Genomic DNA, 60,948 nt, shown 5'->3' with positions numbered 1-60,948 from the left:
GCATTCCCAGCTCAATGTAAGCGGCATGTAAATCTTTCACCCATTCCAGTGTCAAGTTAAGTCTCTCTGCCAACAGAGAGTCCCAGCATATGCTAAAAGGAGACCATCCCTAATCTGTCTAGCCCTTCATCATTCCATGCAAAGAGAGGAGCGATTTAACTTCCAATTACCACCTCTCACACTACCCAATGAACAAGCACCTAGTTAAGTTTACTTGCTGAACTTAGAGTAATGAAAGCAAGACTATTCCAGTCTGTTATTCATGTATACACAGCCCCCCCCCCCCCCTCCAAAAAACCCACAACTACCCCCCACCAACCTGCAACAGCAAATTTCAGTGCCTGGGTCTACAGACTGGGGCTCACATTACAGAACTAAAAATAGCCACAAACATTCAGGCTTGGGTCTGGAGCTCAGGCTACGAAGCCTGGAGGTGAGTGGGTTTCAGAGCACTATGGTTTTTAGTGCCACGGAGTGAGCCCCCAAGCCCGAGTCTGTAGACCTGGGCTCAGACTCACGGCCGTAGGTTTTAAAATGCAGTGTAGACATACCCCTTGGAATGCTAGTGACTCACTAATCTACACTAAACTGTTTCCAAGGGAAAAACAGAATACAACACTTAGACCGATTAGCAATCATGACGGGGGAAGGGGGGGGAGGGAGTGGCACATGTGTATTTTTACCCTTGAAAAATCTTTACTAAGTAAGATGTTGCCTCTTTCTTGAAATAATTTAAGGCACTAGATTGATTCAGTGACCCAATGGTTGAACTTTATCCCTACCATGCATCAGGACTCTGCTAAAATCCCCCTCTCCCTATATTCTAACACATTTGGTCGAAGCACTGCTTATGGAAGGGAATCTCTTAGGTCACTTAGCACCCCTCCAGCTGATTAGATTCAAACTGCAAGCCCCCATTCAGCCCCAGAGAAGGTGGACAGCTGTGACAGGGACTGTTAAGGAAAAGTGTGCTTGTGTGGAGTGCGCGCATAGGCAAAATTTCCCAGCACGCTCCTTGACATCGTACAGTGATACAACCAACTTCACTTAACCTAGGCAAATTTAAAAGAATGTCAGGTGCTCTCCTTAAGCCTAGGCAACCAAATGATCCCTCAATTTCAACCCTTTCACAGAACAAAACTAACAGTCTTGAGGGAAGGGCAATATTCAAATGCCATGCTATGCAATTAAAACATGTCAAATGAGCTAGAGAACACTTCAAACACCCAAGACTGTTCTAACTACAGCACACTGCTGTATAAATCATAAGCAGACTCTGTTCTGAATGATCCACTTAGAGAGAACAGCAAGTTAGTGTGTTGTATTCACAGTAGAATGACTGGTGGTCTTGGGAGGAAATTAAGGGTCGAAAGAAGAGGAACATAGAAAAAGTACTTACATATAAAGTTTGTAAAACTATGTAATACTTAGAGGGAGCACTGGGTGGGGTGTATGTACATGTGTATTATACATATTACCCAGATACACACATAAATATTTGATATATAAAAAATAAAGTGCTTTCTATGAGGTCCCAATGCAGGGACATTATAAAACATTTCACCAACTGCAAAACAAATTGATACAATCAAAGAATATTACATCCAACATACATGTAAAACAGAAACATGATATGTACAATCTGGCGGGTGTCCCAAGACAAACATCCCTTCATATACATGGTATATACATATATACTCTTAGCTTTACTCAATATATTATGACAATATATATTTTAAAACTTTGTTATAGACAAAAAACCCTACAAAAACGCAACAAGCATTAAGCACACAAGTCCAAGACTAACGGACAATTTGCTATTCTTGCCCATGTCACCATTTCCACTGTTGGGGAAGATGTGCCAGCGCTCTTTCCTGGGGTGCAGTGCCTCTACATCCTGCAAAGCACTATGAGCTGCTGCTGTGAAGTTAGCATCACCAGTGGTGAGCAGATCGAACACACAAGAGTAAAAATAGATGTCCTTCACCAGCATCTTCTCATGGCATTTGGTAGTGGCACTCTCCAGTGTGTACACAGACTGGGCCTGAGTAGAGGCAGCATGTGGAAGAAGCTGCCCCATAACGGGCAAAGGTAAGTGACCACTATCATCAATGCGTTCACTCGAAGGGCAGCCGTTCATACACAGCTGCAGGTCCTGGCTTTCTTCATAAGCCATGGCCAGCTCTTCTGGCATGCGAATGGCCAGCGTTAGGTAACGTCCAACTTGGCGCACAAACACAGTGGTCCCGATGTACCTGGCGTGCATCTCCATGTATCTGCCACTGACTCTCTCCACTATGCGCAAGCTCTTGGCGTCACTGTCACCTCCACTTGTTGTGCCATCTACAAAAGCCGCCGGTAGGTCATCAGTGACTGCCTGGTACACCTTCTGCTCTGTGCAGTCCTGGTATGATTTAAAGATAATAGTTATCTGGAAGAAAACAAGGGAAATTAGAGGGGAAATTCATCTCAAAACCATCATCACCACTGTAGAATGACCAAGGGTTGAACAGCTGCCCACCAAGCCCATGCTGACCATCATTCGTTCCTACAGCAGAGTATATCTAACTGTGCACCCATTCCCAAAACCCTAATACATAGTCTAGCAGAGGGCAACTTAAAATGGAATTCTTAAATTAGCAGGAAATCCACAATAGTGGAGGACAGCAACCAGAAAGAGGCCAAAAAGGGAACAGGCTATATACATCACTGAGAGCCACAGCTCCCTCTCCTAATGCTCCCTTAACACTTTGGAACTCAGTCTCATGGAGCTGTATGTGCCAAATAATTCCCATGCCACAACCAGTTTCTCTCCATTGAGAGAGGAGTGTACTCTAATGCAATTAGCAACCAGAGGGTGCCACTGACTACATGAACATGGACAGAATATTCACTGTACCCTCTCTAATATCTATCTAACCCTTGCAACAACCTGAAAATGCTGTAGAAAGAGCACAGTATTATTTCAGCCATCAATTCAATAGGCATGCAGTGACTAGCTACTCTTCTGTAATTATCTGACAATCTGCTTTTTGTTATTCAGAGTTTGGATTTAGCCTTTATAAACTGGGAGATTTGACACCTCCAGTCCACTAGCAGCTACAGAACATATGTATTACAGGCAGAAGGGAAATAAAATAGGTGGGCTTATACAAAAATGCACCATTCTGAACAAGATAATAAAAGTGCAGAGCAAACTTTGCTCTATTTAAGAGGTGGCTTGCAAAGCGCACCAGGAAGTTTGTGCCTTTTTATGATGCAAACGAATGGCTTCTTAAATCTAAAACGTTTGTTATTTAAAAATCACACAATAGAAATCAGATCCTCCAGTCTTCACAGAGGGAAGCAAGCAGGTTATGTTATTACATTATTTGTTAGGGTCCCTAGAGCTCTGTACAGGGCTCTTATTTTTATTTAAATAAATGGCATGTCTGCAGTTTCCTTCCAACAGTGAAGAGGAGAGAAAATACTGACTTGAACAGTCTAAGGGTTTTTTTAAATACAGAAATAAGCAGTATTTTAATATCTGTATGTTCACACTTGACAAACTATATACATCATAAAGCAGGAGAAAAATGACAAACTGCAAAGCAATTTTAAGTACATTGCCAGGAGATTCAAAGTACTCCAAAATGTGTTCATGAACATTTTCCAGCACTATTAACGTCTTCAGTTTCTAGCAGCCCTTGAATGTTTTAGTTTCAGTTAGCCACCATACTAGTGCACATCAGCTTTTGTTTCTTACCTCTCAGCTTTGAAACACAAGAGTTAAGACTCAAACAGCTGGATTACAGTCAATCGGAACACCACCTCTCCCTTCTAGGAGGAGGAAGATTAACTTTGTGCTCTTCTTCTTGCTGTTAGTAAATGAAAGTGAAGATTTCCCTTACTATCACCTCCTCTCCCTAGTCCAAACCCTCTTCAAAATATAATATTTAGTTTTAATGTTTCAACTGCCCCAGTTCGTTAGCATTACATTCTCACACATACCGACAGAGCATTCACTATTTTAGTTCCACATGTTGCCACCGGTACTGTCTGACTGAAATTTTCCAATGATTTTTCTTTGCTTTAATCAAGTTATACAGCTGGTCCCAAGCTTGCTGTAGTCAAGCAATCTGTGAAATTCATATGCCTGAGCCACAGCTGAGATTGAAGGATTTTGTTCAAAATCCAGACAATATATGAAGTATTTACTCCCCCTTAGAAAATCACTGCTTTTGTCTAGTGTAGTGAGCCCACCATTCCACTTTACTTTCAATCTTTTATGTTTAGTTCAGTCCAGCAGCCCAGAAGGGAGATATCCTGGACACTGTCTCCTGAGTAATTTGCTGTGCATCGGATTCCTGTGCCTCAATAAATGAAGCTTCCAGAAAACTGCTTTAACACAATACTGCAAAATCAGATTAATCTAAGGCCCTGGACACAAATGGCACAGCAATGGTAGTGTTCTTTAGGCACATTCTCAACACTCTGCAAGAGAAGAATGATTTATATCCCAGCTGAAGGAAAATTCTGTGCAAGACTGCCCAGCACCTGAGTGAGTCTGAGGTTAACAGCTCAAATGGCTTTAATGACAACACAGAACTTGCTTTTCCATATAACCACCCACACTAATTTCCTAACAATCATAATATCAATAGGCTCCATGACTGACTTAATGCTTCTCTAAGTGCTGAGTAATTTGTCTCTAGTTTCTCAAACCTAAATTTCAATCAGTTGGTCCTGCTTGCGCAGAGGGACACTTTTCCTCATGGTCTTCACCAAGCAGAGAATTTGGATGTGACAGAAGGAAACAAACATTTGTACTCTGCTTCTGGCAAGATACAACAGAAATAAGGAACAGTCCCCAACTGCTCTCATTAGGACTCTGCTTTCTTCATCAAGGGTAAAACTGATACACATGGAGAGAAAGGCCTCCACACCACTCCAGCCCTGTAATGGTGTTGCACAAGGAGCACAAGCTGAATAGCTATGAAAGGGCAGGGTATATACTCTCTGAGGTCTCCACAATGTCCCCAAACTGGCTAGCAAAGAGATGGCCACTGGAATGTGCTAGGCTTCACACTTAGAGATACAGTGGGCTAGAAGCAGTGTTTAAATTGTGCCAGTGCTTGCCATGGCTCAGCCCTGGCATCTCTAGGCTTGGCAGTTCATAGCCCCAGCACCCCTGGGCTTCCTGCATCAGTTATGAATGAAAAAAACTGCTTGAGCCTCGGCACCTCATTACAAATTAAGCACTGGCTAGAATACCCACTTGTGGTGGATTTAATACTTGTTACCCAACATCCTCCCTCTTGATTCTCTCTGCACCCCACACCTGTAGAGTACTCCATTCCTGGAGTTTTTCTTTTTTTGGGGGGAGGCAGGGGGGCGGCAGAGGTGAATTTCACCCTAAATCCCTCCCTCTGCTGCATCAAAACTGTATTTTAAAAACAGATGGATATTTAATCATCATTTCAAAATCTTTGCATCTAAGTTTGCCATTTGTTACTGTGTGCACATATAACACTTGATGCAAGCCAAGTAAACTCCCACACACAGCTGTTGCTCTATTACAGTGTTCAAAGATCAGAAAAAAAAAAGCCAGAAAGGAATTCCAACTGCGGGAAGTACCTTAATGTATTTGCATCTGTATGAAGGAAACACTTTCATAAAGCAAAGTCAGTCTGCCAACCAAGTGCTCTGGGTATGTGTGGTGCTCTCAAAAGTTACTGCAATTATTAGGATGAACCACCCCAAAACAACACTTCCCATTCCCACTCTAAACCAAAAGCTCTAAGCCAGCCTCAGTTACATAAAGGCTATGTACAAAAATCGTAAATTTCTACTCAATGTTTTGGGCTCAAACTTTCCACTGCTTGGTCTCATCTGAAAGACAAATGTGTTTCTGGGATGAGCAAAATCCTCTCCACTTTCAGTTTGCTGAACACACAAAAAAGTTACTTTAAAAAACAAATTCTTCTTTTGCATAAAGACCTCATGAAGAGCTGAGTTTTTGAAGGTGAAACTTTCCCAAGCTGCTAGTAAATACAGGAAGATTCTATGGGTTCTCTCAAATACTGAGCAGCTACTGCTTCTCCATTCATTTACTTATAAAAGTATACACCTTTTTATCCATGTTAGCTACAACATTTCAGCCAACTGTTTTAAAAATACTTGTAATCCTAGTCCAGATGAGCCCCATAATGCAACTACGGTACTGGAGTCAGACTTTAGTTGGAGTGGTTTGGTGCTGCTATTTCACTGCAGTGCTCCACAGCTGTGTACACTTGAATTTTCCACAACTGGAACAAGGAGCTAACATTTTAATCTTTCCCCTTCAAGAGGGAGAGATTTTAATAAGATTACCAGTACTGCAGCTCCTTATTAGGCTTTACTTTAACTCTCTTGCATTCAGCCATCAAAATGTTCTTAAGTACTCGTAACTGTGCAACACCACAGGGAAGCAAAAAGACTTTCACTCATATGACAAAAACCAGGGAAATTCAATGCAGTAACTAATTTTGTAGTTACATTTTCAGCCCAAAAAATAACTGAAGAGCTCCCCTTCCTTAAGGGCCCAACTCAGCCACATTAAACATACTAAATTCTCTTCTCAAATTCATAAATTAAAATCACATTTATTTGAAAAGGGAGTGATGCACACAGCAGGGAGCAGAATTGGGGCAATTTTTTGGGGGGTGGGAAGGGAGGACATGTTAATAGCAGATTGTAAAACAAACAGTATGTGCAACATGAGTGAGTTAGCATTGCTGCTAGAACCTTGGCTTTTTTTTTTTAAATCTCTTTATTTTAGTGTAGTTAGCTCCTCAGCTTGCATTACCAAATGCAAAAATGTTATTTTATACATGAGGTTTTGCAGCTTGTATTGCATCACCTCCTCCATTGTGCATGAGACATGCAAGCTATTCGCCCAAACAAGTGTTAAGTCATTTTTTTAATCTATATGTAGTATTCACATGCTTACATTAATTCCTGTTTTTCCTCTTAAAAAGAGAACACTATCAAGACTGCAAGTACCAACATTTAAACACCCACCTCCTTCCTTTACTATGTCTGTTTACCACCTCCATGGAATTCCTAGTCATTTCCTCTCTCCCACAATGTCTGGTTTTCTATTCTATATAGATTCTTATACCTCTCTCATTACCAAAGTATTGGAACACCTTCCAGGAGTACATTAAGCAATGTGACTAATATGGGTTACATATTTGCTATCTCATCACTGAGAACATCAGATTTCCCCTTCACCTCCCCTCTTTAGGAGTTACAGAAACAGCACATTTCCTATACACACACACACACACACACTCACTCACTCTTCTACCTGGTGTCCTTGGAAACATTTTAGTCTCTGAAAGAGTGAACCTCAACACAACAACATCTGTATTGCTTACTTGTTTCTATAAACTAATCCATATACTGCAATAACTCAATTGGCACATTTGCACTATACCACCCCATTTATTATTGATGGATTGTATTGCTGTGCATTTAAAACATCAATGCCTTTGTTAAACATTTCTCCCTCCAAACTACTCTGGCTCTGTTCATTCACTTTCAGTATTTCATTCCCTGTGATTGTCCCCACCCACAAGAACAAGAAAGAGATATTAAGTACAACCCAGCTCACATATCAAAATGCAACATTAAGGGACCAATCTTTTATGGCTACTGCAGGCAAAACCCCCTACAAAAGTCAACGTTTTTGCCTGCACAGGCTGTATGGGATTAGGCCAAAAAAACCATCATTCTGAATTTAGATATTGCTATAGAATAGTCCAAACTAAGTATTATTTTACAGCATTAAAAATCACGGTGGGAGCCAGGCGGCCAAGTTCTATTGCCAGTTTTGCCACTGGCCTGCTGTGACTTGGACAAGTCACTTAATCTTTCTGTACGTGTTCCCTTCCCACCCTTTGCCTATTTAAACCATAAACTCTTTGAGGCAGGGATTGTATCTCACTACACCTTTGCATGCAGACTACTACTATTGGCTCGAAACTCAACTGAGGCCTCCAGATGCTACTGTAATACAAGGAATAATAAACGCTTGCCATCACAGATAAAGCCACAGGATCCCTTGCCTTGAAGAGCTTACATGTGGATTTCAGATTTGTAACAAGATAGTTACACATGTGGAAGAACAAAGTCTACAGCAATAAGAAACTTGTGCAATTATTCTAAGGTGCAGGCATTTTAAATTTATATTTAACATGAAAATAGCATCACCCTTGTGCCATAACAAATACTGTATACTTTAGGGTTTCCTTTGGTAAGTGATGGCTTGCAAATAAATGTGATCCAGAAACAGTTCTAGCTACCTGAGGTATCTATATATCTTAGCAAAAGCTCTGTAGTCAAGCAGACTGCTGAGTATGCAGTTTGAATCAGCAGAAAACACTATTGTGCTTCTTGCATCTTGAAATTAAGATTTATCATTAGTGTTTAAATCTGCAGTTTGAAGTGCATGATCTATTGGCATCATTGGAAGGAAATGCAGTATCTTGATTTAGTATGGTTCTTTTCCAGTCCATGAAAAGAGACTGGGGTAGGAGCAACGTCTGAAGAGAAATGTAGTCCTACTAATGCACTGGGGTAATTCACCAAGCACTGGTTTAAGAAGTTACAGAACTAAAATTTCAGCAAAGGACCTCATGAAACTAGATAACCTTTGAGCCTGTTAACCCAAGTTTTTATAGCTTCCATGTCCAGGGAGTTCTGACTACCAGAAGACAGGAGGCCAAGAAAGCTGCCCTGTTCTGTACACTCCCCCTGAAACTCTTGTAATAGTCAATGTCGAGACAGGACATTGAACTAGATGAGCCAATTGATCTAACCCAGAACAGCAGTTTTATGTTCTTAAGCAATATTAAGCAAATCAAGTAACATGGTCAAGGTTAGCAGGCTCCAAGTTAGACTAACCTAACTTTTCTATCCCCCCCTCCCCATGTCTTTTTGAAAAAATTATGTTTTGTGCTCATACTCATCAACAAATACTTCACTTTTATCCCCTCAGAAATAGAAATGATGCAAGGAGCACAATATTCATGAACATTTATAGAGCAGAGCGTAGTGGGGGTGGGGCGGTGGGGGACAAAACAAAAACAAGAAAAGCCATTTAGTAAGGGAAACCCTGAAGGCTGATAATGTTGACAGAAGTACTCAGTAAGTTTGGTGACGAGATCTCGACCTCACTGCTAACTCTAAGCATGAGATGTTCCTTCCTTGTGAAAGTCCATTGTTCTACGTTATATTACAATAATTGGCAAGGAAACATGCAACTGCTCTTAGCACAGTGAAAGATTCTCTTTTGCTTCTTCCGCTGCTCACAAAACCGGCCTCAGTACCACATCTGCCTGCTTCTCCCATAACTAACTTCCTGCTTTTGCCACACCCCCTACTTCTCAAACTGATCCTTAGTATGTACTTCTGTGGGGCCTTCAAGAAGTTAAACATTCATTTTTAATGGCTTTCTTGCTCACACTCCATGCTGTGAGCTAGTATTCGCTTCGTTACCATAGCTGAAAGGAAAGACGGGGTCCCTCAAACAGGGCTCCAGGACAATACCCTTCCACTCCTAAGGAATCGACAGTGTGGGAGCTGGGAACTCACCAGTACATTTTCTCCCTAGATATCCATCCCTCCCTCCCTGCCCCATGCACAAAGACAAAAACACAAAAAAGGGGGGGGGGGGGAAAGGACTGAATGAGCAGAGATTATTCAACACTAGAGGTGGCTCTTCTAGGTTCAGGTTGAAGCACATTTGGGAGGGTATTAGGAAGAAAGTACCTTTCACTGCCAAAGCTTGTGCTTTACCTGTTTGAAGGTAAACAGATGACTTCAGTCTCAAGCAAAGCTGCCAGTCTGACCTTTCACAAGCAATGATTCAGCTAGATTTTAAAGAGCCAGCATGCTCGTTTTTAGCATAGACATACACGGGAACTTCTTTTCATTCAGGATGGAGCTCTTGATCTTAAGTAAATGAACAAAAACCTTTCTAGAAGTCAGAGGCCCAGGTCTACATGAAAGTTGCTCTGGTGACTGCATGTGAGAGTTTGCGAAGTGCACACACAAATGGATATTTGGTGCCTAACAAGCCGTTTACCAAGGTTACTACCCAGTTTGCATGCCTGATTGCTCTAATTACTTGAACAGGCAGGATGCCTCAGACACTTCATTTTTAACCCTTAGTTTGCACACTATTTTCCCTCTTAAAGATATCTGCTTTGTTGGCAATTATACAAGATCAAGTTGGAGTTATCAGCTCATACAGTTTTTTTTTTTTTAAAAAAAAACACACTTTACTCCTTTTAGTTATTTCACTCTACAGAGGCAAGTTTTGCCCTTTCTGAAAATTAAAACTGGAGTTCATCCTGACTTCAGACACTAGCACCACTGCAAGAAGCACAAAAAGGTCAATATTATTCTATATGGCGGACAATCTCATGGTCCTTCTTAGAATGACAATAGAATGATGATAATAATATGTTCTCATTCCAGTTCATTATTCAAAGGGGAGCAGCAGAGCGAGTTCAGTACAATGAAAGTTCTTCCTGCAAAACAGAAGCCAGACTGCAAAATATATGCAAGACAGACCGACCACTTAACCTATGTAGGGGCACAGATGGGACTGTGCTTTTACACCATTCTTTTCTGCTGCTCAGAGGGGCTTGGAGACAAAGTATTGGTGAGAAGAGAGTAGATGCATTACTGGCATCTAGAGCACTCGCTGAAAGGATGTGGTAAGTAAACCCTTCCTCCCCTAGAATAAAAAAAAGTCACTATAAAAGAGTAGAGTCTTCCTTTAAAGGTACTTATAAGGCTCCTGCAATCTTTAATATATTTATGCTCCCTGCCCTTTGTGAGGGAGGGAAGTACTATTTATACACATTTTACCAATGGGGAACAGAGATATAGAGAGGCTAAGTGATGTGCCCAAGGTCACACAGAAGTCCATAGCGAAGCAGAGTCTTGGGCCCAACTCTTTGAGTTCTATGCTAGTCCCCTAGCCCACTGGACTATCCTTCCTCCTCCATCTGAAAGGCACTGGGTTCCCACACTGATGGGCACAGTATAAATCAAGACTAGGTATGAAAGAAAGCAAAATTACATGTCCCAACTATTCCCATCTTGGCTACAGACTACGCAATGCCTCTAATTTAATTAATTCTAAAGAAAAAAGGTTTCCTTGCTGTCTGCATCATGAAAAGCAATAAAATAAAAACCTAAAAAACTGAAACTGCCAACAGCACCAAGTGTATAAGCACACTCCTTCCACCCTCAGGAAATAGCCTTCGTGTAAGGAATGACAGGAACAGTGAGCCCCATGCTCTTTTATTCCATGCCACAGAGGAGAAGTGAGAGGCAAGAAAAGCAGGGGGAGCCCCCGCCCCCAGTTAAAAATGGCATAAGGATGCCACCCCAGCAGGTTCTGTCTCCCTCTGTTGCCGTTAGGGTTCTGGAGTTTTTAGGGGTGGGGAAAAGAGGAAGCAAAGCATTTTACATGCCATGATCTCCTAAATTGCAGAGAGATTTCCCCGAATAAGTCTGTAAGCTAGCTGTGGCTTATCAAGCTACACATCTCTCTACCTGCCTGTCAAGGTGGAGGGAAAGTGGGGTAAGTGGACACAAGAGCAGTATGGCTCTTGAGGGAGCCATGCTACCAAGGGGGAGTCCAGGTAGAATCTATCAAATAGTCCAATCATCGCCCTAGATCCACTGTACTCCTACGTAATGCCCCAAACCCTTCTCATCTCGAGAAAAGTATGCAAACTACAAGGTGAGCATCCATTTCCTCCTTTCATTGGTTTCCCCCTGGAATGGGTCAAGCAGTTCATTATCAGGTAGCATTTGATCCAAAATTCAGAATGTTGTTGAAAACAAGCTTCTGCAAAACTGAAAGCCGATAGGGAAAGAAAGATTCTTCTCCCCCCACCCCCCCCGCTTCTTCTTCTTTCTTTATTAAAAACCCACAACATTCCTCTGGACTGTTTGCAATCCAGAACACTGCATGACTGCTAGCATATGCAGTCCTGAAAGTAAGGTTGATGAGAAACTGACTAGCTTATTTTCATGCTCTAAGCTGAGAGAAATACAGCAAATAAACTGTAACTAGTGAAAGGTTAGATTCAAAGTGAATTTTTTAAACCTAAGTAATCAGCAACACCAGTAATTAGTTTTAAAATTCAACTAAGTAATACTCGCTATGAGGAGAGTCAAATTCTGCCACAAAGTGGTGGAAGCTCCTTGGAAACTAGATGGAACAAGACAATAGAAAATATATTGTAGGGATCAATCCTGCACTGACAAGATAACTTAAGAGGCCTTTTTCTCTCACTTATAGGAGTCTGTGCTTAGTAAATAAATCTAGGGCTCAGAAAGATGCATTAGTTCACAACATATCTTGCAATGCTTTCAGTGCAGTAGATACACATCCTCCAGCTCCCACAAAAAGGTGTTCTGATAAAAATGTGATTGCCTGGCAAAGAAAGAAAAACCTCAAGTATTGCACAGCATCTATCACTGGTGCCAAAAAACCACTTTCAAACATTCTAAAATGAACGCCTTCTTGCAGGCTCCTTATTAACTACTTCTGCATATTAAACATCCCTGTGGATGCTGAGGTGAATTCTTAGGTCAGATTTTAACATTAACATACTTATTATAAAGAGAAAGTGTCAAACAGCACTCCTCCAGAGGGCTTATGGGGCAGGAGGAGAATACTGCTTCCCTGGCTTTACATTGGAAGTAATACAAGAACCATATGCTTCGAAATGAACAAGTTCCTCCATCCCAGCATGTTACTGAAATTTACCCTCTCACATTACTTTCACATGTTATTTTAACACATAACTTCACCTAGGCTATACACACAGCTGTATACACACCTAGGCATTCTCTCCTCCTTCCATCCCTACCAAGAGAACCTCCCTCTTGTTTTCTACAGCTGCCTAGCAAAACTTAGTATGAAAAAGTATTTTGTATTCTATTAAATATTTTCCCTTCTTGTATTCCTATGTTTAAGTGTCTTGAAGGATCAGCTTCAGTAAGCATTTTCTTTAAAGAAAATGTTTACAAGTCTATTTTGAGAGGCAGATTATGGAAAGTGTGTATCTTTCAAGGCTTATTTGGGGATGCAGATTGTGCTTCGACATGAGGGTTCATTAAAAGCATCCAGGTTTTGAATTTTTAGTAGTCAGTCTAGCACTGGTTCTCTTACATAACTCCACTACTGTCCAACCCAGAGATTTCATCTCCCTGTAGTAGTGTCAGCATTAGATGCCATCACAGAACTGAACAGTGACCCAGGAACTGACAGCAAGGCTACTCTTCATTTATTATCATTACAGCATAGTTGCCTTGGGGTTAAATTTGCAGATCCTGATATAGTTCTATACCTAGCGACTGCAATGAGAACACCCCAAGACTAGCCTATGGGTGGTGGCATCTGGGCAGGGTAAGCAGAGCTTAAATGTTAAGGTACTTTCCCCCAGATTGTGCCTTAAATGGTTATCATACCACCATTGTATGTCATTTCCATGAGGAACCACTGTGCTACTAAAGGCAGTCACCTTGCTTTTCTCTTTTTTTTTCATTTCTAAAGATATCAGAAAAAAAGCTATCACCCCGTTTAAACAGTTTATTCTGTAGTTAAAAAAATACAAAAGATATTTTTGCTCCTATGCTGCCTTTAATGATCTAAGATCATCGTCAAACATGCCCATGCCAATCCCTCTCTTGGCACACACCTGCTTTCAGCCTTTTCACTTGGTTTCCCTTTCAGCTTTTCTGTTCTTGTTACTGGTAAGCACCCTTTGGGGTGGGGGTCAGGGCATGCACCAGCAACAACAGTGAAACTGACAATACAACATATCAAATGCACAGATATTTCCCCATATCACACTGCCAGTTTTAGCAACAGCCACCTTAAGGGTCACTTGTAATAAAGTTCAGATAAGTGAGATTTTCAAAGTGCTGCTCTTTGAATTTTCATGGAATTCATCGGACCATTTCAGTTACCATTTGGTCTCTCTTAAGACTGCTGCATTTTGCGCATCTTCCTCCTTTCACTCTATAGTTCCTTTTTCTCCTCTGTCTCAGCTCAGAGCTCTCTATTCCTATGTATCTTTCCATTTGCACCAGTCAAAGGGGTAGGGGTGGGACAGCATTGGAGGCTTGATTCTATTATATCTTGCAGTTTTGTAGATTAACACAAAGCGGCTAGAACTGTCACCCCCTGCCTACACCTCAAAGAATTGCAGTTTACATCCAGTTTCACCCATGGCTAATTTAAGTGTTAATCTCTGATCTCAAACATTTTTGATGAGGCAAGGGTGGTTCCTTCATTAAATTTTTTTTTAAAAAAGGTCCTTTTGTTTAGAGAGGCTTTCTGGAGCAAAGCCTGGTCATCTATGCATCAAGAAACTACTGCCCAAAACACCTCCACCCCAGAAGTCTAATACTAGGAGTATTAAATGGTTTAGTCTGTGTTGTATTTTTGTTCTTTGCTTCAAGCTTCAAATTCCACTCACAATACTGAGGGGGTGGCCAGCAAGAGAGAAAAGAGAGAACAATCCATACCTTATTTGTAGCAGTAGCACTGGATCCTGGCACCAGAGGCACATTTGTCACTTGCACTGATAAGTAGTTATTGTCTATGAGAGGCCAGGCACCTTCCACTTTGCATGTCTGAAAGTGATCCTTAAAAGTCCTAAGGTGAGGATCACCAAACAAACCACAAAAGAGGTAAGTAGGAGGAGTTTGCTCCCCTCCCCGAAGTTCTCTGGCTCCTCTGCGGCCACTGTAACTACAGGGGTCGTGGGTAACTTCAGGGTTAGTAGAAGATGTTGGCCCATCCTTGGAGCAGTTTCTCTGGCTCATGAGGTCGCTGATCCCTAGCACAGCAGAATGGTAAACTAGGTTTCCACGACAGACTTTGGAATTGCGATAGGTGCAGGCAGAATATGCCCGCAGGGCTTTGCAGAACTCCAAATCAAAACCATCAAGAGCAGAGTTTAGATGCGAAGTTAATGACACAAAGTCTGTGGTGCACTTTTGGATTCGACATGGTGTTTGCAGCTGGCAGTTACCTAAGCACAAAATAAAAGGGAGAGAGATAGATCAAACATTTTAGAGCGCAATTCATTTTTCCCCCCTGAACACTACAGACAATAGCCTTTAGGTTACTCATCAGACAATCTCTCTCATTGGGAAATTTTTTTGCCATATTGTTTAAAAGAAAAAAGTTTAGAAAACTAAGTAGCAGTATAGATTGCCTCTCTCAAAAGGCTGAGGTGACCTACAGGTGACTTAGTTTCCATGAAAACAATGGCAGGCAGTTGATTTAAAAACAACATTATATCCTGCCAAATACAAACCCAGTGTTTCTTGTCCAGATTCTATCAAGATGATATTGCAAACCCATGCTTCAATTAATCACTTAGTTGATAATTATATCTCCATTAGTCTAATGTTTTTCATGACAAGTTAGTTAAAGGTTTTAGTTTGTTGGTAAATCATATTCCTGAGAAGAAAGGTGATTTTGCTATAAATTTAAACATGCAGATTAAGTCTTGTACTGTAGCAAATGCCCCACGTGGTGCAGAGATCACAGTTACACCCTCTTCAAGAAGTTTACTTTCATTCTTGGGCACTGCCACAGCTAGTGCTTCAGTAGTCATTTTCTTTATACCAATGAAAAAACCCTTTACACTACACTTTAAAACTACAGTTAAGGTTTTGTCAACTGTGGAAACCAAGCATTGCAATAGCACCTTATAACTTGGGATACGGAGGGCGTGTGTGGGTGGGGATGGAAACAGAAGCAGATCATGAAATACAGGTGGCAGACTTACATTTCAGGTCATATAATGAGACTAGTTTCACATGGTGCCATGATCACCTGGCTTCTGAAGAGGAAGTATAACTACAATCCTGGCAAGTAACTGCTTCCCCTAACCCTCCGTTTCCCTGCCCATTCAGCCCTTAATGTCATGCTTTCAAATCCTCTAACCTTACTCTGCACACACTTACCACAGAACAACTCATGGGGGAGGGGAAAACAAGACAAAGAACTGCATGTAGTACTGAAGGAGGTATGAATGCAGACAGATTTCATTGCAATTAGAAGCAGAAGACCTGGTTCTGTATATAATATACACCATATTGTACTGCAGAAAACATCCAACCACATTTATTTGAAGCAATAAAACTGGAACATTGTTACAATACCTATTTTTAAAATTGCACTGAGTGGGGAACTTAATCAGCTATTCAATGCCAGGTGAAGAGGACTTGGGCAAGAAAAACAAATAGGTATTCCACCTGAATGCCTTGTGTCCACTAACTGGAAACCAACTTTCAAGAGACATCTTTGGTGCAACACTTGCCTGGTTACACATAGATCTATTTAAAAAAATATTACTTTAGGTGCTTTACTTTAGTAATCTACACACCATTTTATTTTTATATTCTGGTGTCATCTATAGCATACTGAGCGCTGTGACCATAATCTCTGCCCTAAAGAATCCACAATCTAGGAAGAATCAAGGGTGATTTACACTATATGCAACACACTAGGATTTAGAAAAGACAAGTGAAAAATGTCTATTTACCTAACATCCTGGAGGAGGGAAGGGTGTAAAGAAGGGGAAAGATTAGGAAGGGGAAAAGTTAGATTAATACTTATTGATATCCTATAGATTACCCAGTTTTGGTAATCTTTTACTGAATACTGTGTTATGAATCTTGTTAAAAAACCAAGAGCTATAGGCTTATATCCAGCATTTAGATACTCCTACCTACCACCAAATTTTAGCAGGAAGGTATAAGTGCTTTCAAGATGAAAATGCCTTTAATGAACACTCAAGCTTTTCATAAGCTAACATTCCTGTCTAGGGAAACTTAAGAAGAAACATCTGAAATATTATTTCACCTTCCTTAAACCCAAAAATAAATTTCCTTCCAACTCTGAAATGTGGAACTGGATAAATTTCCTATTAAAAAACAATGTTAATTTAAATACCCTACACTTCAGTTATATTAAGCTTATCTCTAGCCTACAGTATTAAAAGTTTTAAACAGTAAAAATAAAATAAAAGGCATGTCTCTTCTAATTCAAACTAGAAAAATCCCTAAGTTGTCCCGCTACTACCCATGCACTACTTTAAACCCTACTCCAGAGAACAAGAGTTTTAAAAGTCATATTTACACTGGAAAGAAAGCAAAGAACTGAAGACAACCATTATGGCTAAAGGAACTTAGTAACATATAGTTTAGGACTTCACACAATAGCTAGTTGTCCAAGCATCAACAGCTTCCCATTAAAAATATGTTCTGGCTATTCATTCTTTTTATGAGCAATAAAATTCAGCTGTGTATAAATTTGCCTGAAATTATAAAATATCAGGATTAAGTAGAGTGTGGAAATATTTATGAAAATAATATGTGCATGCTCAGGGGAGTGAGGGAGAAAAGGTATTGTATTTTTGCCATTTTAAATAGCCTTTCCCCACCCACTAAACCTTCTTTATACCTATTCTCACTTTTTGCTTGTTCCCCTAGGCTTCAGAGTGAGCAGGGGTTGGTGGTCTTCAAAATTCTGATTAAAAAGTGTTCTTAAACCACATACAAGACACAAGGTGGTGGGGGAGAAAGCAAGCCCTTAAGTAATTTTAACTCTGTTTGTTATTTGATATTCTAAAGGGAGATGGGAGAGAAAATGGGATTATTAGTTTCATCACATAACCTATAATGACCCTCCTTTATAACGACTAACTCTCATACACCCAGAAATATCCAGTCTTCATGAATTTATAATGACAGTGCACACTTCACCTGTTATTGGTGAACCCTGTCATAATGCCAAGACAGTGCAGATTAAAAAAGAGGCTCAATATACACATTTTATACATTCTTATTGTTATAAGAACATGGCTCACAGAAGTGTCATTAATGTAAGGTAAACTATAATGGTGATGAGGCAAGTGACATGGGAGCAGTAATAAAAGCTATGTCTGCCCACCCGCAAAACTACACTTGGCTAAGCAGTGTAAGCTTTTGAAATAAGCAGAAACCATTTCATTTCAAAAGCACTGCTCTGAGAGGATCATCATTGCCAGGAGGTACAGTCAGAAAGTGACTTTATTAAATCTGAAGGATGCTGTCCTGCAAACACTTATGCATGTGAATAATTCAACTAAAATTATAGACATTTTGAAGGAATTACTACCTAAAGAGAACATTCTTTCACAGAAGAAAGCCATCACTCTAGCAAATTTCTGGTTGAAAAGGATATAGACTTTAATGAGGATGCTTTTTGGAATGTTACATTTTCCAACTTTTCTTAAGATAGTCCTATTTTGTTAAAAGAACTACTTGCCTAACTTCTCATCTAAATGCCACCAGTTAACCACTGGTGGACTAGTATATAGATTAATTTTATCACGGACTTCTACATAACCACCAATCATTTGCCTAGGACTTTTGCTAAAATATTATTAGTAGAATATGGCTGGCTTTTCACTCTGTATTATCTAAGGGGCAGTTCAAATGAACAGGGCATATCACTTTTGCCCATCACTCTAGTATAGAATTATTTAGGTATCTAAAAAATTTATCACAAATAATGAGAGATACAAGTGGTCAAAGATTTTCTAGGAGACATTCCTGAAGAGATCTGATAAGTTTGCGCCTCGTTCTCTAAAATGATTAAAAAAATAATACTGAAACAATTTAAAAGCCACATGTGGCTTTCTATTTGTTCTGATTCTCATTAAAGCAGCTTCTCCACATACACAGGGAAAAAAGATCAAGTTCTGTTCTACATGTGAATTCTAAAAACTTTTTAATCTAAAGAAGATTTCAAATACAGATCTCTGCTTCTTAAGGATTGTCACTCTAGGGCCTGCTTTATAGGGCTGATTTTTAATTTTTATGTTTTTCTAACTCTAATACAGTAATAAAGTAATTCTTTGAATTCAATTCATTAATATGAATGTGTATTTTAGAGAACAAAGAGATTCAGTGACATTTACTTTTCTGACTCTCTTACACAATGTGCATTTTTCCATGTGACACCTTCTTGCAAGGGCTTCAGTTATAGTCTCTTACCTATAGTCAATGTATAACTTTAAGCCATATTTCTTCCCATTAACAACTGAAAATCTTATTTCTATATCTTCATCATCAATTTCACATTTAGAAGATTAAAATGAGTTTTTAACAGGATAAACTTTATTCCACCTCCAGCCTGAAGAACTTTACTTTTCCTCCTCCCTTACTCCACACATCAGAACATTTCTCGGCAGAGGAATGTAACTCCCCTAAGAAATATTTTAGAAGAAACAAAAACCCTGAAGGAAACTGTACATCACAAATGTGATGGATGGCACACAGCTGATGGGCATTATACTACAGACCCAAACAGACTAACCAGTCTGAGCAAGTTTTACAACAGAAGGGCAAACCACCACGAAACTACCACTCAGTATTAAGGGGCGATTTTAGAAACTTTAAAAAAAAAAAAAGAATCTAGACCGGTAGAGAAAATTAAAGCCATTTCATTAAGAGCTTGTTTCCCCTCCCACCATCCCCCAATTCCAGCTGCAGGGAACAGAAGAAAAGCACAAGGTTCCCCCTCTCTCCCCACGGAGGAGGCGGTGGTGCAAAGAGAAACCTGATCTCAGCCCTGACTTTCAGTAAACATCACCGCAGTGAGCAATAAAGCCCCGTGGGTCTAAAGCTCACACAGCAGCACCCCCCCTCCCCAAACGGAGACAGCTCCCCTCCCTCCAACGATCGCTAGGCAGGTTGGGGAGCGGGGGTTTCCCGGCGGTTTATGTCCTGGGGGGGGGGGGAGCAGTCAGACTCCCCCAGACGCCGATCAAGCAGGGGCTTCGCTACCCTTTTAAGGCTACTCCCGCCCCCCAAACAAAGCGACTCCCCATCCCATCCCAGTAACGACTGGTCACGAGAGACAGCAGCAGGCCGGGGGCACAGGTAACGTGCCAGCCAGACAACGGGCCCCCGCATGCGAGCTCCGCCCCGGCGAGGAGCTCTGGCGGGGCACGGGGCGTGCCGGGTGCCCGGCTGCTAGCCCCAGCCAGGCGGGGAGGGAGCGCTGCTGCCCAGGGCAAGCAGCAGCGGCGGTACCTGTGCGCAGCAGCAGCCCGACGTTGAAGAGGAGAAACAGGGCGGCCGGCTGCGGCGGGTGCAGCCGGCGGCGGCGTTGCTCAGCCCCGGCGGCGGCGCAGGAAGGTGCTGCTCTCCCCATGCCCGTCCATGCAGGTCTGCGGGGCGACGGCGGCGGGACGGGGCTGCTGCATGGGCAGGCGAGCCGGCCTCCTGGCTTCCTCCTCTTCCTCCTTCAGCCCCACGGCGGAGAGAGGCCGTCAGCAGACCAGGCGGGAGCGGGCGCAGCCGGGCAACGCAGCATTGCGGGGAGAGACACAAACACAAAGAGTGAGGCTCGCCCCCCACCCCCGAGACGCGCGGAGCTCTCGGGCTCGGCCTGCGCCTCTCCCGCACCGCTCCCCGGCCCAGCCAATCAGTCTATCTCAGCTCCGCACTCGCCCACCCCGCCTGCCCGGCTCCCATTGGCTCGCCGCGCCCGTCCAGCAAGCCCGACGCGAGCCTCATAGGAGCCCCGCCCTTCCTTCCCTCCCGCCCCGCCTCCGCCTCCGCCTCCGCCTCCGCCAAGCCCCCTCCTCCCCGAAGGGAGTTGGTGGACTGCGGAGGAGGCTGGGCGGTGATTTGCTGACGGTTCTCCACCCCGCTTTCTCCGCCTCCTGGGCTTATCGTTTTCCTGCCGTGGATTCAAGAAGCACACAGCAGCCCCCGTGGGAGCGAAAAGTGCGAAGAGAGTTTTTCTTCTGCCGGCTTCCCGCTCGGGGGCTGGGATCTCTCGCTTTGCCTGCGTCGCTTTCTTGTGCTGAGGCACCTCCCTTCCCAACTGTCTTTCTTCCTGATGCGGGACCTGGTCCCCTAGCCACTCTAGTGCTCTGCCCCCTAAACCCTTTCGTGCTGGGAGCCCTGGCTCGCAAAATGCTGCTTTCCAACGCATACAAATTCAGTCCAGTCTCTAAATGAGGAATCTCGCTGGCCCTGCGTTGTATCATCTAAGAAAGTGCCTTCCAAAACCATATGATTCTGATGTATTCATCTTCGCAGCAGCCAATCACATCCCCGGGACCGCTGCGCCAAGCATTCCGATTTGGAACGTTGGGTTTGCCAGCGTTCCTAATCGGAATGCAGGCGCAGCGGTGCTGGGGTTGTGATTGGCTACGGAGGGTATCAATGGAGCCTTGGAGGACTCCGCCCGAGGGAATGACTTCACCTTCTTGACCATGGCTTTAGCTAGTTTCCGGTGACTTTCTATCCTTAAATTAATATCGAAACACTTTATCAGCCTGGGGTGACAGACGCCTTGCATCCGCATGCTGTGGTTAAACAAGCAGGTCGGACTCGTGAACTTTGAGTTTACTCTAGACTGGGCGAATTTTAACATCTTGGTTATTTTAGGAGAACTTAGATTTTAGCGACATCGCTAAGAACTAAGTATAAGGAATCTCACAGTTGTAACACTGCTAATTTGCGTGCAGTTGCTGTAGCCTGTAGGCGAATTGCTGACTGGCTCCCATGCGCTCAGGTAGGCCCCTGATTATGTAGAGGAAACTCAGACAAGGAGACGGAAGAAGGGGAAATACACACAAACTACAGGGGGGAATTGTTGTTATCGGTAGGTGTGAAGTGAAATCTAATCTTCATGAATTGCTTTACCACTTGAATCCACTTTCTCTTCTTTCATTAGCACAAATATTTCTCCAAGAACTGCTCTGTGTTGAGGAGTTAGCATACCGAGCAAAATTTTGTAATTACCGCTCGTGCTAATAATAATAATAATAAATTAAATAATGATTTTTAAAAAAAACCTAGCAGGCCTATCCATTAGGCCGCATATAATGAAGGATATTTGTATGGGTGCTGCAGCCTCTGTCTTGAAGCAGTTTCCATTATATACAGGGTTTATAGTTTATTTCAGTGGCTCTCAGCGCCCCCACAATAAAAATTGTTCCAGCACCCCTGGGTATTTGGTCTGAAGTTTGCAGTGATCAGATCCACAGCAATTCCCTCACCTTTTCTTAAGTTGTACTGAAATTTGTTTGGCCATGGTGATACACTTTCCCGCTCCCCATATCTCCACCCCAACCAAAGGCACACAAAAATAAATTAACAAAAAAAAAGTTTATAAACAGTCATTTCTTGGACTAATCCATTCGTCTGTTTATACACACACAAACTTACACGGTAGTTTGTAGGTCTGTACAAACTACTGTGTAAGTATAAAGAAAAGGAGGACTTGTGGCACATTAGAGACTAACAAATTTATTTGAGTATAAGCTTTCCTGAGCTACAGCTCACTTCATCGTATGCTGTAGCTCACAAAAGCTTATGCTCAAATAAATTTGTTAGTCTCTCCGGTGCCACAAGTCCTCCTTTTCTTTTTGGGGATACAGACTAACACGGCTGCTACTCTGAAATGTGTAAATATAGAAACTTTTCCATGTCTATTTGCTATGAATTAGGAAGACTGCCATAGTTAACTTTTATCAAGCAAGCCTAATTATATATTAAACTAAATTATGTTTACAGTGTCCTTTCCCACTGCTATGTCCTGTAGTTCTGCCCATTACAAAGATCTGATTAACCCTAAGGCACAATTCAAATTTTGCATTTTACATCCACAATATCATCATAATGGCACCAGTATTGCACATAGGAATGATTTGTTCTATACACTAGTCGGACATTAACCATTGCCTTTGGAGCAATTTTGATATCAGATGTTATACACAATTATGCTTTGCGATTTTCTTTTTAGTTAAAAAAAAAATCAACAAAACATACGACTTAAGTGGACCAAAATCAAGAATTTCAAAGGTAGATCTTTCACTCCATCCTTAACTTCTCCCATTTGGTGATCCATTAAAGAAACATCGAAGGCTAGTTCTGCAGAGTTCTGCGCCAAGAAAACTCAAACTGACTTGGTTTTCTTGCTTGTGTTGACTTTTTTGAGTTACCGTTTTAATGTAGATTTTTTTCTTAAGTTATTTATCGGGCTTAAAATCAGATTCTGAAATCCTTATTGAAGCAACATTCTCATTGAAGTCAGTGGGAGGCTTTGCCTATGAGGACTTCTGGTTTTGTTCCAATTCTTTTGCTGAGTTCGTATGTTCTGTTCTATGAGCGGCTCTTTGACAATAGAGGGCGCTCTTGAGTTACTCCAAATATTTGGATCATGAAATGTAACTATGTTCACTGAAAGGAGAAACTACATTTTTGATCTGAGGTGCTTTATGTTCAACTGTAAATTTTGTCAAGCCTGAGATTCAGATACCTAGTATTTGCATTTTTAGTATTATAAAAATCTGTAGTCCTCCAGCGGAAGACGATGTTACTTTTTAAAGTTACACTGTGAGATCGTTCCCAGTCTGAAGTGTCAGGATATTAAATGAGCTGTGATATTGGCATGGAAAGGTCACCGTTAGTGTGCGCTGTGCTTCCGAATGAAAGTTAATTACTAATTAATTGAAATCCACACAAACTTTTTATTTTTATAAACAGTATCAGATTTGTCTGCATGGATTTTTGAGGTTTACGTTTAATGTTATAACCCATGAAAGTAAAGATCACCAAAACGAGGGTCCCAGCTGTGAGTTGAAAATGTAAAACAAGAAAATAAATCAAGATTTTTAAAAGGCTTGGATGTTTCTTTCTCGCTTTCTTTTAACCCTAGGAAAAAAGGAAACAAATAGCAAAACAAGCAGTGACCCAGCAAAAAGAGAAATTAAATGAACGTGTAATTGGGTAAAAGTCAACCACATGCAAGAAGCATTACTGCATTTTAAACAAGCTGTGGTTTATTTTCCAAAAGGGAGGATATGTGTGTGCCTTAACGGTTCCCCTGTTGATATAATCTCCGTTTCCAGAAATACAACACAAATATCCTCTTGGATATCCTGCTTATTACATTGGTGTGTGTGGAGGAAGAATAGCTGGGAATCAAACCTGGGGTTTCAATTTGCAAAACACGTCATTATATTCCCCACTATTCTTTCTTTGCCCGTGTAAGGAAGGCAGAAGTATCAGCAATAAGTACTTAATAAATCGACTTCTAAATATTTTTGTACTTACATCATATTTATCCCTTAGGGTGTTGCGCGGATCGCTGGAGTCAACGCTGCATCCTGTTCTCCTAGAGGATGGGATACTTTGCAAATTAGGACCTGTATATTAGATAATTTAAAACGTTATGTCCGTCTTCGGAAGGCCTAGGAAGCGTTCATTTCTTGGACCTAGACACTATATTGACGTGGTCCTGGACTTTGCAGACACTGACTAAAGCCTGAAAGTAGCAGGTGCAGAAAGCATTTGGAAACCCCCTGCCAGAACCGGGGAGGTAATGCTCTTCCTGCCCATTTATATCAGGAAACCAGCACAAGCTTCCCTCCAAAACAAAATTAACCTCTCATTAGCCAGAAACTCCCAAGAAAGCTTTAAAACCTTTGCAATCTCTATTTAAAGTGTTTAGGACTCCCCCGCCCCCTTCCAGGCAATACAATTACTGCCATCGGTTACACTTTGGTTTTCCTAACGCAGCCTGAGTTTGCATTTAGCTGCCATGAGACTGACAAGCAGAGAAACTGTCAGTGCAAAAAAGGAAGCACACCAGCCACTTCTTCCTTCTTTAGGGCTCCTATAGGGCTTCCTGAAGTGAAGCCCAGCACTGTCTGGAAGACAGAAATACACTCTCTCACGCACGGACTAGCTTTTGGATCCTTTGGAGCAAGTTCCCATTAATGCCCCCTGGACCTTGTGCCCTTTCTTCCTCTAAATGCTAATAACTGACCCTTCGTTGTGCTCGTTGTCAGCTAAAAAGTGAAAACCACGTAGACCAGCGCTGCAGACCTATGTAGTATCCTTGAAACGCTCCAGGGTTACATCAGTTGAAAACAATGTAGAGCAAGAGGTGTTTATTTTATCTGATGCAATTTGTAATTTGCAAACATGTAAGTGATTTCAGATGTCCGGCTGGATTGTTTAGCATGTTTTCCTTCCTTCCCACATATGGCTCCTTCGAAAACTAAAGACAGGTGGATTGACGACACACACAAAACCCCGAGCCCCGACTCCAGCAAAACAACTCACCACAAACATCCCCGTGTCTTCATCCCTGACGCTTGCCAGCTGGAACAATAGCAGCAAGAGCGCACCGAGTCATGCGGCTCTTTCGCAGAGCTAGAGGGCAGGGGCAACGGCGCAGCCCCTGTCCCCTTGGAAGGTGGGACTCGCAATGACACCTCGGCGAGCGACCGGCTTCATCTGGCGCGCGAGCGCACGCCCCCACCGCCGCGGAGTGACTGTCTGTCTCTCTCTTCCTGGCACCGGCACAAAGGGAGGGGATGTGCCTTTAATGACAGCGGGATCTTTCCGCCACCTATAGAAAACAAATGAGGGGGGAGGGGGAAGCGAGGGCGAGAGCACAATAATTCCCTTCTCCCGCCTGGGAAACGGCTCCCTCCCCAAGGAAGGCAGCACAGTGTCTCCGCCTCCTCAAGTCCGCAGCCCCCTGCCAGGGGCTCCTGCAACCGCTGGGATGTACCTGCACATCTGGATGATCAGCTGGGCATGGCCGCGCCAGCCCTTCCCATTCGAGGCTTTGCACAAAGGAGCCTTTTACTGGCCCACGTAGCACTGCCTCAATGTACGCTGCCTGCCTCCTACAACCCCCTCACACTTGTTCACGACATGGTATCAGACTTCCTCCGCAAAAGCAGGCAGCGTGTTACAATATCAAAGCCCCCCTTCCTCCTCCCCCGAGCCTCCAACAAACCCCTTATTTATTTGGGTATTAGCAGCCCCTTTAAAACCTGAGCACGCAAAGCAGTTTCAACAGGTTCCCCCCCTCCCCCTCCTCCCCCGACCTCTGCCAGGTTTCTCCAGATGTTTTGCTGCCAGCTGACAATCTGTTTTCCTTCTCTCTCCCGATGGCGTTTTATTATTTACAATGTTGTCCAGTGCTTGGGCTAACATTGAATTTAAATGACAACAACAAAGAATCGGCACAGAACTTTTGGCTGAAAATCTGACCTAGCACAGAAGTGGCCACATTTATAACAGGAGGGAATGTTTGGCCTTATGCTCATTGTTTTGAATTCTCAAAATTATTGGGGTTGGGGCGGATTATAAACGCTACTGTGTAGTTTCAGGATCCAGCCCTGAAAGTCTCCTTCGGACCCATCTCCTTTTCAACCAGAATATCGCTTTTTAAGTGCCACAGAATGGGTCGGAGGAGCTGGATGTGGCTTTCTTGTTTTCTGGACTGTGCGTTGCTTGCAAACACCGAGCAGATACACTGCAAGATACACCGATAATGCTAGCAGCTTTTTCCCCCTTTCCTGTGTGACTTCCTGGTCCCGCATTTGCTAGCGATTGAGGAACTGATTAAAACCCCATTGAAATCTATGGAAACTTTCGTGGATTTCGGTGAGTTTTGGATTAGGTCTTAAAACAGCTTGATAAGAGAGAGCAACCAACCTTAGCCCAGCCCTTCCCTCCCCTTAGTTAATTTCACTTTCTCTGTCTCCGTTTGCGAGGTGTCCCTGGATATAGGATCTCTCTGGAACTTCTCGGCTAGGGCAAGAGAAACAATAGGAACATGCTCTTCTCGTTAAAGAACATTTCAAACAGCTCTGTTCCTAGCCCACAGGAACATGGGATTTTAATTTACCCACTTGCTTTGGCGTTTGAAAATCCACTGCAGCAATCAGGAGAGCAGTAGCTTTGATTAAAAATCCTACAGGCAACTCTCGTGTGTTATTCTTTCCCCCCTTCCACAAGCACAAAGAAGATTCGGCGCATGAAATAATGATGAGTGAGAGTTCAAAGCAATCCCAGAAAGATGGCTTGAGAGCATGTTTTCGAATGCAATGCCAGCCCTTTACTATTCTTTCTCTTTCGTGGGCGTTTGCCAGTGCAACAGAGTTAATCGAGCAAGGCATGCTTCTTTTCTTCTCTCCAGAAACATTAGTCAATATGTCTTCGAAATTACCTTAGAAGTCAAGTATAAAATAAATACAATTAAATAAATACCTTTTAATTTGGGCTAGAATAGATCCCTTTAGCTCATTGCCAACCCAACTTGGCTAGGGCAGCTGCCCCTCCTATGATTTTTGTCTGATTTCCAGCACTTCTGACACCGACCTAGGCAAATTATTCACAGGGGAGTTTCCTATACCCTCTGTTTCTTTAGGCTCTGGAGAACCAGAAAGCGCATACGCCCCACAATTACGTTTGCACTGTTAATAAACAGGCATCTGAAATGTTCTGTACCTTCACAATGATCTTTATTAGTCACAAATTGAAGTTTGCTCTTAACACTGTGATCCAGCATGAAGGGAGTTAATGTTTTACATTTATATCACAACTTCCATGTAAGAATCTGTGTGTGTTGCTTTCCAAACACTAATTAAGCCTCACAACACCCCTAGGAGTCAGACAAGTGTATTTTCCCTGACACATTTGCATGTGGTAAAAGCACTGCTGCACCCACAGTATCGCAAAACACAAGACTGAAGAGAGATCATTGATTAGATGCTGGAAAGCATAAGGTCCACATTCAGTAGGCATTCCCACTCCCAGCTGACCTAGTAAACATTACCCGTTTTACAGGTAGGAGCACTGAAGGAAGAATGACATGCCCTTGTCAGAAATGGTTTGCTTTTTTATTTGTTCTTTCAAAATTTTGTCAAACATTTTCATGAAAATTTTGAAAATGTTCTGCATTTTTGACAAAGAAACAAAAAACAAAACAATACTAAAGGTTTATTTTTCAGTTTCTCAGATCTTGTTCTTTCCTCCTTTCTTATGCCCCCCTCCACCCAAAAGGGGAAAGGAGGACACGTGGAGGAGGGAGGGGAAAAGGGGAAACAATACTGAAAAATAGAATATGGGATTTGGGGGGTTTAATTGTTTTGATTAAAAAGTCTAAAAATGTTGAAAAAAGTTTTCTAAAAAAGGCCACCTTTTACTTTAAAAACAGTTTCAGATGAAAAATTCCCACCAGCTCTTATCTTGTCTCTCCACCCTCTGCCCTGGTAGAAAAGACTATCTTTGCCTACGTACAACAGGAGACCCAGACATGCTCAAGCCTAGGTGTTGGATACTCATATGGAAACAGTGCATTTTGCAAAAGCCCCAGACCTGACCTATATTTAGGGAATTTGCACAGACCCCTCATGTTGATGTGCTGTGCTGGTACAAAGCAAAGTTTAATCAGTGCAGCTTCCTTTGCCATGTTACCAGGATAAACTGCACAACTGTAACCCCCAATTTGTGCCAGTGCCTAACATCTACTTTAGGGGATATATGATGGGGCAGTCTGGCCCTTAGGGGCAGTAGTTCCTAGTGATCAGCCCAGCCAGCTATATGACATGGCCTCCTAAGAGTTTTAAAGGTCCCATATAGCTACATAGATATAGATCACTATAACTGTAAGGACCTACGGGCTATAGATAGAGAGGAAGCAGTCCTGCAAATGAGTAGTGCTTGGAAGGAAATCCTGTTGCGATATCTTTAAGGGCCTGGGGCCAGTAGCATTACAGAGGGCAAGGATCCCCTCTCACACAACCAACTGGTAATGAACTTGGAGAAGAGGACCAGTATAGAGCTTCCTTCTTTCCTCAGAGTTGGGTAGACACCAGAAGATAGCAGCAGGGAAAAGCTAGCTTGTTGAAGCCTGATGGCTAATTGAGGAAAAGGCTGGCTGAGGGAGAATCTGGCATGGCAAAGGACCCACAGCTGGCTAACCCACAACTCAGCTCCAGAGAGGAGGCTTCTGCTTAGAAAGGACCAGAGGATCTGATTAACAAAACCCACTTTGGAGGGTATAATTCCTAATTAAGAAGAGAGTATGGGACTAACTCACTAATACAGCCCCGTTCCAAAGGCAAGAGCTGGAGATTCCTGGTTAAGGAAGACTGAAAAGGAGTAACCCAGAGAAGGATCCCAGAAGGAAAGACTCTTTCCAGATGCAGAAAAGAAGAGTATCCTGAGACTGCTAGTTGGACTGAGCCTGAGATGATGAATATCCCTGGGTGTATCTGAGTAAGGTCCTACTTATGCTTATGACTGTTCTTAATAAAAGAGACCTTTGGAAATGGGTTGCCTTTGATGAAAAGGTCTGTCTAGATTTGCTTATAACCTATAGGGAAGGGAAACTGAAGCAGGGCCGAGATGACGTACATGCCACCACCACAGATTACATCAGTTACACCAATGCAAATTTCCTTACTGTAGACAGGGCCTCACATACTGCAGTGAAAGGTAGAGTGTGAATACCTAGCCTGATAGAATAAGGCTGGATAGCAACACTGTGTCCATATTTGATTATGGAAATTATTGCTCTAAATAGAGCTGGATTGCGTCTTGTCTAAAACCAGATAATCAATATTCCAAGCAAGGTAACACGTTCATAAAGTGTTTTCATTTTTTTCCTGCCAGACTTCCAAGGATTTTATACAGAAAAAATTGCTTAATATTTTTTTTGGCCACATAACATACTCTGTATTGTGACACATCAAGCTTCCTTTTGATATGCAAAAGAGCATGTGTGACTTCAAGAGGAAGGGCCTTCACTGTTAACCTACATGCTATCCATTTCATATAGTGTTTGTTGTTACTCCATTCAGTTCATCATCACAAGCAAATATGCATCATTACCACAATTAGGGTGACACCTCTAATTACAAATATACTCCCAATAAAATGTAATACATTTCTAAAATCTTTTACAAATATTGATTTTAGGAAAATACTATTTTTGTTTTAAATTCAAAATGAGGTGATGGAGGATGACAAAAGAAAGGGGGATAGTCTTAAAGTTAAAGGAGGAGGACAGGCATTCTTCATCCACACACCGTTAGAGTTATCAACATAACCACCACTGAATGCATCCAATGAAGTGAGCTGTACTTACGAAAGCTTATGCTCAAATAAATTTGTTAGTCTCTAAGGTGCCATAAGTACTCCTTTTCTTTTTACATACACTGTAATTTACCAAACTACCGGTGTTCAGTGACTTCAGTGGGAGCTGCTGTGAGCTCAGATTTGCAAAAACAGGTGGCTCCTAGGTCCATAAGTAGGCATCATGCCATTTATTTAGAAGCCTACCTATGGACTTAGGAGCCATTCATTTCTGCAAATCTCTTCATTGGAGTTACTCCTGATGTATGCCATGGTAAGTAAGAGGAGAATCAGGCCCTACATTTCCTGTTATGTCCTCTGAGCCTGATTCTGATCTCCCAATGGTGTAAATCAGGAATAACTATAGTCATAAAAGCAGTTACACTGGTATAAAACCAATATAAAGTGAAATCAGATTCAGACCCTCAAAGTCAGTCTGTCCAGATAGGGCATAGGCTCAGACTCCTCTCTGAGTTTGATTCTAATCTCTTTTGCAATTGATTTTTGCATTGGTGTAACTCCATATACTTCGGCTGAGTTACTCTCTGATTTACATTGTACGGTAAGAAACAGACCTTCCGTTTGTCTTAGAATTGCCTCTGCCTTCAAAAATTATATCCATCCAGTCAAAACAAATATACTACATCCACCCACATTGTAGAATGTCAAAGCTGTAGATCTCACATGCTTTTTAATAAAAACATTAGGATACTAGACTAGTAAACTTCAAAACTACTGACTCTAACTAGGCTTTGGGAGGAAAAGAGACTTTTCTGGTTTGAGGAGAGAAAGCAGTGTGAGGCATACATGGATAATTACTCACTACCTCACAGAATGAAACATTCTCAGCTGGCGGAAATCAATGTAATTCCACTGAGGTCAATGGAACTATGCCAATGTACAGCAGCTGAGAACCTGGCCTGCTATTTGCTACAAGGTATTTCCTGAGTCATATGACAGTATATTTATCATGAGATGACAGACATTTTTACCACTTAGCAGCTATATATTATAACACATTTGCAATCCATTGCATCACATGTAGATATACAATTTGTACAGAGTTTGTTTGTTGTTGTTAGTTTGAATACACATTCTAGTCCAGTGAAAAGTTCCCAAGTAAATGATACTTACAAGGGGTTGAGTGCCTCCTGCAGGATACAGCTATTGTGGAGTCATTCAAGCTGAGTGTACTCAACAAATCAAAGGACAAGTTTGTTTATACATTTTACCAGCTAAGCCAAGCATATAGATTACTGCACTGCTGTGCCAAAGATTTACAAATCAGGATGTTGAAGAAGCCACTGCTTGAGCCACATTTACACCAGTTTTGTTTGTTTTTGCTTGTGGATAACTTATTTTTCATGATGCCTTGGTTGTCAAAAAAGGAAGAAGGCAGTTGAAACATTAGCCTTTTCCACATGCTGTTATTATGATAGAAGTTGGGTGGCTTCCCGCCATAACATTTTTGATCTATAGGGGCAGTCACAGAACTCATTCAGCTGATGGGCATGTTAGCCACCTTCCATTCAGGTCAAATGAGAGAACAATGACCCTTTGTGGCTGAAACAATGGAAGTCATCACTACAAATGCAGGGGCTGGGAATTGTCTTGCTTGTATCTGTCTTTCTGTGTGTTAGTAAAAAAGAGGCAAGCAGAAACCAGGAGACAGCAAGAGAAGCATTTGTAATGTGGCCTTGAGAGAAAACCAGGAGAGAGCATTTTGGGCAGAGTTCTGGCTTGAAAAGCAAGTGTAGAATTGTGAGCAACCTGCCTCCTTTTGCTTGATCCTACTGTCTTCAGAGAAACAGGACTTTGTGTATATTCTTTGGAAATCAACAGAATTGCATCAGGAAAATATCTGACTATCATTGATTTATCCTCCTAATGAAAACAACCCACAAGACCCTGGATAGTGGCTAATTGCTCAGGCCAAAAGGGATAACACTCTTTTGAATCACAGTCCGGGTACATGGCAGTGCAGAAAACTCTAAGGCTGTCCAGAAAGGTACAGGAGTTGCATAACTGGAGGATAAACAATTCTGACTTCTTCTATTTTGCCTGATGAGGTATTTCTAATAAGGATGGAAATAACTGTCTCTTTTGGGGAGACATAAGTCTTGTGTCTCAAGCTGCTTGGTGACAGCTGACCTGGCAGGATGAATCACATACTGTGTAACTTCCATTTAGCACTTTCCATGCTTATTTTCTTTTTCTTCAAATTATATTACAGATGTTCTTTGTACTTCAGACACCTGAGCAGATTGATTGTCTGCTTGAAAGGAGAGTCTCTCTCTCTCTTTCTCTCTAGTTTGTGAATGTCAGATAAGCAATGTATATTAATACTCTCTGTGCAACAATGTTAACATGTCATTAATTTTGGCTCAAATAGTTCACAGAATCCTTTTGGTAAGGAACAGATATCTAGTGGGACATCTAGTCCATCTCTCTGTGGCAGGATTAATTTAGTTGTTCTTAAACCTTTTTTAATTAATGGGTGTCAGGACTAACCTTGAATATGTGCACTGACAGCAATTCCACAGCCTCCTTTGGCAGCTGGCTCCATTACATAACTGTTCCTATTTTCATTGTTTCTCTCTCAATATTTACGCTAATCCCATAACTTCTGTCCTTATTGACTGAAGGAATAACTGATCCCTAGTTTCTTATTAGCATCCGTCAGGGTTCCCTCCCCACTCTGAACTCTAGGGTACAGATGTGGGGACCCACATGAAAGACCCCCCTAAGCTTATTTCTACCAGCTTAGGGTAAAACTTCCCGAAGCCACAAACTCTTTGCCCTTGGAGGATACGCTGCCACCACCAAGTGATTTAACAAAGAATAAGGGAAAGGACTACTTGGAGTTCCTATTCCCCCCAAATATACCCCCAAGCCCTTACACCCCCTTTCCTGGGGAGGCTGGAGAATAATATCCTAACCAATTGGTTACAAAGTAATCACAGACCAAACCCCTGAGTCTTAGGACAATAGAGAAATCAGTCAGGCTCTTAAAAGAAACAGAACTTTATTAGAAAGAAAAAAGGTAAAAGAAGCACCTCTGTAAAATTAGAAGGGAAGCTAATCTCACAGGGCAATCAGTTTTAAAACACAGAGGATTTCCCTCTGGGCAAAAAACTTTAAAGTTACAAAAAGAAAACCAGGAATACACCTTCCTCTCAGCACAGAGAAAATCACAAGCCAAAACAAAAGTAAACTAATGCATTTCCTTGCTAGTACTTAGTAATTCTAATGGAGTTGGATTGCTTGCTTTCTTGATCTCTCTCTGGCAAGCACACAGAACAGACAGACAAAAGCCTCCCCCCAGATTTGAAAGTATCTTGTCCCCTTATTGGTCCTTTTGGTAGGTGCCAGCCAGGTTACCTGAGCTTCTTAACCCTTTACAGGTAAAAGGATATTGTGCCTCTGGCCAGGAGGGATTTTATAATACTGTATACAGGAAGGTTGTTACCCTTCCCTTTATATTTATGACAGCCTCTTTTGATGGATAGGTTGCTGATTAATGTATATTACCTAATTCCTCATCTTTTCTTTGGATTGATTATGCTCAGTGCCCAGAATAACCTTTCCTCACAACCAATGTTCCCTCTAATTTTTGACAGGCCGTGTGCACAAAAAATTTCTTCTGTTCAAATTGTTGTGCTTCTGTGCAAATTTTTCTGCGCGCGGTGTTTCGCCGTGTGTGGGGGGTTTAGGATCTGTGTGCACGTGCACACGCGCGCAGCTTAGAGGGAACAGTGCTCACAACTTTTATTTTCCAAAGCTTTGATCAGTTTTGTTGCTCTCTGAATTCTTTCCAATTTGTCTGTGTTTTTAAAAATGAGGTACCCACAACTAATTGTTCTGCTTCAAGTGATCTCTATGTACTAACGAGTAAAGCAAAATAATTACTCTTGTTTACCCCTGATTCTCCTGTTAAATGTCATATTGGGTTCTATTGCTTTCTTTTATGACCAAATCACATTGTTGACTCATGTTTATTTTATCATCCATACAAAACTCAGATCCTTCTTTGGTACTTCCTAGCCAGTACGGCCACTATTTGAACTACTTCCACCAACTTCCCAAGCCCCCTTAAACACCCTGGGAGAAATCCTGGCTCCACTGGAGCCAATAGCAAAACTCCCATTGATTGCAATGGGGGTAGGATTTCACCCTTTGCTTTAGGGAGGGAAAATTTGTCTGGTACATTATTAAAAGCTGAATGCAAAAGAAATCTTTCTTCAACGTGTAGAAGGGATAAAGAATGTACTGTACATAAGCAGAAAATAAAGTCATTAATACAAAATAGACAAGGTGATTACATATCACACCTGATTCTGATTTCACTTGCACACAAATCATCAATGGTGTTAAATCTGTAGATAAGAGATCTGGCACCATGGATCAGATCACTCTCTCTATTACACTAGTTTTATCCTAGTATAATTTAATTGGCTTCATTGGAGTTACATTGATGCAATGGCACGTAGCATCAGTTTGGATGTGTTCACTTTTTAGTTTAGTGAAGTTATTGAAATGAATGCTTTATTTACTTAATTAATTCATTTTTTTTATATTGCTGTAGCACCTATGGGCCCCTTTGTGCTTTAGGTTAAGTAAAAGAGTAGCAAGAAGAATGAGAGGGGAGGCTTGGAAGAAGGGGCGGGAGTAGAAAAAAAGAGTGGAAAGGTAGAGCATGGCTGTCCCGGGAGAAATGATATAGATGATCCTCAGCAGGTGAGATTTATAGGCTAAGGTCTGAAATTTTGTAGAAGTTCCCGGGGGGGAGGGGCGGGCAGGGAATATCATCAAGGTTCTTGCTTCTGGGCAGAATAATCTCCTCCGTAATAAGGTCGAGGAAATCTCCTGCTTACCTTGACTTTATCAATTTAAATCTTGTCTCCGGTTTCTCAAGACTATATTGTATGAATTGAATTGTAACCCCTCCTGGCTTCATAACAGCCCTAAATTTGATTAGTGCATTCTCCCCTTCAAGTAGTTTAAGTATCTGGGTACAGAATAATTACCTCTCCAATCTGACAATGAACCATGTGTACTGCAGTAGTGCTCAGAGCCCCCAAGGTCAGGACTCCATTGTGATAGACACTGTACAAACACATAGCAAGAAACCATCCCTGCCCCAGAGCTTACAATCTAAATAGACAAGACAAAGTGTGAGAAGGGAGACAGGGGCACAGACAGGTGAAGTGACCTACTCAAGGTCACAAAGCAGGGCAGTGGTAGAGCCAGGATCAGAAGGCAGGGCTCCTAATTTCCATCTACTGCCCTCTCCCCCAGACCACATTGCCATTAATAATTCTTCTCAGCATTTGGTTTTCCGTAGCTAATTGTAGTCTCCTTTCATAGTAGATTCTTTTTGTTGTTGTAGTTTTCCTGTGAGACTGTGCAGTGGAACAATATTAAGTGTCCTGCTATCATTAAGACACACAAAATCTGCTACACTGATTTTCATTCACTAAAGCCCTGATGCTGCAAGCTACTTCAACAGGAGTTGGTCCATGTGCCTATGTGGAGCCTCTCTCACTTTAAAGAGGCTCTGTGTGAGCATAAGGGTCTGCCTGTGTGGATCAGTTTGCAGGGCCGAGGGGCAACTTTCGTGCCAAAGCCTGACTATTGGGAGCGTGGAAGGGATGAACTCCTCATTGAAATTACAGTGCAATGTACCAGCCTCTCCAAAGCTACTACTGCGTGAACTATCCATCAGACAGCAAACAAATGAATACATTTGTGTGTAAAGATAAAATAAAAATCAGCCTCTGCACAAAGGACTAAACTCACTGAATTATTACTTGAAAGCAAATTAGCCAAACAGTTGTAATTTTTAGTCTGTACCACTGCTCAGATGTATGGTAAAATGTTATACTTCTACTCTGTCCCTCCACTTACAAACAACTGAGCTGTAACTTTGCATACATTTTAAAAGATTTTATTATTGTATTGTGTTGACAAACAGCAACACTACATGTCCTATTTGATCATTTGAACAGTAAATGCCTGTCTGACAAATGTGAAAACTAATGTGACATTGTTTATACATGTTAATATTGTCAATCTTACTTTTCTATTATACAAAAGGGCAGCGTAAGGATTGTGAGGGTTTTTTCCCCCTCTCCTTTGTTTTGTGCTGCAGTGAATAGTAATTACAGCAATGTTAATTATTTCACAGGTAAGAGTTTTAAATACAATATTAAATTAATGTTGTTTGTGAGCAATTTACCTTATAAACAAATTTCATACTGGGTAAATGAAAGCTAAAACTTGGACCAGGAGGTACATTGTGTTATCTCATTAGTGGGTGTGTTGTGTCATGATACTTATATAGGTCTATTGCTAGAGCCAGCTTCACTAGTCCCCATATGTAAGTGACTTCTGCTCAAAATGATCATCACACCATTAGTCAGATGACCAGGCTGTGGATGATGAGAAGGATTCCCAGCTGATTCTTCGAGACATATTCCAAATATACCTGAATGGTTTACATTTTTACGTTTCTCCTTGTATTCACACAGCCTATTGGGGCCTGTGCATAGTTGCAGTCAAATTTAAAAAATCTTTTGCTAGGGTTAATTATCTAAATAAAGTGGGACTTAGATGGCTTTAGTCCCCAATCTGTTCTCCACATTTCACTCCACACTCCCTCCACTGGAGGATTTTGTGTGGCATTCTAGTACATTTTAATACATACATTACTTCATCAATATTAAGTCCCTGATACTCAAAGGTATTCAGATGCTTAACTCTCATTCATTTCAATGGCAGTTAGGTACCTAATACCTTTTGAGGATATGGGCCTAACTTCTTAATTGTCACAACTTTTGCGGCTGGAGAATCTGAAGCAGAAAAGTTCACTGATTTGATCAAGGGCACAGAGGGAGTCAGTGTCAGCACTGGATTTAGAATGCAGGAACCCTTTACTTTCAGTCACCTACCTGTGCTCCTAGTATTTCCTTCGCATGCTACTGATCTGTCCCTCCTGTGAGCAGAGATTGTGCTGACTGCCCAGTAGAGTGGCTGAGCTGAAGGCAACGGATTATGAAGGAATATGTATCAGCCCCAGGGCCATCACCAGCAGTCTGAGCAGCACAGCCATTCCCCTCCCGGCCCCACTCATAGACTGATCTATGGTGCTTCCAGAAATCAAGGAACCTGTGTGGGCAGGATTTTCACAAGCATCAAAGGCTAGTCATACGTGGCTGTATGGAACACCAAATCTGTGATTTTTAAGAAAAATCAGTACCAAATTTATAAACTGAGCCATCAGTGATGTTTTCTGGGCTATTTGCATGAGGAAAAGGATGCCAGTGATACTTAAAAATAACAAAACTGCAATTCGCCTTTACATTTTTAAGTCCAGCTATTTATCAAAATCTTAGTTTAGACAAATAATTTGTGTATCTAAGTTTTTATACCAGACCCATCACTATTATCTGAATGCTCTATTCCAAGACTAGCTAAACTTGGATGCCAGGAAATTAAGAGAATGGTGTTTAAGATTGCCTTCTATATAACTTTTTTGAAAACCTTATATGTTTTTTAAAAATGTAAACGTAAAAACAATTTTTTTGTTTCATTTCCCCCAGAAAATGTTTTTCATCAGGCAAATTAAAAGCCTAAAGCAATCTTACACTTCGAATGCAAGGGGAAAGCTGCTTCTATGTTGCAGTCACGTTCCTTTTATTATTGGCCTTTGTTCCAAGAACAGCAGGCAGCTGATAAAATGCTTGGAGCTTCCAATCATCTTCCTGTTATTAGCTTGATGATGAGTGTTCCATTTTTATCTCTATATTGCAATTTAGTGTCACAGAATTTCCAATCTATTTTTTAGCTGAATTATGCCATAATTGTTAGGAGATACATAAAAAGGCTTTTGATTATACCATAACGTTATGAATTATTGTTTCATATAGCGACACACTGTGCTCAATGTAGTGTGCATACCTGAGCTTTAGCAGACACTTTATCTTTGATTGCTTTGCACTGCTGTGCTGCCAAGAAACATTACATTAAAAATTTAAAAAGAAAAAAGGAAAATATAGTTCCTAGCCTATTATTCTAAAACAAACAGTTATTAATAAATCGACTTTATTAACTTCCGTTTCAGGCTATGATGGAAGAAAGTTATGTAATATTACAGCAGCTGTGTAGATCAAGTGAATGGCATATGAAGGACTGACATGCTAATCAGCATTGTTGTAATGTAGAAACACTCTTCAGGAGCAGGAATGAGTGGACCTTTCCATCTAAGAGTTCCAGGCTGCAGGAGATGGGTGAACCTCAAGATTTCCTGTTTTGGGGGTGTTTTGAACCTTAGGTTATTGTTTTTTATCTTTGTCTACCTGTCATATAAAGCCATATTTTCATTATTTCCGAAGGATGATTCTATTTTAAAAAAAATGTTTTTACAGCTAAAGTCAAGTCTTTGTCTTTGAGAGAGAATTTTTCTAAGGCACACAGAGCAGATGTGTCTAACTTGCATCAACTTTCAGTGGGAGTTAGGCACCTTTAGAAACTCCAGTCAAAACTAGAATGTTCTCTGACTTTCTCTGCCCTGTGAGGACTGGCTGTTTGCTGCAACCCCCCTTCTCCCTCAAGCTCTTTACACTAGCTTCTTGCCTCATCTGCCCACCTTACCCTCTCCTCTCTTGCTCCACTTCCCTTCCTATGTAGCTGATCTCCTAAGTAAATCTGCCCTAAATAAATAATTTTAAAAAAATGGCACTACCATGGCGTTTCCCACCATTCACTCTACTGGAGTGTTATATAGCCTTTCCCTGTTCTGTTTTGTCTATTTATACAATGTTGTCTCAGTTTTTCTTTGTACTCCCCAATCTGTCAACATCCATTCTCATCTTATACTTAGACTATAAACTCTTTGGGGCAGGAATTGTCTTTTTTGTTGGGATCCTGGTCCACAAATGGGGCTCCTAGGTGCTATGATAATACAAATAATAACGGCCACTGATGCCATTGAAAATCTCCCCTGGAGAGATTAACCTCCCACTCTGAAAGCTAGACTGCCCTCTCCAAACTCTGATGCTTTCTTCACAGTCACTCTGAATCACATCATCCCCTATGTGACTATGCCATGAAGTTCCCCTTGTGGTGTTTTGCACATATTTTAAAGGGACCATTAGACCAAACAGTCTGACCTCCTGCATAACACAGACCATTAAATTTCACCCAGTTACTCTGTAGTGAGTCTGACCCGCAGTAACTTGTGTTTGACTAAAGCGTATCTTCTTTCAGGAAGGCACCCAGTCTTGATTTGTTTCCTTTATGTTTTCCCTTTGAGTGAGGGTTTGCTTCTTCGGGGGGAAAAGTAGGAGTTTCAGCTCCCGCAGTCAATGGGTCACATGAGAGTTGCATAAATCCCCTGGGATCTACAGAGAATTTTGACTTCTATGGTCATTTAAAATAAAGTATTCTTGTTAGATTGCTTGTCATCAATAGGTTCAACATGCACAGTGATTCAAACAATATAACCAAATAAGAGCCTGGGGATGAGCAGCACCATTCTGAGATAGAATCAGCAGAGACTGACTGGTCTAAACCCTCAGCCCTGCAAGGTGCTGAACACTCTGGCTCTGATCTAATAAAGCACTTAAGCACACGTGTACAGTTAAGCATGTGAGCAGTACCATTGTGGTCAGTGGGACTATTAATGTTTAACGTTACTTAAGTATCTATTTAGGACTGAGGCCTAAATAGACCAGAAAAGGATTAAAATCTTTGTTATCCCCACACTCTCTTTGTAAAGTATAGAGAAGACCTGAGAAGTTGTGTTGTTTGTTTGCTTTTTTCCTTCTTGTTTAATGCCTTGGTAATATCAGGAATGTGAAGTCTGATCTTTGATTTTGCTGGATATCTCAGGTATGTGTTTTGATTAACTGCATCTTAATTGCAGGTGTGAGGGTGCTGTGTCTTTAGTGAAAATATCTTTTCTCCAAAATGTTCATTAGTCACTGAAGTTAACTAAGTGTTAACAAAACCACACAAAAACCAATGAGTTTTAAACAGTCAACTTTCAATCTCTTGATTCTTGTGATGTCAGCATTTCAGCATGAGACTATCTCCCAAGCTAGCCAAACCCTGAGTTTCTAATGTAAAAAATAAACACACACACACAAAAGCCCCATCACACTTTATATCAGATAAAGAAGCACAAAAGGTGACACAAACCCATTTTTTCCTTTTACAGGCCACCTTTAAGCCTCAAACTGGCCTCACTTTTCAAGCAAGTTGTCAAGTTTCCTTCCCCACTCTGAACTCTAGGGTACAGATGTGGGGACCTGCATGAAAACCCCCCTAAGCTTATTTTTACCAGCTTAGGTTAAAACTTCCCCAAGGTACAAACTATTTTACCTTTTGCCCCTGGACTTTATTGCTGCCACCACCAAGCGTCTAACAAATATATAACAGGGAAAGAGCCCGCTTGGAAATGTCTTTCCCCCCAAAATCCTCCCTAACCCTACACCCTCTTTCCTGGGGAAGGTGTGATAAAAATCCTCACCAATTTGCATAGGTGAGCACAGACCCAAACCCTTGGATCTTAAGAACAAGGAAAAAGCAATCAGGTTCTTAAAAGAAGAATTTTAATTGAAGTAAAAGTAAAAGAATCATCTCTGTAAAATCAGGATGGTAAATACCTTACAGGGTAATCAGATTCAAAACATAGAGAATCCCTCTAGGCAAAACCTTAAGTTACAAAAAGACACAAACACAGGAATATACATTCCATTCAGCACAACTTATTTGATCAGCCATTTAAACAAAACAGCATCTAACGCATATCTAACTAGATTGCTTATTAGCCCTTTACAGGAGGTCTGACCTGCATTCCTGCTCTGGTCCCGGCAAAAGCAACACACAGACAGAGAGAACCTTTGTTTCTCCCCCCCTCCAGCTTTGAAAGTATCTTGTCTCCTCATTGGTTATTTTGGTCAGGTGCCAGTGAGGTTATCCTAGCTTTTTAACCCTTTACAGATGAAAGGGTTTTTCCCTCTGGCAAGGAGGGATTTAAAGGTGGTTAGCCTTCCCTTTATATTTATGACACAAGTTAAGATGCTTTTCCTAAAAGTTACCCTTAGGCATACTGACCATGAATATGTCACATTATAAACATATGTTGCCAAACTTGTGAGTTTTTGCAGAGACGGTCTTTAATATCTGAACCCTACTTTTGAAAAACACTTCAAGAAAAACCTCCATTAGTAATTTACGAGTAAATAATGTATGTTCTCTGATCCTGTTCAGTGCACACACAGATGTGCTAGATGCACCCTGTCAAGCTGTCTGAAGTGGTTCACGACTGTGAGTGCCAACCTCAGGGCAGACTGTCAAGAAGAAGGGCAGAGACCCCAAACTGACTGTGTGTTCTATAATTAGATTTCACCAACCCAGTAATAAGTGTGAACTCCTAAAGCACTATAACAGTCTTGCCATGGAGTCACAGACAGTCCTCTTGGGCATTCCAGTCTATCTTGCCACCCAGGCAAGCTGGACTTAGTGATAGGTTGTTGCTATACACCACACATCACAAAAAGATACAGGTTGCTTCCAGTCCCACAGGACTTATCCTAGGTCAATTTGTACCTTAGATCTCTCACCAGAGACAATGCTTGTAGCCAATCCTGTAATAAACTAACTAAAGATTTATTAATTAGGAAAAAGAAATGAGAGTTATTACAAGGTTAAAGCAAGAAAACATATACACACAAATTACTTGCAGTCTATGGTTTTAAAGGGTGATAGAGTTGTAATAATCTCAGCTGTGAATGGCTTTTAGGGCTAACCCATGCAGACCCTGGGGATCTCTGCTTCTGTTTCGTAGCTCCAGACCTATGGGAGTCCAAACAGCAAAAGAGAGAGAAGAAAAATTTTCTTGTCAGTTGTTTTTATTTCCTTCTTCCAGAATTCAAGCTGATGGTACAAGCCTTTTTGCACATAGCTTCCTCATGGATGAGAAGGGGGGCAATTAACAAGTATTGTGATGACCTACAGTGGCCCATTTAGTTTTGATGGGCCTTCTTGATGGTTAGAAGACCATCCCTCCTGTCTGGTTCACAATTTCAGAGCAAACATTTTTTACAGTCATAAAGCAAAAACTTAATTATTACCTTATAGCATGTGATAAAGACAGTATAAGGGAGCTTAATGTATACAGCAACTTACAAGCATTTCATTGTTATAACCATACTAACACACAGGGGAAACAGACTGGTTTTCAGCAACAAATTTGTCAGTGCTCGGCTGGTATCTGCCAGCGTCACACACCTCTAGCACCAAACTTTCACACATACGCTTGTCATGTCCTACAGAGCAAAACACCAGCTGCTACGCTAATTTGGTGTGCAGCTTGGATTTTTACTTGATTTTTTTTTAAAAGTCAGGAATAAAAGGTACATTAATTATTTCTGGCTCATGAAATCTAGCTGTCTTCAGAAAGCGAAATAAAACTGGACTCTTCATCTGCTGGTGTTTCTTTAATTTATAACATGAAAACCAAAAAAAGGTTAGCAAACTACAGTGGCCTCATTTCTTTCCTGCAAGGCTTAATTTACTGTTCATAAGCACACAAGGAAGGGAAGAATGCAAAAAGGCACAAGTTAACTGTAAATAAATACGATTCCCCCCCCTAAAAATAATGCTTTATCGTGCTCAATGGGGTGGGGCTTTGGTAGCACTGCAGGCAGCGGAGCTACTCTTCGGGACAGGGCTGGTGGAAAGCGATCTTGATGGGGAACAGTTGATGCAGTGTTCAATATGGCCCCTTCCCTTTCTGTGTACAGGGGCTAGTCTTCTCTCGACCCTTCCCCCACCTGGATTTTTTCAGCTCCCAACTGGCATCCAGGAAGTTTGATTTTAGAGGATTAAGTTACAATGGTCACAAATGTGGTGGGTTCCATTGTGGTTGGGGCATTAGAAAGTGTCTGACTGAGGTCCCTGAACCCAGTGGGCTGCCTGGAAACTGGCCCTGGGCATGACTCTGCATGGTGAGGGTGGGGAACATCTCTGCATCTCATGCAACTTGTAGCATCCCTTAGCTCCCCACCTCTGGCACAGAAGGGGGCAGTTGAGTAGGACTCTGGCTTCCAGTCAGGGTTCCTTGGCCAGGCCTGTAGAGGGGGTGTGACTTTCACATCCCTCCTCAGGTTTATAGTCCACTGAGGCTATTAGTGAACATTGAGAACAGCACTGGAACAACCCTGCTGGATAGTTTTGGATGGCTACATCAGCTAAAGTTTTAAATCAAGTTGTAGCCTCTGCATTTAACCATGTTATGGTGCCCGTGCCTCATTGTTTTCATGTCAGCATTAGGGGTTTGGGATTGTTTTTTTTTTAATGGTTAATAGGAAAAGTTCCAGGTAAGTAACCAGGTGTGATTTTATATGTAGCTACGAAAACAGACTCCTAAGACTTGACACATTGTCATTGTAAACATTATTGTAAACTGTAAGCAGTAAAGGTGGTTGAAGGGGAAAAAAAAACAGTAACAAAGTTCTGTGGGAATTTTCTCTTTCTTTCTTTTTGAAATTTCAAAAAGTATTGAAGTGGCCCTATTTTGTCTACTCGCCATATACATTTATCCTTCAAATTTCCTCTTCAAATCCTTGTTTCCCCAGATGTTTTCCCTCTCTTTTGTTATGGTCTCCATTCAATTTTTGCTTTGCATTTCTTTACTGTTTCTTCCATTTCTGTCCCTGTCTCTCTCTCATTGTGTCCATTTCAGCCCATTTTCTGTATCCTCTCTTTTCTTTTCTCTGTTTCTTGCATACTCCTTTTGCCTTTCTTTCTCAAGTGTCCTTTGATTACTCTATTTCCTACTCTCTTCCTTTCAGCAGTTCTCTCTCTGTTTTCCTCTGAACTACTCCTCTGTCTCTGTGGTCTCCCTTTCCCAGTTGTGTTATCCCACACATAAGCCAGATGTACCCGATCACAGCACAATAGCTGAACTGGCTGGAAATTGACAAGCCTCTATACTGTGATCTCAGAGCAGCAGCGGGTGCTTGGAATCGTCTCAGTTTCAAATTCCTTCAGCTGTGATGCTGCTGTGACTGGAAACTGGGATGCCAGGTGCATCTGGTGAGGCATGTGCAGCTGTCATGCACACGGCATACCAGTTGCCCCTTCCTCATGCATTTTACCACTGGCCCAGAGCAGTTTTATATTGCCTTCGCATGCTGGGCACTAAATTTTTTTCCCTAGTTTGCTTTCTAGTGTGTTATAAGTCATTACTCCCCCAGAAGCCAGTCAGAGTTCAGGATCTCTAATGTTCTGAAGCATTCTTATTTTTCTAAGAGTGAACTATATGCTCCCTTCCTTTGGCCATGTGCATAGTCACTTGCAGCTCATGTTGACTCATACATGAGTACTGCAAGGATATGACAATCATTATTAGTTTCTGTTACAGACGTGAGCAGAGGCCCCAATCAAGATTGGAGCCCCATTGTGCTAAGCATTTTACAAACCCATGCTAAGAGACAGATGCTGCCCCAAAGATCTTCAGTCTAAATAGACAAGACAGACAAAGGATGGGAGCAGGGGTTAGCAGGGAATTTTTAAATGAGTCCTTAATCATCCTTGCGGTTCCTTGCATTTAAACCTTAAATAATGAATCTGCAAATCTTACATAACCCCGGTGGCAGCTTCACACGTTTGCTTTTATGGAAGCCTCTCAGCAAATATCCACATGGCTCACCCACCACAGGAAATGGAGTAGAGCTAGGTTGGGGAAGGCGGTGAGTAAGAGCCACTTTCATTGGAATGATCTCCTTCCTCTGTGGCCTCACACCTGCAGTCCTAAAAGGGATTTGTTAATGGTGCTTGCAGAAGAATTAGCTAATCTCTTCAGGTGGGATTTTCAAGGCCATTCATTCAGAATGAGCCTAACTCTGTTCCCATTGGAGTCAACCTTTGAGGAGTTACAGTGTGCTAGGTGTATTGCCATTGTGGAGTGGAAGAAGGAGCAAGGTAAAAGGGCAGTCCAGAACCAGTGACTACCTTTGCCCCTTGGCCTGAAGATTCACAGTGCTAGGGTCACATTTGGTCTCATCCACACCCCTACAAATTTTTGGCCTACACTAGTGGCCTGACTCCACCCTGCGTACATTCTGTCACTGCCAAAACCATTCAGGAATGGGAATGCTGTGTTGGAAATGCAGCTCCCCAAGTTCTATGGATAATCTGAGGTAAGTGTTTTCCACCTATGCCTGGAAGAGAAAACAGCAATCTTGCGCAGATCTCAAAACAATGGGAAATTGTGACTGGCTGACTAGTGAAGAGGCAAGCTGTTTGCCTTCTGGTGTAATATAAATTAACTCATAAAAGAACTGGATGGTTTGTAATAAGTTAATACTCACTGCTGGGAGTTATTTCTTAGAGAGCCACATCCTCAGTTGTATAATCATTTACATGAGCTGAGGGTCTAGCCTAAAATTGCCTTCCTTTTATAGGTATGGCTACTGGAAGAACTCTGTTTGGTTTGGTGTTCCTCACATGTGCATCACTGATGTCACAACACTACAATTTATTAAAAATAGCCCCCACAGGGATTCATTTATATTAAAATAAGAAAAAGTGGGCCAGGCAGGGCCTTAGCAGTGTAAATCAGCATAGCTGCCTTGACTTCAGTAGAGCTGTGTCATTTGCGTAGGTGGCTCAATGAGCTTATCTTTCAGTATTTTAATTTAAAATTGAGATAATATAAACAAATAAAAAACCAAATATGACACTTACTGTAGGTCCTACACCTAAATAAAGTTGGATACCCAAGATAGCATATGGTATTCATGCATAATTCAGTATTAGTTCCAAACATGAACAGATAGTTGCACAGTACTTCCTTTAAAAAAAATCAGAATCTATATTTGCTCATTCCTTTACATTTTTTCCTGTGGCCTTAACTGTTAGTCTCCTTATTGGTTTATTAATAAACTGCATTGGTGCGTGTTACTACTGTAATGTTTATTCTTCCAGTATCTACAATGCAAACAGTAGACAGCAAACACTGTTTATTGTTATTATAGATGTAGGAATAAAACAGTTTTAAGTAAAGAAAATAAAATTCCATCTGAGTCCTAATTGCTCCCAGACTTTTTAAATACTGTGGCGCTGTAACTATAACCACATTTTTGGGAATGAGAAGCTCCTTGCATTTTAAATCATCCTGTCTCTAACATAATTTTAGATCATTCTGCCATGGGCAAGCCCAAAGGATCCTCATCACTTCCTAACCAAAGAACTGATAAAAAGCTGAAGCAGTAGCTCAGTACATTTAACTCAATCTATTGTACATCCCCAGAACTCCTATGCTTTTCAGAGTCAAACACTTACAAGCATCTGAAGAACTCCAGTAATCACTAAGCATAGCAGAGAGATATTTCAAGTCACTGGAGTGTCCTATTTTTTTCAGATCTAAATGTCAGTTTGCAACTAAATCAAACAGCGATCTAGCTCAGCAATTTGGGAGATGCTGAAAAATGCAACACTGAAAAAATATTTTAAAAATGTTCTTGTTTAAAAAAAAAAAAGTGTTAAAAAGATCAAGTCTGGCCGACCATTTAAAGACCACAGGGGAGCAAACAGAGAACAAGCACACCAGTTTGTGTTGGAATCTGAGGGCAAATTCAGTTTTGGTGTAATGCCACTGATCCCAACTCAGGCTTACTTTTAACCAGTCAGCCTAGCCTTTCTTTTGATATCAGGAGGCCAAAATTCAATCTTCACGTACATCTGCCTGTCTTAGGTTCCTCTTCACTGTTGTATCTGAGCATCTCACAATAGGTTTAATATATTTTGCCTCACAACACTCCTATCATCCCCATTTGGGGAACTTAAGAACAGAGGTCATGTGCAGGAAGTTTTTGGCAGAACAAGGAATTAAACCTAGGTCTGCCAAGTCCAAGGCTAGTTCCCTAAGCATTCAGCAATCCTTCCTCCTATCTGCGCAGCTTGGATGCACATATGCCTGAAGTCTATGTGATATTTATCCATCTAATAATGAGAAGAAGCTTTTCAATCCCCTCCCTCTTCCTCTTTCCCTGTAGGGAAACCTCAGACAAACATTTTGGAAAGCAGTGCACAGTCTGAACTGGCAAGGTTCTCCTCTGGGAAAGCGGAGGATAAAACAATCTCCTTCCCTGAGTAGTGGAGCGTTTCTGGAGCCCTCCACAGTTGCACTGCAGTCCTGAGGTTGCAATAATTTCTAAGGTTACTACACCTCTGCTCCTTGGAGGCCACAGCCAGTGGAGTCATGTAATCATGCCTCTAACTCTCTGCCAACCCTTGACCTTCAGCCAATATCCCATACATGATAACATGCAGGGAGCTCTCCTAGAACAGTGATCCATGCTGCACAAGGGTGTGTGAGGCCTTCAGAGCCTCTCCAAATCCCATTTCTTTCATTTTAATGGTCATCCAACTGTCAATAAAAACATGTATTGATTTACCTTATATCACTGTCTCCTCCATGATGGGCCCAAGTCTGCAGTCCCTACCATGACAAAATTCCCACTGAAGTCAACAGGAGATTTTCTGGAATAAGGAATGTAGTCATGGGCCCATAGGCACAAGCTTAACTTTATGCACTTGTGAGTAGTCCCATTGAAATCAATGTGTATCAAAATCAAAGCACATGCATAAGTCTCTGCAGGATAGGGGCTTTAATATATAAGGCACCCAGTTCAGGAAGGTATTTAAGCACGTGCCCTCCTTTAACCATGGGAGTAGGTTCCTGGGAGCCAATGGGACTACTTCACATACTTGGTTAGGCACAGGCTTAAGTACCTTGCTGAACCAGGGTCTAAATTTTCTACAGCTTAATTGTCTGGCAAAGACAATATTGTGGAAAATTTAGCAGGTCAGGTAATATGTATCTTAACCTATACCCATGCAGTCAAATACTATACTGTTGCAGACAGTAGCTACCACTTGTGTTACTATAGGTTAGTTGATCACACCTCATTTTTATTGATCACTACTTCATATTAGCTCCTACACATCTAGGAATCTACCTCATTTAAGCATTTTACTCCTCACGGTTCACAGCTGCCAAACAAAGGGTGTTGACCTACAAAAAATGGCTGTCATCCATATTTCCTCCACCACATCCTTAGGTCAGAGCTACTGAAGAAAAAATTGGGCAGACTGCCTTTTTGTAGGCTTGTATATCACCTAGTACAGTGGAATCCCAGTCTTGATGGGAAACTTCCAGGCACTGCTGTAACACAAATAAATAGCAGAAATGGCTAAAAAAAAGTCAAAATAAAAATACTGAATTTCAATGAAAAACAAAAATAAAGAAAATTCTGTTTTTCACCTTGCTCTAATAATGTTGATGATGTCAAGAAATCCCTGGGCTAAAGAGGTAAACCAATGTATATGGTTTAATTGCTGAAAGCCCTCACCTTACTCGCTCAATACGACTAATAACCCGCTTTAAGGTCAATTTTTTTCTTCAGTTACATCTGTGTAAGCTCACAGTAACTCCCATAAAGTCAATGGAGTAACTCTTGGCTGAAATCCTGATCCCACTGAAGTCAATGGGAATTTTGCCATTGACTTTACTGGAGCCAGAATTTCACTCTTTGAATTTACACTCATGTAACTTCAAGCCAGATTTAGTCTCTGGCTAGTAAATTTATAGCATTTAATGGTATTTTATATTCATTCTTTCTCTTTTACTGTGATTTATCAAGTTTCACTAATGGTAGCACTTATCAGCTATTCAATAGTTAATCTGCCAGAAATGTACATGTGCAACAGAACAAGTTCTGCTTTCATTATGAAATAGTTCCAGAATAATATTTGGGATTTTAAATGTTTGACAGGAGCTATTACCACATACTGAAGCTTCTTTTATGTGTACAACATGAACGCACAATATGCAAATAAACAAAAACAATTTTCATTTTAAAACTGAGATCACTGGAATTGTAAAGTACTGTACATCTATGTGACACATAGCCTGACTTGAAAGAAACAAGATCCAATTTTTTTCTTCATAAAACAGTCAGTAAATAACACTTTGAAATGGTCTAAGCTGATCAATTAACATTGCTGCTCAGTAAAATAATGTAGTGAAGGAAATTGAAATGCTCCTCTTCGAATAGGTCATTTTTACATTTGAAGCCCTATCATGCCTTTGTTGAGTGTGCATGCTGAAAAATATCGTCTTTTATATTTTCCCCTGAAATTCCCTTTGGCAAACACTCACAACTGGCTCTTTGAGGATATTCCATTTTGAATAATTTGCTTTAATGGGGATTTGAAAGCAAATGGATATTGTGTGATCTGGAAAATTTCAGAACCTTCTGGAACTGAGGGTATGCTTAACTCATCCCTGGAGGAATAGAATTAAGAAGACTGTCTGCAAGGTAAGATCACTTCTGTCATGTCAGGGAATTTGTTGAGTTGCCAAAAGCAAATTTTCCCAAGAATCCATCTGTCATTGAGATGCTTCCAGAAGGAATTCATAGCCCATCTGCCCATCTCAAATTTAGGTAAAAATACTGTATTGGGCTAATGCTTGCGTGTTTCTCATGTTGCTCCCTAATAGACATTTATGTAAGTTCTCATTCTCGGGGGGGGGGGGGGGGGCGGAGAAAGCTCTGTGAAGAGAGTGAAAGTCAACAGCTGGTATCATGTGGAAAGTAAACCTTTTGTCCACATTGTGAAACTGTCAAATTTCACATGCCTCTTTATATGTAAAATTAGTTTGCATGGAAGTTACCATTTTGCTACAATATGTTTCTCTCATTGTTCCAAATGAACTGACTTCTTTATTTTTGACTTTGTCCTCAGAGATGTATTTACTCCACCGAAAATTGTTTGGGGGAAGTGTGAATGTGGGGCAATTTTCTATTTATACTGGAAATGCCTAAATAATGAATATGGATGGAGAATACTTTCATGCCAGAAAAGTAATACAGTGTGCCCTTCCTATACCTTGACACAATGATAAAGTAGGATTAAAATGATTTTATTACCAATATGTAGAGGCAGAACTCTATGTGTGTGTGTTTGCGTGGGCGTAAAAGATTTTGACAGAGGTGGGGGGTGGGAGACTTTGACAACTGCTATTGCAACTCCTAGTGAAAAGGTTAAAAATAACTTTTCATTTGATATAGACATAGTGAACTTTGATGGATCTCCCTTCCGCCCCCCCAAAGGAAATGCACTAGCAAACATACTTCATGTTGCTGGGATCAGACAAGACTGTCAGACCGCTCAGACATGAGTGTTATCTTTGCTGCCTTCCATTAGATCAGCTTAGCAATTTTCTGATCCTATCTTTATATATGGATATGCCTGGAAGTCTGCCCAGCTTCTATCCGCTCATCATTTTGAGCTCTCTCTCTACCTACCCTCCCCCCAATGTTTTGTTTGTAGTGGGTAATTGACCACAACTTCTGAAAATAAACTCCTATTTAAAAGGTTAAAGTACTACAGATAACATGATCATATTAATGGAAAAGAAAAAATATCAGAGATAACAAGAAAAGTAAATACCTGAGACTCTTGCTTGATTTGGGATTTCTATAAATTTCATTAAAATCACAAATGGAATAAATCTGATGGATTATATTTTTGCAGTGATTGTGTGTGATATAAAGCAGAGAGCATCACTCACTGCAAGTAGCGACTGGGAAGCTACCTCATACTCTTTTAGGGTAAGACTCATGTTATTGCAGAGAGCCCTATGTATCATTTAAACCCCATTTATGCTCTGAAATCAGGATTAAGTGCTTGTGTAAAGCACTGGGATAAATTACACCCTTAATGCTTATTCTATATTTGATTCATCCTACAGAGACATTTGTGAGAATGTTTGGAGGTTCATGAAGTTTTTTCCCAGAGACCCAAAGTGGCAAGAAACATTAATCCAGCTGACTTTCCTCTACAATCCAGTGGCTTGTCTCCTGTGCCAGGAAAGCCAAACAGAAAAATATTATATTGAAAAAAGGATCATCGTTTATCAACCTGCTGCTGTGTCTTGTTTCATAGTCGCATTTACTGGAAGTGTTACATACACAGTCAAAACTGTCTTGTGTGCCACAAAAATAAAGAAACCAAGCTTTAATATGATTTTGAATAAATGTAAATTGCAATAACACAATCGAGAAAATATTTGGCTTTCTTCATGAGGCAGCACTCTGTAGTCCTGACAACATGTCCTGGTCCTTGCCTTTTGTTGCTCTTAAAAAAAGAGTGCATTAACACTTCAAGCATTTCTCTGTTATAAGGCAGCTCTTGCCTTCATTTATGTTTATACAGTTCCTAACATGTTGTGGGTGCTACTAGAGACTACTACTAATCAATAATCCTGTGGTGCTTCTCACCTTAATTAAACTCCACTTTGTTAGAAAGCTCCAACTATTATGAGTGACACACAATAAGAAAGGATCATACTTCAGTTTATATTTTCACCAGTTTACTCCATAAATATCATTTAGCCATTTCTCTGGAGGGGTCTCTCCTTTTTCTTAGGAGCTGTTTCTGCTGCCCTTTTACTGGGTTCTCCCACTGAAGGAAGTGAGAGGACTCAGGGAGCAAGATACTAAGGACCCAGTTCTACCCTCTTTATTAATACTAAATAGTAATTCACTCTACAAGTATTGCCATCAGTTTGAAAGGGCCAGTTTATGTCACTCTTATGCATGATGGTGGTTACAAAATGTGTGTGATGGGAATGGAGGGGATGTTCCAAGCAATGGCATCCATTGCCTTAGCAAGATTATATTCACCATGTTCCCTTAAATGTCCTAATATAAGAGTCCGTAAGGGGAGTTGATACATGAGGAAAATATTTTATGAAGTATGAAAAAATTTTCAAACTGCTGCTTAAGGTCATATTTTGAAATACATATCTCAGACATTACTCATCTCCTCCCCTCAACAGTGGTGCTGGAACAATTTTTATAGTGGGGGTGCTGAGAGTCACTGAACCAAACTGTAAACCCTGTATATGATGGAAACCCCACTTCAAGGCAGGGGGTGTGACAGCACCCCTAGTTCCAGCACCTATGCCCCCAATGTCTTGTTTGGGGTAGATAATTGACCAAAACTTTTGAAATAGTTTATTTTCAAGTTTGAAGTACTAAAAATAATGAGAACTAACTTATGGAAAAGAATATATTTTGGAGGTATCGGACTGTTGCCTTCTCCAATGCCATAACTATCCATTACAATGCAGGAATCTGGTTGCCTGTACTGAGTTTCTCAGAGATGATGGGATTGCACATGGTACTGGATTATGTTTGCTCCACCAGCCTAATACTTCCAGCCTCTTCTGCTCAGCAAAACCCAGAGCTGTCATTAGTGATTTATCAGTATATTGGCAAACACTTGATTTACTGCAGTTAGGAGACTGACTTGCTGTTCTCAGCTGTTTGTGTCAACTTTCTTGAATGGGGAAAAAAAAAAGAGAAACTTTGTGTTTCTTAGTACAACTAGCACATGAGTAAGTACAAATATCTCCATTTAATAATATCAATGGTTTAATGTAAAGTTAGAATTACACATTAGTGCAGAATGACAAAGGCAAAGATTGCCACAGTCAAGGATGAACTTCTATTCTTGACTCACCTATGACCTTACCTACTGCAAGGGTTTCCAAAAACGAGAGTGGTCTTCCAATTTAGAGTTAATATTTTTTCCAGTGCTACTGAGGGAGTCAGTATCAGAGCTGGGATTAGAATGCAAGTTGCTTCTGACTCTCAGCCTTGCTCCCATTGACATCTTACTTAAGCTTTCCCATCATCCTAGCAGTATGCGTGTACAGTGGAAATTCAACCACAATAAAATATATTGCCAATCACTAGCTATAATATTCATTCAGGAAATTCTGGGCATGCTCTGCCTTTTCTGGCTGTATCTGCAAGAGGATGTGAATATAAATGAATTATATCAAAGACATAATTGCTTATGAACGTTTGTTAGACAAACATTGAAGTGCCAAACCAGTGACAAGCTTGTGGCTTGCTGCACAGCAACAGCAAGCTACAGACACAGTGAAATCCTGCTTATTTGCTATTACCAGCAGGATCATCACTGGTCAATCCTTAGGGAAAAAACCCCGAAGGCCATTCTTTGTTGCTTACAATACAGTGTGGATATAGCTAAAAGGTTAGTACTGCTACGAATGTGAAGCTATGCTTTTAATCAGTAAGTATTCATACTGGAATGGTCCTTGGGTACTGAAGAATTGCTTCAGAAACTTTTTTTTTGCAACTCATTGTCTGAGAAAGAAGAGATTTTTTAGAAATGGGAGATTCAAAATGCATTGCCCAGATTGAAATTAAATATAAATCAAGATGCTCATCAAGGTCCAGAGTTCAATTATTCTAAGGCAGGTCAGTAGAAAAAATATGAGAACATTAGCTTACTATCTCAATTGCTGTGTTGTTACAGTCACCTTTAGCCTATATTGTACCAATGAAAAAGCCTCTAACCTAATTATTGACTGGCATACACAATATGGCTTTTGCCATATGGCTCATCAGATCTCTACCAACTAGAACTAAATATGAGAACACTTTCACGAGTAAATGAAGGAAAATGATACATATAGTAGTTCTTATTTTTACTTGTTTCTAAGAAACAGTACACAGACAGGTCCCTGCTCAAACACCTCTTTGTGGCCAGGGATGGTGTAGTGGCTCTCTCCTCATCTCCTCCCCTGCCAATGGCCACTCTTGTCCCCTAATGGCTTGCCTCTATCTGTGACACAGCCTTCCAGCCAGGTCATGATTTAAGTCCACCCCTTCTAGGGTAACAGAGTTCCACAGATAAAAGTCCAATATCCTTATATTAGGTGTCCAGTCCCAACTCTGGGCCCCATGGTCTTTGCACACCCTTGCCTTAGGTGTTCCAACTGGCATAACTCCTTAAGGGCTTTACAGCCTCTTCTTTGATGTCTGGAAAGGGAACCCAGTCCCTCCCACTACACCAGGTTCCAGACTAGGGACCCTACAAGCAGCAGCCAAGGTCAGTTTTTTGCCTGTTTGTGCACCAGTTTGTTCCTGCTACCCCTACATGTGCCAGGACCCATGCTATTAGTATGGTTATAGCCAATTGCACCTGTTCAGTTGCTAGCAGTAATATTTCATTAGGAATTTCATTTCTGCTGTCAGACTTACCACTGTGAATTCCCTGCAGCCCTGATAAGGAGTCAGAGAGGATGGCCACAGCAACTGGTCACACACCAAAGCCCAATTTAGCATTAGCATAATCATTGTTAGCGCAGCTGTAAAGATGGATACAAAGTTAGTAGCCTTATGGTTTTCTTGAGTCTAAACCAGGGCACCCAGAAGTCTGTTGCCACTCTTCCTGTTCCTTCCTCTCTAGAGCCATGTGTACGTGTGTGGCAATAGTCTCCCCACTTCTCACAAATATAATGATTTGTGACATCATGTAGATTTACTAGTCTTCTCCTTTTATTTATTTCATTATATAATTTCATGTCTATATCAGGGAGGATGGTTTCCACTGATATTTTCCCATAGCTATAGATTTTGGTCTCTTTCAATCCTTTCTTTTCATTAAGATCCTTTATCCACCTCTGAACCCAACTTACATGGGGAATTTTGATTTTTTTTGTCCTACCCAGCTTCCACTTAATTCCCAACTATCATTATATCGTAGCTTCATGTTGTCCTCTTTATTACCTAGTACTTTGGCCCAAATGGTTGCATCTAGGAGCTTCATTAAGAGTGACAGGTCTTTCGCTAGCTGCTATCTGTAGTACACACAGCCCTGGTCTACACTAGGACTTTAGGTCGAATTTAGCAGCGTTAAATCGATGTAAACCTGCACCTGTCCACACAATGAAGCCCTTTATTTCGACTTAAAGGGCTCTTAAAATCGATTTCCTTACTCCACCCCTGACAAGTGGATTAGCGCTTAAATCGGCCTTGCCGGGTCGAATTTGGAGTACTGTGGACACAATTCAACGGTATTGGCCTCCGGGAGCTATCACAGAGTGCTCCATTGTGACTGCTCTGGACAGCACTCTCAACTCAGATGCACAATTGTTTGCCGTTGCTCTGACGCAGGGAGGGGCGACTGACGACATGGCTTACAGGGTTGGCTTACAGGGAGCTAAAATCAACAAAGGGGGTGGCTTTACATCAAGGAGTATTTCAGGCAGGACTTCACGGAGGGTTCCAATAAGAAATGGTGCACCTAAGTTATTGTTCTTATTGGAACAAAGAGGTTAGTCTGGCCTCTGATTGATACATGGCTAGATTTACCTCGCTGCACCTTCTCTGTGAGTGACTGCAGTGTGACCTAGAGGAATGAGTCCCCTAGACGGGGGCGGAGGGTTTGCAAATGAGTACAAAACAAATCTGGTCTATTTCTTGTTTTGATACACTCCATCTATCTTTTACATCTTTGGCTGGCAGCAGACGGTGCAGAAGGACTGCATGCCATCCACATCTCATGGCTGCTCGGCAGAAGATGGTACAATAGGACTGCTAGCCATCCTCATCTCTTGCCTGCCTGGCAGAAGATGATGCAATAGGACTGCTAGCAATCCGTATCACCTGCCTGCTCACCATAAGATGGTTCAATAGGACTGACTGCAGGACTAAAGAGAATGACTTGCTCAAGTCACTCCAAATTTAGTCCCTGCGCCCATGTCTGCCCAGGCGCTCCTGATCGACCTCACACAGGCGACCAGGAGCACCTCGGACATGACGATGACAGCTACCAGTCCTATTGCACCGTCTGCTGCCACAAGGCAAGGGGTTGCTGCTGCTGTGTAGCAATGCAGTACCGCGTCTGCCAGCACCCAGGAGACATACGGTGACGGTTACCTGAGCCGGCTCCATGCTTGCTGTGGTATGGCGTCTGCACAGGTAACTCAGGAAAAAAGACGTGAAACGATTGTCTGCCCTTGCTTTCACGGAGGGAGGGAGGGAACGGGGGCCTGACGATATGACCCAGAACCACCCACGACAATGTTTTAGCCCCATCAGGCATTGGGATCTCAACCCAGAATTCCAATGGGCAGCAGAGACTGCGGGAACTGTGGGATAGCTACCCACAGTGCAACACTCCGGAAGTCGACGCTTGCCTCGGTACTGTGGAAGCACTCCGCCGAGTTAATGCACTTAGAGCATTTTCTGTGGGGACACACACACTCGAATATATAAAACCGATTTCTAAAAAACCGACTTCTATAAATTCGACCTAATTTCGTAGTGTAGACATACCCACAGAGACATACAAATGAAGGCATCACATGTGACGCATAATGCCTGTGCTTGGATATAGTTTAGTTTTCTCAGATGTGTGTTCACTGCTGAGCTAAAGGGCTGGCATTCATACTTACTAATTGGTACTCTGTCTAGCATTACCACCGTTTTCTTATCCACTCCCCAGGATGTTCCAGACATACTTTTAAGTAAGTTAACTTGAAACTATTAAAGTTAATGGCAAAGGTAAAATTATCTTGCAATCAAATATCACTTGTAAGACTTTGTAATTTTTCACTATATTTACCTATTGGTCATATTGACATAACTTTACATCTTTCTGGATTTTCCTTGATGTGCAGATCATTCCCTTACTTTTGTTTATGGAGAATTTGAAGCCCCACCTGTTTCCCCATTCTGCACTTAAGTGCATCATTGATTCTTTTGGTGGTGCTTTCAAGGTTTCTGCTTTTGATCCATATGGCACAGTCATCAGAAACCCTATTCTTGTACTCATCTCTGTAGGGAAATCATTTATCATGATATTAAAGAGTGCAGGGCTAATTACAGTCCCCTGTGCAGTTCCATTTGCAACTGAATATATGTTGGAAAAAACTTTCCCTCTTCGGACTTTTATAGTTCTTTAGACTTTGAAGTCTCTTATCCATCTGTACATTTTTCCTATAATACCCAATGGAGACCATTTTATGAAGTAGCCCCTCTCTGCATAACACACTGTAGACTTTTTCTGTGTCCAGGAATGTTACTATCATGAATTCTTTGGTTTTCATGATTTTTGTTTTTTTGTTTTTTTTGTTTGTGCTTCTGTCTCTGTCCTTACAATATGGTCAATCACAGTCCTATCTCTTCTGAACCCACTTTGCATTCCATCTATGAACTTATTTCTTTCTAGGTGTGCTACTAATCTCTCTCTGTTACCATTCTATCCATGGTTTTACCTAAATGGCCCTCTTCTGCTCTGATCTTCCTGTAAACACCCACCTGCCTCCCCAGCTGGGATTCATATTCAATTCAGTTTGTTTCTCCCTTCAGGTGCAGCCAAGTAACATAACTGGCCTCTCAAGCCCACATTTCCTTTCAGGGCTTGTGTGGGATACATGCTCCATCACAGTCCCTAATATGAGAGCCATCTTCTCTTGAAAATGTGTGCACGTAAATCTTGTTAACATTTAGGGGAAAGGAGATTAGTCACCATAATTCCATCAATATCTGAGACATTTTAAGTTCTTATTAGAAATATAGGATTTGACACAATGCATTCAACAACTAATCCATCAAATCTGCCTCTGATAATGGTCAACGCCTGATGCTTCAGAGAAAGGTGAATACTTTCCCTCTCTATGATGCACTTAACTGGTTGTGCCAGGCTGTGAGTGGGACAGAGGTAATTCCTCATTTTTATATAGATTAGGGCCTGATTCAAAATCCACTGATTTCAGTGGAAAGACTCCAAGTGATTCCAACAGGCTTCCGATTACACTTTTATTGTCCAAAAAGCCGCATATTGCTATTTTGATCATTGAGAAATCTGATTTGAATCAAATTTATTGAGAACCTGGAGATGCAGTGATTGATGGAAAAGGAAGTATAGCATGCATTGTATTTCTTGCTGCAGAGACAACTGTTCCACATTTTAAAAAAAGTCTTATATTTGAAAACACTAGAGGAAAAACAATACACTTCTGAATTCTCATGGCACTCCTCTGAGTGCTTTATCAAATGTGTGTTGGCGGCAAATATCACTTTTCAATTGTACTTTAAGCCATCACAGTGATTTGCAAACTTCAACCTGTCTCAAAACCAAAATGTTGCAAGGACAAACTTTTTCATTAGCCCATCACTGAGTGTAACTTTCTAAGAATTCTAGATCCAAGAGATTAATTAGCAGGGCTGAGTTTTTTTTTTCTCATATCATCATGACACTAAACCATACTATGGACCACTTAAATAGATGTTTTCATAGAATCATAGAATCATAGAATATCAGGGTTGGAAGGGACCCCAGAAGGTCATCTAGTCCAACCCCCTGCTCGAAGCAGGACCAATTCCCAGTTAAATCATCCCAGCCAGGGCTTTGTCAAGCCTGACCTTAAAAACCTCTAAGGAAGGAGATTCTACCACCTCCCTAGGTAACGCATTCCAGTGTTTCACCACCCTCTTAGTGAAAAAGTTTTTCCTAATATCCAATCTAAACCTCCCCCATTGCAACTTGAGACCATTACTCCTCGTTCTGTCATCTGCTACCATTGAGAACAGTCTAGAGCCATCCTCTTTGGAACCCCCTTTCAGGTAGTTGAAAGCAGCTATCAAATCCCCCCTCATTCTTCTCTTCTGCAGACTAAACAATCCCAGCTCCCTCAGCCTCTCCTCATAAGTCATGTGCTCTAGACCCCTAATCATTTTTGTTGCCCTTCGCTGGACTCTCTCCAATTTATCCACATCCTTCTTGTAGTGTGGGGCCCAAAACTGGACACAGTACTCCAGATGAGGCCTCACCAGTGTCGAATAGAGGGGAACGATCACGTCCCTCGATCTGCTCGCTATGCCCCTACTTATACATCCCAAAATGCCATTGGCCTTCTTGGCAACAAGGGCACACTGTTGACTCATATCCAGCTTCTCGTCCACTGTCACCCCTAGGTCCTTTTCCGCAGAACTGCTGCCTAGCCATTCGGTCCCTAGTCTGTAGCGGTGCATTGGATTCTTCCATCCTAAGTGCAGGACCCTGCACTTATCCTTATTGAACCTCATCAGATTTCTTTTGGCCCAATCCTCCAGTTTGTCTAGGTCCTTCTGTATCCTATCCCTCCCCTCCAGCGTATCTACCACTCCTCCCAGTTTAGTATCATCTGCAAATTTGCTGAGAGTGCAATCCACACCATCCTCCAGATCATTTATGAAGATATTGAACAAAACCGGCCCCAGGACCGACCCCTGGGGCACTCCACTTGACACCGGCTGCCAACTAGACATGGAGCCATTTATCACTACCCGTTGAGCCCGACAATCTAGCCAGCTTTCTACCCACCTTATAGTGCATTCATCCAGCCCATACTTCTTTAACTTGCTGACAAGAATACTGTGGGAGACCGTGTCAAAAGCTTTGCTAAAGTCAAGAAACAATACATCCACTGCTTTCCCTTCATCCACAGAACCAGTAATCTCATCATAAAAGGCGATTAGATTAGTCAGGCATGACCTTCCCTTGGTGAATCCATGCTGACTGTTCCTGATCACTTTCCTCTCATGTAAGTGCTTCAGGATTGATTCTTTGAGGACCTGCTCCATGATTTTTCCAGGGATTGAGGTGAGGCTGATCGGCCTGTAGTTCCCAGGATCCTCCTTCTTCCCTTTTTTAAAGATTGGCACTACATTAGCCTTTTTCCAGTCATCCGGGACTTCCCCCGTTCGCCACGAGTTTTCAAAGATAATGGCCAAGGGCTCTGCAATCACAGCCGCCAATTCCTTCAGCACTCTCGGATGTAACTCGTCCGGCCCCATGGACTTGTGCACGTCCAGCTTTTCTAAATAGTCCCTAACCACCTCTATCTCCACAGAGGGCTGGCCATCTCTTCCCCATTCTGTGATGCCCAGCGCAGCAGTCTGGGAGCTGACCTTGTTAGTGAAAACAGAGGCAAAAAAAGCATTGAGTACATTAGCTTTTTCCACATCCTCTGTCACTAGGTTGCCTCCCTCATTCAGTAAGGGGCCCACACTTTCCTTGGCTTTCTTCTTGTTGCCAACATACCTGAAGAAACCCTTCTTGTTACTCTTGACATCTCTTGCTAGCTGCAGCTCCAGGTGCGATTTGGCCCTCCTTATATCTTTCCTACATGCCCGAGCAATATTTTTATACTCTTCCCTGGTCATATGTCCAACCTTCCACTTCTTGTAAGCTTCTTTTTTATGTTTAAGATCCGCTAGGATTTCACCATTAAGCCAAGCTGGTCGCTTGCCATGTTTACTATTCTTTCGACTCATCGGGATGGTTTGTCCCTGTAACCTCAACAGGGATTCCTTGAAATACAGCCAGCTCTCCTGGACTCCCTTCCCCTTCATGATAGTCCCCCAGGGGATCCTACCCATCCGTTCCCTGAGGGAGTCGAAGTCTGCTTTCCTGAAGTCCAGGGTCTGTATCCTGCTGCTTACCTTTCTTCCCTGCGTCAGGATCCTGAACTCAACCAACTCATGGTCACTGCCTCCCAGATTCCCATCCACTTTTGCTTCCCCCACTAATTCTACCCGGTTTGTGAGCAGCAGGTCAAGAAAAGCGCCCCCCCTAGTTGGCTCCCCTAGCACTTGCGCCAGAAAATTGTCCCCTACGCTTTCCAAAAACTTCCTGGATTGTCTATGCACCGCTGTATTGCTCTCCCAGCAGATATCAGGAAAATTAAAGTCACCCATGAGAATCAGGGCATGCGATCTAGTAGCTTCCGTGAGTTGCCGGAAGAAAGCCTCATCCACCTCATCCCCCTGGTCCGGTGGTCTATAGCAGACTCCCACCACTACATCACTCTTGTTGCACACACTTCTAAACTTAATCCAGAGACACTCAGGTTTTTCCACAGTTTCGTACCGGAGCTCTGAGCAGTCATACTGCTCCCTTACATACAGTGCTACTCCCCCACCTTTTCTGCCCTGCCTGTCCTTCCTGAACAGTTTATAACCATCTATGACTGTA

General features: G+C 41.6%; 1 protein-coding gene across 2 annotated transcripts; it reads right to left on the bottom strand.

Annotated features, from left to right (window-relative positions):
- Window positions 1-302: 302 nt before the first annotated feature.
- Window positions 303-25,826, bottom strand: RGMB (repulsive guidance molecule BMP co-receptor b). 2 transcript variants are annotated; one of them, XM_074952897.1, is made up of 5 exons: window positions 25,213-25,826; window positions 24,199-24,290; window positions 20,158-20,369; window positions 14,587-15,095; window positions 303-2,431 (listed from the first exon to the last, which is right to left on the bottom strand). In XM_074952897.1, exons 2-5 carry the CDS (start codon window positions 24,201-24,203, stop codon window positions 1,763-1,765), a joined length of 1,395 nt encoding a protein of 464 aa, XP_074808998.1. In that variant the 5' UTR covers window positions 24,204-24,290; window positions 25,213-25,826; the 3' UTR covers window positions 303-1,762. The 2 variants fall into 2 exon arrangements, with proteins under 2 accessions (XP_074808998.1, XP_074808999.1); XM_074952898.1 differs by having other exon boundaries at window positions 24,199-24,259.
- Between the last annotated feature and the right edge of the window lie 35,122 nt (window positions 25,827-60,948).

The sequence above is a fragment of the Natator depressus genome, chromosome 5 (genome assembly GCF_965152275.1).
Source record: "Natator depressus isolate rNatDep1 chromosome 5, rNatDep2.hap1, whole genome shotgun sequence".
Lineage (NCBI taxonomy): Eukaryota > Metazoa > Chordata > Testudines > Cheloniidae > Natator > Natator depressus.
This window is presented reverse-complemented; position numbering and strand designations above follow the sequence as displayed.

Bases quoted from the DNA above. Each gene is read 5' to 3' on its own strand.
- RGMB (XM_074952897.1), bottom strand. The intron at 15,096-20,157 runs GTACCGCCGCTG...TTTTGTGCTTAG, and splicing joins CGGGCTGCTGCTGCGCACAG to GTAACTGCCAGCTGCAAACA. The intron at 2,432-14,586 runs GTATGGATTGTT...GTTTTCTTCCAG, and splicing joins GTGCTACTGCTACAAATAAG to ATAACTATTATCTTTAAATC.